This window comes from Felis catus, chromosome B1 (assembly GCF_018350175.1).
Source record: "Felis catus isolate Fca126 chromosome B1, F.catus_Fca126_mat1.0, whole genome shotgun sequence".
In the NCBI taxonomy this organism is placed as follows: domain Eukaryota; kingdom Metazoa; phylum Chordata; class Mammalia; order Carnivora; family Felidae; genus Felis; species Felis catus.
In genome coordinates, this window is record NC_058371.1 from 40071257 (window position 1) to 40123838 (window position 52582).

General features: G+C 40.1%; 2 protein-coding genes and 1 long non-coding RNA gene across 6 annotated transcripts; 2 read left to right on the forward strand and 1 right to left on the reverse strand.

The window, feature by feature from the left end:
- The first annotated feature begins 17039 nt into the window (after window positions 1-17039).
- On the forward strand, window positions 17040-18512 carry LOC109499393. The gene is made up of 2 exons (XR_002156669.3): window positions 17040-17291; window positions 18263-18512. It is a non-coding gene; the product is annotated as an uncharacterized LOC109499393 (long non-coding RNA).
- A 3669-nt stretch (window positions 18513-22181) lies between these two features.
- Window positions 22182-22981, reverse strand: LOC101097968 (small nuclear ribonucleoprotein Sm D3-like). The gene is made up of 2 exons (XM_045056958.1): window positions 22721-22981; window positions 22182-22395 (listed from the first exon to the last, which is right to left on the reverse strand). Exons 1-2 carry the CDS (start codon window positions 22913-22915, stop codon window positions 22216-22218), a joined length of 375 nt encoding a protein of 124 aa, XP_044912893.1. The 5' UTR covers window positions 22916-22981; the 3' UTR covers window positions 22182-22215.
- A 969-nt stretch (window positions 22982-23950) lies between these two features.
- Window positions 23951-39938, forward strand: CHRNA6 (cholinergic receptor nicotinic alpha 6 subunit). 4 transcript variants are annotated; one of them, XM_003984743.5, is made up of 6 exons: window positions 23951-24344; window positions 26016-26155; window positions 35263-35307; window positions 36229-36338; window positions 36440-37418; window positions 38763-39938. In XM_003984743.5, the coding sequence occupies exons 1-6, from the start codon at window positions 24266-24268 to the stop codon at window positions 38892-38894; spliced, it is 1485 nt and encodes a 494-aa protein (XP_003984792.1). In that variant the 5' UTR covers window positions 23951-24265; the 3' UTR covers window positions 38895-39938. The 4 variants fall into 4 exon arrangements, with proteins under 4 accessions (XP_003984792.1, XP_019684062.1, XP_019684061.1 ...); XM_019828503.3 differs by having other exon boundaries at window positions 26078-26155; XM_019828502.3 differs by lacking the exon at window positions 26016-26155.
- Window positions 39939-52582: the final 12644 nt, after the last annotated feature.

The following is a 52582-nucleotide window of genomic DNA, read 5'->3' on the forward strand; positions in this document are numbered from 1 at the left end:
CGTGGTGCTAGCGTCAGGTGGTTTGGGGACCCTTTTGCACAAAGCAATCACAGAAAGAACTTCATTAATTTACCCAAGGTCTCGCATTCGTAAGTGGTTGTGCTGGGATTTGAACCTGGGTTTCAAATGTCAACTTTCCTGATTTTTACAAATCTCATCATCTACCCATGACTTCTGACTTTTTTCAAAAAGTATATGACCATCTCTGTCCAGTGTTTCCCCATGAGGAGGATATGATACTGCTGAAATGTTGCTGTTACAGAAAGCAGCTGAATGACAATTCAGGGCAGCATGTAATTAGAGGCTATAAACAATGGTTATGACGAGAAAAATGACTGTTTTTTTACACCTTCTTGACTTTGTTCTTCCCTGGAATGGACTCCCCTCCCCAGCACCTGGGCAATGCCTCTGGCCTTTTTGCTCTCCTACTAACACAGGACTATTCCTTCTTACTGTCTCTCCTGTGTCCTGGGAGACTTTTTATTATAGAACCTATAATACAGTATTGAACTTAGTCATTTACATGGCTGTCTTTCTCTGCTAGACTGTAAGATATCTGAAAACAAGTCTGAAGTCATTCACCTTAGTCCCCAATAGGGTGTTCAGCCCGCCATGGGCATTCAATGGTTAAGAAATCAAAGCCAAAACATGGAAGTAGGGCAAAGGATGCCTGCAAGTCTCTTCAGTGTCTTACTAGAGCATTATCTAACAGGCTCACCAAAGACTATTTCATTCTCTAAAAAACTATACCTTTGTCTGATTGACTATGTAGTAGTGATTAGGACTAAGACTCTTTGAAGTTGCAGGCTAACCTGTACATTTTTTGCCCAATAAGGATGCACGAGACTTCTATCTGGTAGAAGAGATAACCCCAAAGGTTATAGTTTTATTTCCCTGTGTAGACATTAACCTGTTTTGAATCTAATCTAGCCATCATATTCCAACATCTGGCTTCAGTACCTATTCATTCTTTCAAACACTGAACCAGCTTTGTTATGCTGCTGATTCCTTCGTGAAGGAGTTAAATGAATCTTTGACATATGCTCTGTTAAATAACAAATATTTTTAAAAATAACAAAAATTCAACTGAATAAATTTTAAAGATCTAACTGGCTTTATTAATCGACTCATGAATCTGGCAGTATCTGCTAGATGGGGTAGAGAGGAACCCCAAAGGGCTACAGAAAAAGACAGATTTTTAAAGGTAGATAAGGAGTGGTAAAAAGGAAACTATTAGCAAAGAATGCATTGTTTTAGGCAAGGTTGCCCTCCCCCTAAGGGGAATGGAAGAGGTCTATCAGTAAACTTCCTAGAGCTGACCAGGAAATTCCCATGTTGACAGCCATGTTGACAGTCACATTTCTGGGGGGTTGAAACTCTAGTTAGTTTGGCTATTAAGTCTTGGTTTACTGACCTGGGGCCTCAACCTAAGTGACACCATTTTGGGCCTGTGGCTTTCTTTTTAACAGTAGACTATACATTTGCAAAGTGAAGTGAGGCATTCTTTAAATGTTTCCACTGATGCCTCAGATTTCAGGAACAAATATTTCTACTAAGTCTTAATATTCATTGGCAGAGAAAAGATAATGAGAGAATGTGACCCAATTAATTTATGTGGCCAATAAGCCAGAACCAGACAATGTAAGAAAATAACATATCAGGCTTGAGTTCATTAATTTTGGGATAAACTCAAGTTAAGTTTATCCCCCAAATGCAAGAATGGCTTAAGTCTGAAAAAATCTGCTAATGTTATTTACTGGAGTAACAGAATGAAAGATGATGAAGGAAAGAAAGGCAAGAAAAATGTAGTTTTAAATTTTTTTAAAATATAATTTATTATCAAATTGGCTAACATACAGTGTGTACAGTGGGCTCTTGGTTTAGGGGGTAGATTCCCATGGTTCATCACTTACATGCAACACCCAGTGATCATCCCAACAAGTGCCCACTTCCATGCCCATCACCCATTTTCCCCTCTCCCCTCACCCCCCATCAATCCTCAGTTTGTTCTCTGTATTTAAGAGTCTCTTATGGTTTGCCTCCCTCCCTCCCTCTCTGTAACTATTTTTTCCCCTTCCCTTCCCCCACCGTCTTTTGTTAAGTTTCTCAAGTTCCACACATGAGTGAAAACATATGATATCTGTCCTTCTCTGACTGACTTATTTCACTTAGCATAATACCTTCCAGTTCCATCCACGTTGCTGCAAATGGCATGATTTCATTCTTTCTCATTGCCAAGTAGTATTCCATTGTATATATAAGCCACATCTTCTTTATCCATTCATCAGTTGATGGACATTTAAGCTCTTTCCATAATTTGGCTATTGTTGAAAGTTCTGCTATAAACATCGGGGTACATGTGCCCCTATGCATCAGCACTCCTGTATCCTTAGGATAAATTTCTCGTAGTGCTAAGAAAAATATAGTTTAAATGAAATTCCAGCTTGCAGCCCATTCAGAGATGTCAGAGACCTGCAGCGTGTAACACTCCCCAAGACATTTATGGCTGCCTTAATGTTCACTTTCTTAAAAAATACAAGCAATCTTATCTTGATAATAGCTAAATCTTCAGGGTCCTGTGAGCCCCTGCTTTCAGCATCCAGAAATTCCTTGAAAAATAACATTATCTCCATCCCTCTCTCCCTCCACAAACTTAAAAATATATGATGAGTAGCTCCTCACAACCCCAGTGCAGCTCTTTCTGCCATGGGTCCTGTCCCCGTGCTTTAATAAAATCACCTTTTTGCACCAAAGACATCTCAAGAATTCTTTCTTAGCTGTTTGCTCATGAATCCCACTTCAAATTTTGTCAAAAGAGACAAACCAAATAGAATTATCCATATATGCAGGGCTAAGAAGATAAGTTTTTTTTTTTTTAAGTTAATTATTTATTTCTAAGAGAGAGAGAGAGAGAGAGATTGAGAGACATAGAATCTGAAGCAGGCTCCAGGCTCTGAGCTGTCAGCACAGAGCCTGATGTGGGGCTCAAACCCAAGGACTGTGAGATCATGACCAGAGCTGAAGTTGGACACTTAACCGACTGAGCCCCCAGTTGCCCCTAGAAAGATAAGTTTTAACACACATTCATGATAAAAACACAACAAAAAGTAAACTCTTAAAAACTAGGACTAAAGAGAACTTCCTGATAATATCATGGGCTATCCAAAAGTGCTGGTTTTCACCATTTCTATTCAACTCTGTACTACATCCCAGGACAGTATAATAAGATCAGAAAAACAGGTAACAAGAACAAGAATTTAAAAAGGAAAAAAGATAATAAAAACCCATGGAAAATATAATTGCCTTCATAGAATATCCAGAAGAATCTGCAAATATAGTCTTAGGGGTTAATGAAAGCACTTAACAATGTTACTGGACAGTAAACCAATATAAAGAATCAGTTGCATTAATATACCCTAGTACCAAAAAAAAAAAGAAAATCTGTTAGGAAATGTCATTTAAAAATAATCCATTTAGAGGCTCCTGGGTGGCTAAGTTGGTTGAGCATCTGACTTAATTTTGTTACAGAACCAGGCTGGAATGCTGGTGGAAAAACCAAGGGGCACTCAGAGATCTTGGTGGATTGGAGATTTATTTAACAGTGGCAGGCTCAGAGGAGACTGTTTCTCCAAAGATCTGAGTGCAGAATGCAAGTGAGAAGTGTAATTTATAGTTGTCAGCTTCCATATCTGGGGGTTTTCACGCGCTTGGCAAACAGAGCAAGAAGAACCCGGAAGAGGGGTCTCCAAGCTAGAGACCAGAGCTTGTTTTAGTCCCGTCGGCCATCTTATGGTGTAAAACTTTATTTCCTAACAATTTCAGCTCAGGTCATGATCCCAGGGTCATGGGATTGAGCCTTGCATCAGACTCCATGCTGAGCATGGAGCCTGCTTAAGATTCTCTCACTTTCCACCTCTGCCCCTCTCTCCTGCTCATGCTCTCTCTCTCTAAAATAAAATAATAATAATAATTAAAAAAATAAAAACAATACATTTACAATAAAAATATGAAATACTTAATGAATCCAATAAAGGAAATGAAAGATCTTTACAGAGGCAATTATAAACCTTTATTCAAGATGCCCTAAAAAACTTGATTCACAGATCCTGTGCAAAAGGCCATCAAGCACATGAAACTAGAACCACGAAGAGATATCACTGCACACCCACTAGAACTACAAAAATTCAGAAATCTGACAATACTGATGAGGGAGCATAAGGCAAACTGAGGGCAAAGCACAAGTCAGCACCGCCCCCCCCCAACCCCCCCAGGAATCTGTGTGACATCCCTCAGGCACTCCTGCCTGCCCAAGAACAAAGGAAAGGGAAAGAAAACAAATGGTTAAACTGATAGTCTCCATCAGTTTACAAATATCTTAGTAATATTACAAGAAAAAGAACAATCTTATCAATAGCCTCATCTCCAGGAACTCCCTACCCTCTTAATGTTATTGCTTTGCTGGAGGGAAAAACAACCTCAGCTTGACAATAGCAAGGCTTCCAGTATCCTAGGAGTCTTCTTTAGCATATGGAAATCCCTTTAAGAAACTTCCTCTTGACTTTACCTCCCCCAACTCCATAGTATGTAACCAGTCACTCTTCACAAGCCCAGTGCAGCTCTTCTTGCTCATGGGTCCTGTCCCTGTGCTTTCATAAAATCACCTTTTTGCACCAAATACATCTTTAAGAATTGTTTCTTGGCTGTCAGCATCGAACCCCCATCATTCCAAAATCCCATCAATATCAAGTACAAAACAATTGCATTATTGCTAAGAAACTCAACATTTACATGTGAGGACATATTCTAGAATGATCAGAGCAGCAACATTTGTATTAGTAAGAAAATTGGAAGCTATCTAAATACATATCAAAAAGAGTATGGGCAAATAACTTATGACATATCCATTACACAGAATTCTATATGGCAGTGAAAATACACTGGTCAAACATGGATGAATCTCATACACACAATGTGAATTCAAAAAGTAACTTGCAGGGGCACCTGGGTGGCTCAGTTGGTTAAGCATTCTACTCTTGATTTCAGCTCAGGTCATGATCTCATGGTCTAGACTAGCTGCGTTGAAAGTGCAGAGACTGCTTGGGATTCTCTCTTTCTCTACCCCGCCCCCCCCCCCCCCCCGGCCGTCTCAAAACTAAATAAATAGACTTTAAAAAAAAAGTAACCTGCAGATTTCATATAGAAAATTCTATACAAAATGATACTCTTTAGGTGAACTTTAAAAACATGCAAAGTAACACCGCATAGCTTAGAGATACATACACAGAAAAATAAAGAGGTGTGTTGGGATGATAAGCATATAATTCAAGATATGTACTTAGGAAGAGGAGGGGGATGCAATCAGGGAGAGGAATACAGGAAATTCTAAACTTCATTGATACTATTTTATTTCTTAAGCTGGCACATTGTGGTGATGTTTTTTTATACTTTAGGACTTACTCAGAAGATATTTTTTTTAAGTTGCAACCAATAACCAGCAGGTGGCAGGGAAAGCTTGGTATTTGAAGAGTCTAAAAGGGAAAAACCCAGGTTCTTCCGTCCCCCTAATCACAGAAAAATAATGCTTCCTTTAAAGTCCTTGTGATCACATGTCATTCTCCAAATTAAAACGAAGTAGCCAAAACTAGTGTCTTCCTTTTCCATACACACTTGCATTCTGGTAGCCATTGTCCTTAATAGTTATACTGTGATCTTTCTTGCAAAACTTCTTAACTTCACGGTGGGGCAACTCAGGCTTGTATTGAGTGCCACCTCTGCTGTGCTTTTGTGAACCGGGCTTGACCTGAAGGTCTGTGGTAGTAGAGGGTTAATGCAGTGTTTCTCTCTCTCTCTCTCTCCCTTTCTCTAACACACACACACACGCACACACACACACACACACACACACACACACAACTCAAGCGCGCGGGGCAAATTTTCAGTTATCCTGGGTTCTTGCCATCTCCCTCAGCTTAAGTGCAGACCATCATCCATACTGTTGACATCTGCTTTCTCACTCACTCCCAAGAAATTTTGTTTTTGTTTGGCCCCCAAATTCCACCAAAATTACACATTTACCTTACTTTTGTTATGCGGATGAACTAAGCAATGCACACTAGCTCAGCAAAAAGATCCATTTGCATATTTTCCTAAGTGGGCACTGCAATTCTCTACTTACAGATATTGTTTTTCCTCTAGAGCAGAATTAGAAAATTCTAGGTCATGGTCTGAATCTAGCCAGACATATTTTGTGGGGCCACAAGCTATTAAAAATGTTTCTTAAACAAAATTTAAAAAATAAAATAAAATAAAATGTTTTTTAATTTGTTAAAATTAAGGATCAGGAAAGGGGCACCTGGCAGGCTCAGTTGGTAGAACACGTGACTCTTGGTCTTGGAGTCGTGAGGGTTTTTTTTTTTTAATTAAAAAAAAATTTTTTTTAATGTTTTTATTTATTTTTGAGACAGAGAGAGACAGAGCATGAACGGGGGAGGGTCAGAGAGAGAGGGAGACACAGAATCTGAAACAGGCTCCAGGCTCTGGGCTGTCAGCACAGAGCCCAATGCCGGGCTCGAACTCATGGACTGTGATATCATGACCTGAGCCGAAGTCGGATGCTTAACCAACTGAGCCACCCAGGCGCCCCTGGAGTCATGAGTTTGAGCCCCAGATTGGACATACAGATTACTTGAACAAAGGAAAAAGAAGAAGGAGAAAGGGAGGAGGGGGAGGAGGAGAAGGTGAAGAAGAAAGAAACAAGAGAAATCACATATAATGGAAAGTTTGTGTTTCTTTTGAGAAATCCATCCTGGCAACGCCATTCCACGTGGCCACACGTGCTGGAGCCAAACAGGGCTGTGGCAGCCCCGCAGGGGGCAACTTCCCCCACCTGCCCTTTTACTCCTGGCTGATGCTTGTTGGGCTCTAAAGGTGTTTGAGTTGGCAGGTCTTGCTTAGAGCAACAGTCTTAGGCTGCAGCTTGCTTTTAGAATAGTAAATATTTTCTCGCCATCACCATACATTTCCGTGTATGGTATTCACCATACATGTGAATCTTTCTGGATAGAGGCTGGCAGTGGAGAAGCTGGATTTCATGTACACTGTCCACCATCTCCTATTTCTCCTAATTATTCACAATGAGAACAGCTTGAGAATATCAGATCAGTATTTGCAAACGTCTGCAGTTCTGTTGCCTTTTTAAAAATCTTATTTATGATACTGTTTCTTTGTTTTTGTTTTTTTTTTAAATATCAGAGACCAGTGTGATGCAGTTTTCTTCTTTTCTTAGCTATATCACCCATAGACTTCAAAAGTTTAAAAGATTTCCTATATATATATATTTTTTCTTCTGTGAAACTGAGTGAATTCCCCATGACGATGTCATAAACTCATGAATTTACTGGAAAGGGACATCATATTTATTTATTTATTTTTATTATTTAAAAAAATTTTTTTTTAACGTTTATTTATTTTTGAGAAGAGAGAGACAGAGCATGAGCAGGGGAGGAGAGAGAAAGAGGGAGACACAGAATCTGAAACAGGCTCCAGGCTCTGAGCTGTCAGTACAGAGCCCGATGAGGGGTTCGAACTCACCAACCGCAAGATCATGACCTGACCTGAAGTCGGACGCTCAACTGACTGAGCCACCCAGGCTCCCCAAGGGACATCATATTTAGAAATGTATTGTTTTTTTTCACATATGCATAGCACATAAAAACTGATATTGTAGGAAATGTTATCATCAGTATAAAGCACATTTCTAAAAAAATTGTACTGAAGTATTTGCACTACTTATTTGTATATAATTTGAATGTAATCCACTGTGTACTCTCCTTTAAAAGGTGCTTGTGTAGTTTCTATATTTCTTCATTTTTCAAAAATTTGTGGCTCAGCAGCTTTGAAGTTAGAAGTGGTCAGTGACTTTTTGGATTTCTGCATTAGCAATAAACTCAAATAACGGTATAGATAAATATCTTTCTCAGAGACCCCCAGGTTCTTTTTCAAATATGCATCCAAATCTTGCCAAAATATGCATTTACAAACACACTTAAACAGTTTTTTTTTAAAGTTTATGTATGTATGTATGTATTTTAATTTATTTTTGAGAGAGAAAGAGAAAGCGTGCACAAGCAGGGGAGGGGCAGAGAGAACGAGGGACAGAGGATCTGAGGCAGGCTTTTCAGGCTTTGACTTTAAAATAGCAGAGAGCCAGATGTGGGTCTTGAACTCATGAACTATGAAATCATGATCTGAGCCAAAGGCAGACACTTAACTGACTGAACCATCCAGGTGCCCCTATTTATTTATTTTTGAGAGAGAGAGTGAAGGACAGCAAGAGAGGGAGACAGAGAATCCCAAGCAGGCTCCACACTGTCAGTGCTGAGCCAGCCACGGGGCTTGAACCCACAAACCATGAGATAATGCCCTGAGCTGAAATCAAGAGACAAATGCTTAACCGAGTCACCCAAGCACCCCTCACTTAAACAGCTCCTAACAAGACATTTACGAGACAAAAAATGAAACCTCTTTAATTTCATACATTCTTTCTTAAACTACAAGATTTTTGTAGCAGACAATTCAGAATTATGAGAACATATGACTTCTCATGGTTTTTGCAACCAATACAACCGTGTCTTTTATTTTCTGATAAATTGTTGACTTTCTCTTAAAATTTCATATTAAGCCCAAACCTTATGATTATGACAAAGTTTAATTTCAGACCCAAACTTCACTTGATAAAATTTGTTAGAGACTGTTAATGCCTTGCAGAACAGGGAGTATTCCAGATATGCACATATGTATATACACATAAGCCACATTAAACAAAACAGTCCAAACTTTTTGTCTAGTCTAATTTGGCCATCGTTATATAAATATGACCTTCAGGCTAGAATCCTCGAAGTAATTTGATTTTGTGTTTAGCTTGAGAGCTACCATAATCCTGTCTTTTAGCTCTTTGACATTTAAAATGCCTCTTTATACAGGAAGTCACTGTTACTGGTTAGCCTGGAAGGATTCAGGCAGGTAATCACAGTCTCTAAAACTTTCCTCACTCCATGATTCCAGGTCTTTTCTGAGTGGATAACCTCTATCATCTTGCCTTCACCATCTCATGGTTGTATACATAAAGATGATCTCTGTACATTGTATTTATGAAATAGATCATTCCCTCAGTCAACTAAACACCAACATTCACTACTAAAGGTGTAAAGAGTAAAAATATGACCACTACCTTTAAGAGGTCATTTTCTGGCTTGGGTAAGTGGTTTGGACTTTGGTATTTCCACTCCCTGATTAAGGTTCTTGTGGGTGTGGTTGATCTCAAACATCCATTCCACCCCAGATAATAAGGTTTGAATTAGCGTTGACAATTCTTTCCTCTTAACCTGTGACTAGTTTAGGATTGGGTGTGTGACTTAGTTCTGACCGTTGAGATGAACAGGGAAGTCTGGTGGAGCCTTTGGGGATTCTTCTCTCTCTGAAGAGTCACAGGAGACAAAGCTGTAGTTAAAATATGGTGGATTGAAAAATGCCTCTCATGCAACCGAAACTCCATTAAAATTCTAGGAATAAACACAGGGTAAAGATGTTGGAAGAAAAGGACAAAATTTCGGAAGCTAGAAGAGAGATAGATGAGTAATAATGGACTTCATGAACCCAAGAAAGCTGAAACCTAAGCCAGCAGTGGCAAAAGCCCTCGATTGATTGGCAGATCCCCAGAAAGGTCAGGAATTGGAAACACTGGATACTTATGAAATGAGAGATGGATATGACAAATACAGGAAGATATATGATAATAAACACTGGACCCCAGATCTCCTTTCTTCTTCCAAGCAAAGGGCTAGAGTTTCATTATCCTGAGATATTGAACCAAAGGGAGTCTGGCCCAAGGATGAGGCTGGGAGGAAGGTACCATGTTGAAAATAGGGAGATAAAGTGAAATTCTTCCCATTGAATGATGAGACCCCCCCAGGGCATAGTGAAGTGAGTGAGGCTCTTGCCTTGGACGCAAAATTTAAGAGAGTATCAAAAAAATTCGATAGTCAAGTAATGTTTGTTTACATCAATCTACATGTTTATGATGCTGCTTGCTATTTCTTCTTTCCTCTCTAATCTAATATGATCTCTTTCCTTCTTTTTTTTTTAAATGTTTATTTATTTTGAGAGAGAAAGAGAGAATGAGAGGAAGAGGGGCAGAGAGAGAGGGAGAGAGAGAATCCCAAACAGGCTCTGTGACGTCATCCAAAGGCCAGATGGGGGGCCTGATTCCTTGAACTGTGTTATCATGTCTTGAGCTGAAATCAAAAGTTGGACACTTACACAACTAGGCCACCAAGGTGCCCCACTTTCCTTCTTTCTTAAGTACATCTTTTAGAAGGTACCACAGTGAGGGTCTCTTAGTTAACTCTTAGGTTGTATTATCTCTGTTGAAAATGTCTTTATTTCACCCCAGTTTTGAAAGACAGTGTTATAAGGTTCACAGTTGTAGGTTGACAATAGTTTTCTCTAAGCACTTTGAAGATACTATTCCGCCACCTTCTTACCTCCATTGTTGCTATAGGTAAATTTATATTCAGTCTAAATATCATATCTTGGTATGTGATTTGTCTTCCTACCTGCTTTCTTTTGAGATTTTTTTTTTCCTATGGCATTCTGTATTTTTACTGCTCTGTGGATTTCATTGTAATTGTCCTGCTTGGTATTTATACCAATTTATAAATGTAATATCTTTAATAAATTCTAGAAAACCCTTAGCCATTATTATCTCACCTGTCGTACCGACTCCCTTGTGATCCTAGCCTATCCTCTCTAATTAGATGTATCAATCTTAGACCTTCTTTCTCTTTCCTCCATGTCTCTTAATATCTTTTATATTTTCCATTTATTTGTCTCTGTGTTGCATTCTAAATAGTTTTTCAAATCACTATGTCATTATGTGAAATATTTCAAATCACTATTTCATTATGTTTAATTTCAGTCTAAGCCATCTATTTAGTTTCTAATTTTAATTATGTTTTTCTTTTCTAGAAGTTCTATATGATTCTTTTTCGTATCTGTCATTTGGTTATTTTGAGAGTCTCCTGTTCCTTTATCCTATTTATGATAACCATCTTTTATTTCTCTTTAAACATGTAAAATATATTTCAGAATCTGTATCTGATAAATAATTCTTAACTAAATCTTTGCAAGCTTTATTCTGTAGTTTACTGTTTCTTTGGACTTCTACTCAGAGTGGCTTATTTTTTTATGCATCTATGATTTTTTAATAATGTTTTTTATTTATTTTTGAGAGAGAGACAGAGAGTGAACAGAGAAGAAGACATAGAATCTGAAGCAGGCTCCAGGCTCTGATCTGTCAGCACAGAGCCCGTGAAGGGTTGAATTCACAAACTGCGAGATCGTGCCCTGAGCTGAAGTCAGACGCTTAACCAACTGAACTACCCAGTCGCCCTTATGTGTCTGTGATTTTTTAAAAACTATTCCTCATATTATATAGAGTTTTATCTGTCTGAAGTTTTTGAGGATTGGGCTTCAAAGGGTGCATCCAAAAAAGATACGCTTTGCTTCTTTCAGGTACCTGCAGGGAAGGGGGCAGGTGCCAACCTGTGCACTCTGTGCATTTTAAACTGGATTTTCCCCTTGGGGTTTCCTGTGTAACTGAAATAGGGTGAGCACCAGCCCTAAACTCATGGTGTGAGGGGGTGGGGGCTCTACAGCTTTGTCTCCTCTCTGAAACCAGGGATCAACAGATGCTACCTTAGGGCAAATATTCTCTTTATTGCTTCATTACCTGTTTGGCTGGTATACCTATCTGGATTTGGGGCCTGTAATGTTTTTCCTTTCCTTTCCTTTCCTTTCCTTTCCTTTCCTTTCCTTTCCTTTCCTTTCCTTTCCTTTCCTTTCCTTCCTTTCCTTTCCTTTCCTTTCCTTTCCTTTCCTTTCCTTTCCTTTCCTTTCCTTTCTTTCTTTCCTTTCCTTTCCTTTCCTTTCCTTTCCTTTCCTTTCCTTTCCTTTCCTTTCCTTTCCTTTCTTCTCTCACTCTTTCAGTGACTTTCATGATTTTCTCTTTCCTGCCATCTCATCCATGAATTAAAAAGATTTTGAGGGGGGGCACCTGGGTGGCTCAGTTGAGTAAGCATCTGACTCTTGATTTTGGTTCAGGTCATGATCTCATGGTTCCTGGGATCAAGCCCCCCGTGGGACTCTGCACTGACCACGTGGAGCCTGCTTGGGATTCTCTTTCTCCCCCTCTCTCTCTGTCCGTACCCCACATGCACATATGCTTTCCTTCTCTCTCTCTGTCTCTCAAAATAAATAAACATTTTTTAAAAAAATTTTTTTGCGGGGCACCTGGGTGGCTCAGTCAGTTAAGCCTCTGACTTTGGCTCAGGTCATGATCTCAAGGTTCATGGGTTCAGGTTCTGTGTTGACAGCTTAAAGCCTGGAGCCTGCTTGGGATTCTGTGTCTCCCTCTCTCTCTGCCCCTCCCCCACTCATTCTCTGTCTCCATCTCTCTCTCAAAAATAAATAAACATTGAAAAAAAATTTAAAAAGATTTTCTTTTGGTATTTAAAAAATGTTTATTTATTTTTAAGAAAGAGATGATGGGGGGAAGGACAGAGAGAGAGTAAGACTGAGAATCCCAAGCAGGCTCCACACTGTTAGCACAGAGCCCAACATGGGGCTTGAACACATGATCCATGAGATCTTGACCTGTGTCTAAATCAAGAGTCCGATGCTCAACCAACTGAGCCGGCCAGGTGCCCCCCCCTTTTTTTTTTGTATTTTAAATCTCATTTTAAGTGTTCTGTTCTCAAAAGCTTTCCGATACTTTTAGTGTATGTCATATTGCTGGAAATAAAAATTCTGAATTTCTACTGAATTCTAATCTGAAATTTCTACTTAGAAAATAGAAGTTTGGCCATTTAGAATACTTTTACCAAGCTGAGACAGTTAGGTTAGTGATCTATTTCTGGGCCATTTTTGAAAACAAGACTGTTACTAACTTGGGAGACCCATTGGCAAGGGAGGTGATATTAACAGTGCAAAGTTGATTCTTCTTTCTACCTAATCCTTTTCTCCAAAGGTCATCCCTGACTGTTTCTGGGAGGACATTGAGTAGACAATAGCTTCTAAATGTTGTGTGAATTCCTCAGAGTTCCAGGGAGAAAATGGTCCTCCTCTGACTTGTAGCTATCCCACATCCCACACATATTAGTCATTAAAATGCTTCTCTCTGTAGATCAGTGTTTGAGAGAGGATAGTCTGAGAACTCTGACTTTATGTGTTCGGTAAAAATTAGAAACTCTGGGGATTTTCATTAATTAAAAAAATCTCCCCCTCAAAAAATATCTCCAGATAATTCTTATATACTTGAAAGTTTGAGAATCTTCTAGATTTTATGGTATATGAGGGTAAGGATTATTACTATTTATCCCAGTAACCTCTCCCTCTCCCCAATGCCATACATATATTATATACTCTATGGACACTTTTAAAGGAAAAGAGAACATTAAGTGTATACTAACAGAACATATAACAATATAATCGGCTGAGCCATACAAAATTAAGCTCAAAAACAGATCAAAACAGCCGAATTCCTTTGGTGTAACCTCATATTTGTTAGGGAAAGTGAAAAATGGCCTTGTCAATCATTTCAACTGAACTATAAGATATCAGATAAATTAACCTGCTTAGTTTCGAACTCTCTAGAGAGCACACGGAAACTATATAATTCAAGTCTTAGGTTATAAATTCCTTAAGTCCAAACAAAAATGTAAAAACTGTAGTAGTGTATGTATTTGCAGTAGATTCTAAAATTTTTCTTGTAAGTCATGAGAGCATTGAACTCGAAAAGAACACAGGGTTTTAAAGTCTTAAGATGTCTTAAGAGAATTAGTTTAATGCATTTCAATCCTTTTCAATTCCTTGAAATATGCTAGAGAAAATACTTATAAATTATTGAAAACAAAAATCTGATACATCAAAACAAACACTACAAAGTGGAAGTTAATGCTCTCAGAACACAGTTTCCATCATGTGAATCCCATATTCAAACTTTCCAGTGGTTTCCTATTACCCAAAGACTAAATCTGTTAGCTTACCATTCAAGTTCCTCCAAAATCTAGCTCCGAGCTCTCCATTCAATGGCATCATCACTCCTCAGTTGAGTAGCCAAATTGATCTGCTAACCATCTCCAGATACCGTGCTTTCTCACTTCTTTTTTCCCCCTGCCCTGACTGCTCCCCTTAGTTCATCTCATTTAAATGAATGCTTTCTTGCTTTCTTTCAAGGCACCTCTCTGCACCTTCTAATATTAGGCTAGTTGTTAAATTAAAACATTGGTGGGGTGCCTGGGTGGCTCAGTCAGTTAAGTGTCTGACATCGGCTCAGGTCATGATCTCACAGTTTGTGAGTTTGAGCCCCACGTCAGGCTACTTGTCTCCCTCTCTCTCCGCTCCTCCCCCATTCTCGCTCTGTCTCTCTCTCTCAAAAATAAAAAATAAAAAACATTAAAAATAATAATAATAAAAAAAGAAAACATTGCCCACAGTAGGCTACCACTGCTCATGTTGCTATATTTCATTGAGTATGACTAAGAGCTGGGGCCTTGAGTTCCTCTGGTTCTTTCACCTCCTTTGAAGGAAGAAGTTGTTGCCCAGAGTGGTAAAATCAGGGTCTTACTGTGCACGGGGCACAGGTGTTGGGGGAGGCAGAGCCATGTCTCTTGACACAGCCATGGTTGCCTCTGGCACACTGCTTTCTGCTTTGCCATGGGGCTCTAGGCAAAGCTCTAGGCAACAGTACACTTCCCTTTCCACAAGTTTGACTTTCTTTCTCCTCCCCGTGTAACTCTATTTATGAGTAACAGCACGTAGAGTGAGCCACCCCAGTGGCCCCTGTGAGGAGTGCCTCACTCCTCTCTCCTCATTCCCTTCTTTCACTTGCTGCTTCTGGACGTTGGAGCTTCCTGGTGCCAACCTTCTCCCCAGCAATTCACATCCATAGGTAAGTCTTCGGGCCTCTGTCTTTTTAGTTTGAGGAAGAGGGAGGTGTTCTGGTGTGGGGGCTCCAGGAGAGAGGGTGCATTGAGAGTGCAGGGTTTAGCTAGTGGAGACTGTATCCTAGCTGAGGGCCCAGCGGGCACCCCTAATGTCATGTTTATAAAAGTCCAGGTAAGGCTTTGGGCACAAACAGCCTCACGATTTGTGGGGTTGGTGACTCTTTGTGGTTCTTCCCTGCCCAGATCCTCTCTCCCATCCCCCATTCCTCATCTCTACCTCTCAGACCTTAGGGAGGCTTTGATGTTGGGAAGACAGCCATGCTCTGCAAAGTAGCAAGAAGGCCTGGGGGCAGAGGCAAGCCTCATGGAGGCCTGGGCAGCAGCCTGAATAGCAAGGCGTCTTTGGGAAGGGGCTGCATGCTGCAGAACTGGTGTGATTAGCACCTTAGGATTGATATGATCCTTGTTATATTCGGACTGAAACCTGAGCCACATGACTCCCATCCACTGTTAGCCTTACCTCCCTGACCCTAGAAAAAGAGAAAACTGATACAACATTTTGACATCTTCAAGAAAGGGAAGTTTGGAGCATTATCTTGGAATTTTTAGTTTGCTTTTTTGTGGACAGAGAATGTTCCATATGGTAGATTCTTTGTTACTTTGTGAGACTTTTTCTGGTCCTAATAAGAGGTCAATTTTTGTAAATATTCCATGGCTACTTGAAAACATAAATGTGTATTTTCTACAGCTATGTTTTAGCAACTATCCTTGTGCCCAAAGCACAGTAGGACTTAGTAAACACCTATGTTGAATGAGCTTCCCCACGCAAAACACAGTGCTTGTATAGCAACTTCAGAATATCTCTAACATTTCTGTTTTACAACCTATGCATTTGTGGGGACACGTATGTCCTAGAAATGTCTAACTCTATAATATCACAGAAGCACACCGTAGATGGACTGTGTGGAAATCCCGTAGCTCACTGGAGAAGCTCCTCACGTGTGTACCACTGCCCACCTGTGTCAGGATCAACTACAGAGCTTTTTAAAAATGCGGTTTCCAGATCCCGGACCTGGTGAATCAGGATTTCTGAGGACGTCCCCCAGAATCTGATCTTTGTTTTTTTGTTTTTGTTTTTGTTTTAATTTATTTTTGTTTTGTTTTGTTTTTAGTGTTTATTTATTTATCTTAAGCGAGACAGAGAGAGCAGGGGAGGGGGAAAGAGAGAGAGAAAGGGAGAGAGAGAGAATCACAAGCAGTCTCCTCGCTGTCAGCACAGAGCCCCATGCAGCTCAGGGGGTCAGTCTTATGAACCATGAGCTCATGACCCAAACAAAATCAAGAGTTGGACGCCCAACCTGCTGGTCTTTTAAGATTGCCTCCTACCCTTGATTCTGATGCACACTAACATTTGAACTACTAATCAGGAAAATCAGGACTTTTCAGAATGTCTTCTGTGAAAGAACAAGGAATCTCCCACTCTACTCAAAAGCAGTCATACTTTCTGGGCCTCCCCACTGGTCCGCAAAGTCCATTACACAAAGGCCGCAAAGTCTGACATGTCAGAGCACTGTTCTCTGGAAAATGAAAATGAATGTGTATTTGCCCCTATAGCACTTCAGTAGCTGCTATTACATACACTTTCTAATTAAATCTTCACCACAATCCCATGAGATTCTGTGGTGGGTTGAATAGTGCCCCCCCACCCCCCACCCCGGGCAAAAAATACATGTGTCTGTGCCCTAACCCCTGGTAGCTGTAAATGTTACCTTCTTTGAAAAAGGGGCTTTGCAGATGTAACTTAGTTAAGGATCTTGAGATGGGTTCATCCTGGATTACCCAATAAGACCGCAGTTGAAGGCTTCCAGAAGGAGCGTGGTCCTGCTGACACCTTGATTTTGACTTCTAGCCTCTAGAACTGTGAGAGAGTAACCTTCGGTTGCATTAAGCCAACAACTTTGTGGTCATTTGTTAGAACAGCCCTCAGAAATGGATACAAATTGGCATTGTTATTCCTATTTACCACCATAGAGCTGGGTCTACTGTAAGTGTGATAAATTTTGTTACAATTCTATTACTGCTGGGTTCTGGGAGGATGGTAACCTTGAATTGATTTTTCCTTTTAGGGGATTTATGAGTTAAGCACATTCCGTTCTAAGTTGAAGAACCCAGAGATAATTGCTGCCCATTTAGTGAAGAGGAAAGCCTGGAGGGAAGTTACAGAATTCCCAAAGGTCTGTGTAGGAATCATTCTGGCTGGAAGAGTGTGGCCCATCATGCCCTTCACCAGTAAGTGCTTGGCCTATTGACCTTCACAGCACAGCCAGCAACAGCACCCCTGAAGGTGTGATGTGGCTGCCGTCACCCACACTCCCAGGTTTGGGAACTTGCCTGATGTCAGCTTGTGACTTAAGTGGGGCAATCTCTGGTCTTTCATTTCTGTTTGGCATTACGTGGTCCACTACAACTCCCTTTATATATTAACTTTGGCTTATGTGAGGGATCCATGGAGAATGAAAATGAAGTTAGTGCTAACCATGGTCCATTTCAATAACAACCCTCTAAAAATATATTGAACTTATAAGGTATTCATAGATCTAAAAGCACTTGAATATAGCTTTAAGGTGAAAGCATAACTGTAGATTCAGACAGACTGAGATTGGAATCCTAACTCAGCCATTGGACCTTTAAGCAAGGACCTGCTTGAGTGTCAGTGTCTTCACCTATGACATTGAATCTCACTTCCTAGAGTTACTGTGGGGATTAAAAGAGAGAATGTAAAGGGCTTACTTAGCCTGCTGATTGGCATGTAGGCTGCTAAGAAGGATCCATCATTGCTATGCACGATCTTAGCATTTCAACCCAGTTTCAACTTTCTTTCACTGCTTTACCCCACCCTAGGTTCTAAGGCTTTCCTCTTTAAAAAAAATTCAGGTGGACAAAACATAGGTATCGTAAGGATTAATTCGAGTCTCTCTTATGAGCTATTTATTAAATGTTTCTTCGTGGTCTAAAAATTAGCATCTAATTTGAATACTTACCTTACTGCTGTTTTATTTTTCCTGTGTGGGAAATGTCAAGTGAGGTGGGTGTGAAATACTACTGACTAGGATATTGAACATGTGACAATTTTAATGACAGTAGTTAAAAAAAAAAAAAACAACCGGCATATGGGATCATTAAATTATTGATGATGTTTTGCTGCAATGGATTTATAAATAATACATGTTTAAAGTGTTATTTCCTTTACATTTCTTTAGGGACAACTGAAGAGTCTTCTCGTTTTGAGTTTAAAGCGAACTGACAGTTGGAGAAAGGTCAACAAAATGTTCATCCGTGCAGTTTCTACGCCATAAACCCTTCAGACTTCAAATAAGCACATAACCAATTTTATAGAGTTTTATCAAATAGTCGCCCTTGTTTTTAGAATGAACGAAGCAATGACTTTAATTTAGCAACTGGGGGGTGCTTAAAAAATATTAATAATTAAAAGTTTCATATTAAGCAGTATCACTGTTTGGGTTTTTTCTCAGATAAACTTCCAAATTGAAGTTAGCGTCTACAGATAAAAATGAAAAAGGAACTAGGGGTGCTTGGGTGGCTCAGTGGGTTAAGCGTCCAACTCTGGATCTCAGCTCAGGTCTTGATCTCAGGATTGTGAGGTCAAGCCCTGAGTTGGGCTTTGTGCCCCACCTCCCTCCCGAATAAAGGGAACCCAACAATTAGTCTCTGAAGCTTATCAATTTCCTGACACATTAGCTCTTTAGAATGTTATTTTATAAAGGGAGGATGTGGGGTCACTGGGAACAGAAAGTGGGAAAACCATAAAACCGGCTATGGTTACCCCCCTCCCCAGGGTTAGGAATCTCTAGGAATTAGATGTCAAATTGTGTTTGGTATGCATAGGGGATGGAGGAGAGGCATAGGGTCCATAGTTTTCATGGACCTTGAAAAAAGTTCCATTGCTTCTTCCTTTTTCCTTTTGGAACAGGCTAAGAGGAATGAAGGGGCTGAGAGTGGGGAGGGCAAGACAGGACTCTTCCCATGTTGGGTAACCTCTCACTCAGCCTTTTCACCTCCAAAAACCATGACCGGCATTAAACTTCTGGTTGGTTCAAGAATGCAGCTAAACTAATTACAGGAATGTGAACACGAAATGGCAACCAGGAACACCAGGAAAAGATAAAATGTCTTTAATTCTTTTGTTTCTTGAATTAAATTTTAAAAAAATTTTTGGAGGCTCCTGGGTGGCTCAGCTGGTAGACCATCTGACTCTTACTTTCGGTATAGGTCGTAATGCCAGGGTTATGAGATTGAGCCCTGCATCGGGCTCCATGCTGAGTGTGGAGCCTGCTTAAGATTCTCTCTTTCCCTCTGCCCCTCTCCCTCTCATGTGCATGCATGCAAGTTCCATTCTCTCTCTCTATAAAAAAAAAAATTTTTTTAAATGTGCTTTTTTTCTCCTGTGTATTTGGTTTTAACTTCTATCCCTGCAATTTTCAGAAAGAATTTAAAGCAGGAGGCAAATCCATAATTGAATTACAAAACTTAAAATTTTTCTGATGATAAAGGATAGTATAAAATTTGCTTTGAATAGGAGAATGTATATTCTATATAAGCATTTAAAATACAGCACATTTTTCCTACAAGTTCAGGCCCAAGAGCTACTTAATTGTGTTAATCTGTTTGTAGTGGTGAAAGGCAAGAGGGGCACCTGGCTGTCTCAGTCGGCAGAGTGTGTGACTCTTGATCTTGGGGTCCTGGGTTCAAGCCCCATGCTGGGTGTAGAGATTACTTAAATGAATTATTTAAAACAAAAATTACATGAAAAAAATGGATAGGGAGAGATTAAATGATTTATATTACTGAATTTGATCACATTTTTTCTCAAGACAGAGCTAAAGGAGTTTAAGTAACTTGTCTAAATATCCCCCAAGTATCAGTGCCAGAATCTAAATCCAGGTCTGTTTGACTCCAAAGTCCAATCTCTTCCCTCTGTATTCTTCACCTCCAGTGAGGCTCTTCTTTGACCTCCACTCATAAAGTCCCTGGTCCTCCCACTCTGCACTTGGTTCATGGGGACGGACAGACTGCTCCTGTAAGAAATCAGAGCTGATGTGGGGCCCATCCCAGAGGATTGCTCCCCTGGAGTGGTTCTTTAAAGTGACAGGTGATGGCTATAGAGAAGGATTGTTGGATAAAACAAAAGATGTAAAACAACAGTTTTCTTGACAGACTGCAATGTGCATCTGTTAGAAAGTGTGAAGAACAAATCAATCAAAGCCTAAGAAATAGAAATGGTTGAGGGTATTGCTGGTGTTTTGGAAAACAGCCAACTTGATATGGGTTTTACTCTAAAAATGAGTGAGGCATTGTGCTATTTTGGGGTGTGATGTGGCACGTTATCCCTCATGGTAAAGTGTTGTCCAGGCTTCTACTCTTTATCACCTTCAATTCTCTCCAAACTCCACAGGATACTTCAGCAAAGGACAGAAGCCCATCTGCTAAGGAAGTGCTTGAGTGACATTTTAAAATGACATGTCTGAAGCAGTCAGCCAGCACTGGCCTGGTCTGAGTTTGGTGCTAAATGTTGGTTCCTCTTTCATTCTGTCAGAGATATGAGGTTAATAGAATTTTGAGGAAAGTCATTGGTCTGAACTCTGCACAATGGCAAAATGTGCTACATTTGTGATGATGTCACAGAATGTTTGGATGGGAAGGCCCTGAGGGATCATCTTTGGGTCTAACTTCTCTTCTTTTTCTCCAGCTTTATTGAGGTCCAAATGACAAATAAAAATTGTATATATTTAACGTGCACAATGTGATGATGTGATATGCATATGCATTATGAAATGATACCACGGTCAAGCTTGTCAACGTATCCATTGCCTCACTTAGTAACCAACTGTGTTTGTGTGTGTTGAGGAAACTTAAGATCCCTCTCTTAGAAGAATTAAAACATTTTTTTATTTTTTATTTTTCAATTATTTTTATTTTTATTTATTTATTTTTTTATTTTTGAGACAGAGAGAGACAGAGCATGAGCAGGGGAGGGGCAGAGAGAGAGGGAGACACAGAATCCGAAGCAAGCTCCAGGCTCCCAGCTATCAGCACAGAGCCCGACGTGGGGCTCGAACTTACAAACCTCGAGATTGTGACCTGAGCTGAAGTCGGATGCTCAACCGACTGAGCCACCCAGGCGCCCCTTAAAACATTTTTTTAAATTAAATTTTATTGTTTTAAGTAAACTCTACACCCTACGGGGGTCTCGAACTCACAACCCTAAGGTCAAGAGTCACATGCTCTACCAACTGAGCAAGCCAGGTACCCCTCTCTTAGCACATTTAAAATATGTAATAACTATAGTCACTGTGCTGCACATTAGATCACCAGAACTGATTAATTTTATAACTGGAAGTTTGTATCCACCAGCCTACTCTCTGCTTCTATGAGTTTGACTTTTTTAGATTCCACACATATGTGAGATCATACGGTTTTTGGCTTTCTGTGTCTGGCTTATTTCACTTAGCACACTGTCCTTCAGATTCATCCACATTGTCTCAGGTGGCAGAATTTCTCATGGCTGAGCAATATTCCACACACACATGCACATATATACACCACATCTTTGTCTATTCATCCATGGACAGACACTTAAGTTGTTTCCATACGGTGATTATTGTGAATAATGCTGCAGTGAACAGAGAAGTGCAGATCTCTCTAAATTTTTTTTAAGCTTATTTATTTTGAGGGAGAGAGCACAAGCGGGTTGGGGGCAGCAGAGAGAGAGGGAGAAAGAGAGAATCCCAAGCAGGCCCCACATTGTCAGTGGGGAGTCCGAGTTGGCCTCGAACCCTTGACCCTTGAGATCATGACCTGAGCCGAAATTGAGAGTCAGAAACCCAACCAACTGACCAAATGAGCCACCCAGGCGCCCCCAGATATCTTTTTGAGATACTGATTTCCTTTGGATATATATCCAGAAATGAAACTGCTGGATCATGTGGAATTTTTTAAAAATTTTAATGTTTATTATTGTTTTTGAAATATTAAAAAAGACCCAACCATCCTCACCATATATATTTAGATCTGATCTTAAGTAAAAGATGTCAAAAAGAAAACCTAGAATATATACATAAGTGCACACACCCCTGAACCCAGAAAACCTAAAAGAAAAAATAGCACAAAGTTCTGTTAACAGATAAATTTATCTTTATTTCTGGAAGACGTTTCCACACCCCATTCTACGTCCTCTTCCTCTTGCAGCCACTTGGGCCTTCAGCATAGCAGCTTTTCCTCGGCCAGACCCTGAGCCTTGGTGTTTATTTTTCATGCTCTTTAACATGGGCACATTTGTCAACATGTCAGGCGAAGTGAGAAAGCAGATCTTTTTTTTTTTTTTTCTGTTTTTTATTTTATTTTTTTATTTTTTTATTATATGAAATTTATTGTCAAATTGGTTTCTATACAACACCCAGTGCTCATCCCAAAAGATGCCCTCTTCAATGCCCATCACCCACCCTCCCCTCCCTCCCACTCCCCATCAACCCTCAGTTTGTTCTCAGTTTTTAAGAGTCTCTTATGCTTTGGCTCTCTCCCACTCTAACCTCTTTTTTTTCTTTTTTTCCTTCCCCTCCCCCATGGGTTTCTGTTAAGTTTCTCAGGATCCACATAAGAGTGAAAACATATGGTATCTGTCTGACAAAGCAGATGTTGATGTCACGGATGTACACCTGCTCCAGCTGTGCCACTGGACCTTCCCTGTATGGGACCGCGATGTTGGACATCCGGCAGTTTATGTTGTCCTCCCTGCCACTGAGCTTCCCATGATACATCTTGTCAGTGTTGGTCTCACATGTCATGATATGACCCGCAGCCTCGTGTAGGACTTTAATCAGCACACTATAAGACATCTTAGCAGGAAGAGAGTTCTCACTGGCTCCCACATAATCTTCCTCTCAGGTGCAGAGGCAATTCTGGTGGCTGCAAAGGCATGAGCCAAGCGAATGGCGGGCCCTGTGTGCCTGGCAGTTCTCTTTGTAGTGTTTTGAGGAACACCTCCCCCCCAGTGTTGTTTTCCATAGCACTTGCACCAGTTTACATTCCCACCAACAGTGCACAAGGGATTCCTTTTCTCTACACCCTCACACTTTTTACCTTATGTCTTTTTGACCATAACCATCCCAATAGGTGTGAGGTAATGTCATATTGTGATTGATTTGCATTTCCCTGATGATTAGTGACTCACTTTCAACATACTTGTAGGCCATATGTATGTCTTCTTTGAGAAAATGTCTATACAAGTCCGTTGCCCATTTTTAAATTGGACTTTTTTTGATATTGAGTTGATATTGAGTTCCTTATATATTTTGGATATTAATTCCATGTCAGACATATGGCTGCAAATATTTTCTCCCATTCTGCAGGTTGCCTTTTCATTTTGTTGTGTGTCTGACTTCTCTTTAACCAACACCAAAATCTTACCAGAATCCTATTGACATTGAACTTACAGAAGCAAGAAGAAACTTCTAGGAAAACCAGTTGGTGACAGGGATGTTTAAATAAATATAGGGCTGTCCAGGTGGCATCCTGTGTTTGGTATTCATCCTTCTCATTCTGACACTTAATCTCTAATCCTGGATGGTGATTTCTGACCACGGAAAGACAAGACACTAGAAGCCCTGGAGTCAGGCAAAATCAGATGAGTGCTTTTTCTCTAAACCACACCTATTAAGACAGGAAAAGAGACTCATATTTTAGAAAGTTTTCTAATAACAAGGGTAAGCCTTGATTAACTAGACAACTCAGGGAATCAGACCATACTGTCTGGGACCTAGCACGTGCTTTACCTGGACTTGGAGGTCGCAAAATGGGTGTTCCTTCTCCCAAGAATTACTGCTGAGACTGTACTACAGAAAGATCAAAGGCAGGCAGTGTTTTCCGTCCTCTCTCTGTCCTGCCTGCTTAGCGTTCTCTCACTGCTTTTCTTCACTGTTCTTGCACGAAAGAGATCTAGGGTGACAGGAAAGTGATGATTCATCTGACATCAGATGGAGTCCTTTTTATTTGCCCTTTTGTTGGCCTCAGTCTCTGATATTGGGAACATCCGTGTTATGTTTGTGAATGTTTTTATTTCACGGAAGACACACATGGATTGCAGTGGGACTCTGATGATTTAAAGGTCTGATGCGTGTGGCTGTCTGGTAGCTCTTTGTTTTCCACAATCCTTTGACCAGAAAAAGAAATCAAAGTGTGTTTTAATCATGCTGACCAGCGAGGGCCAGGGATTCCTTCACTTTGGTTTGTGTCTCTGGTTGTGTATGTTCATACCTTTCTTTAAAGGTAGGTTTTATTTCTGCTTTATCTCATATTCTCTTTTCAGCTACATATATTTATTCTTCTTTTCTAGTTGTGTTTGATTGAGCAGAGATGAAATATTCTTTGTGTAAATATGTAGAGGGTCTGCACAGGAATTACTACTGTTATAACTGTTAATTAACCTATTTCTTATTGGTTAGGTTTTAACACTGAACATGAGATTTTGGAGATGGTGCAGGGAAGACAATGAAACATTGTAAACCATATCTTATTTTATTGTTCCAATAAAAATATGGTAATAATAGTGATGCAGTTTTCTATCCATCTCTGGTATGGATGTATTCAACTGATTTATCTGTATTTGTATTTAATTTTTTTTTACAACTATGATTTGTTTGTTAGCAAAGACTTAGTCCATGAACCCTTCCATTTTGAAGGTAATCATCTTTGTTTTGGGAAGCATGCCATATTACTATGCTGGAATGTGTCCTAAGAGTAAGATAATTCATTTTAAAAGTTAAGACTTGGAAATAGACAAGTGCTGTTCTGCTGCAGAAAACCACATTCCCATGTTAGCTTTGCAGGGGACTTGTTCTTCAAGATTCACAGAGGGTTTATCTATAATATCTCAAAGAGGGGGAAATGGTAATGGAGTAGTGGAGAGGATTTTTTTTATTGTCTATTTTACATAGAAATATTTCTAGCATTATTAATTATGGTGGCAAGAGTACTATTTCACATTTAAAATTGCTTTTTCCTGATGAAATCTCAGAGTTTGTTTCCAAGTGCATTTGTCAACGACTCTTTATTTAGTAATATAACAGCTATCCTTTTGTTCATTTTTGCCGAGTGAGTTTTCAGTGCCTTTAATCTTCTTTCTTTCAAGATATAAATCCCTTTTGGAAATTTGTAGAATTGTTTTTCTGATGTCAAATTTGAGTTCTATAAGGGAAAATATAGAGGGGTATTAATGAAATGAATAATATCAAAGGAAGGCAAGTATCTTGCTTTTGATGCATTCTTGGAAAAATACAGACATTCACATTAAACTGTGTAAATTTTAGTGACTGAAAACTCTGTTAAGAGCTAGTATTGAATTCTTTTAAAACCAATTAAATAAGTTTGCCTTAAAAACCTTGCACTTGACACAAGCCTCCTAAATAATTGAATCTGAATCAGATTTTAAAAAGAAATATGGCTTGCTAAGGTCTTAATGAACTTACTAGTTATTTCGGTTTGCTTGGTGGAGGTTCCCCAGCTAAACACCTTGTTGGTTGTAGAAACAGGTGGTTGGATCAGCATTTTGACCAGAAAAGGCAGGACTCTTCCTTAAAAACCAGATCAGTAAGATCGTGAGTTATCTTCAATGACATAAGCAAAAATTGGAGCTCATGCTGTCCCTTTGGATTTGTGGTGCATTAGACTTGTAAAAGTGCTCTTACAATAGTATTTTATTTGATATCATAATAGTTCTGGGATGTAGGCATTACTCTTCTTATCTTCAGGGCTCTGAGAGGCTAGGTACAATGGGCACCAGGGGAAGCCTGTGTGGGTGGACAGAACACAGGGGTGGGAGCGCTCAGGTGGCTGGGACACCCCACTGTCCTAGTGGCCTGGCGATGGGAGCTGCCAGAACCTCCCCATCTGTGAACACCCTCTTGGCCTCTCTAACTCTTCCTCTGCTTGGCCACGCAGGCTCTGCAGGCTGTGCATCTGAAGAGAGGCTCTTTCACAAACTGTTTTCTCATTATAACCAGTTCATTAGGCCTGTGGAAAACGTTTCTGAACCAGTCACGGTGCATTTTGAAGTGGCCATCACACAGCTGGCCAATGTGGTAAGTGCTGCCAGTTCACCACGTGTACCTGGAGAACCCTTGACTCGGGTGGGGGTGCAGGCAGAGCAATTCCTGAACACTGTCCCAGTTATTGCACGTGGCAAATATAGAAATTTTAAAATATGAACAAACACACATCTCCATGAATGCTGGCTCTTCAAAGCCTTCCTGCTAAGAAGAAGACATTGATGCTGTAATTATTCACATCAAGGCAGGGTCTTTCTGGAAGCGCTTTCAGAACCAGTTTATGAAACAGAGAGGTGAAGGGGAAGTTGAAGGGATAATACAGAGGGAGTTAACTTCATGGTGCACCTATTCACCAGTCACTGTGTCTACACTTAGTGGCTGTCATTTGCATTTTATAGCTGAAGGGAAGCTCAGGAAGGAGTTTTCCCAAGGTCATACAATTATAAAATGGTGGAACTGAAATCTTAATCAGGCCTGTCCAACTCCAAAGCTCATGTTCTTTTTACTCTATAGAAAAAGAACTGTTTTGGGGCACCTGGGTGACTCAGTCGCTTGAGCCTCCGACTTCGGCTCAGGTCATGATCTAGTGGTTCATGGGTTCAGGCTCTGTGCTGACAGCTCAGAGCCTGGAGCCTGCTTGGGATTCTGTGTCTCCCTCTCTCTCTGACCCTCCCCCACTCACACTCTGTCTCTCTCTCTCTCTCTCTAAAAAATAAATAAACATTAACAAATTAAAAAAAAAAGAAAAGAAAAAGAACTGCTTTAAATATTCTATGTTATGCAAGAAAGAAAAAAATCACCTGCTTTCATATAGCTTCCATCCAGCCCTGAGAAAACAGATGGCAATTTGGAGTTCTTAAATTTATTGCTACTATGTTCAAGGACAAGTGACTACAGTTCTTTCCTTTGAATAATCTTCATGCCCTAGTTGCCGGGAGAGGAGGTATTAGGGCCTGGTATTTATAACACAGAGCAGGGTTTTGGGCTCAAAAGCATAGGAGGGGACAGTGCTGGCTTGCCGACCAAATTCCAGGAATAGGCAGGCTCAGGAAGTAGGGGGAGGCTAAAGCATCTCCAAAGAGAGATGCTAGAGCTCCTGAGACTACAAAGGGAGCCCCTTTCATCTTATCAGTCCCATCCTATGCATAGGGAAGGAACCTTCTGTCTTTCCAGACTTGCCCTGTAGGAAACAGTGGTGGTTCTTCAGGTTCACTGGAGGAAAGACCTTAGTTACAGATGTGAACTCAAGGCTCACCATGTTTCTCCAGTCCATGCTTCCTGGTGGACTAGGTTACCCTGGCCTGGTCCTCTAGCTTCTGACCTAGGTTGGAAGTATGTATATACTGGTACATATTGGATATACTGGTACATATTGGTTAAAAAAAATAAAAATAAAAAAGTCACAGTTTTCTTTTGTATAGATGGATATACTCATTTCTTTAAAAAACATTTTATTTGGTACCTAATCTGATCCCTTTCACCCCCAAATAGTGTTGTACTGATTACTGGTCTCCTACTGGGCTGGGAGCCATAATTTGCTGTGGAGTATTATAAAGTAAGTTTCATCTGAAGTCAGTCTATTTCACTATACAGCATCACTTCAAATTCCTGGTTGATACACCCTTTCAGGACATTGTTCTGAGGATGGTGTGTGGACATAATGGAATACAGATTTTGACATTTGCATTTGGTCGCTATCAGAGACTTAAAAATAACATGGCTTGAATAAAACAAATTGATTTCTTTCTTGTGTAACAGAAATCTAAAGGTTAAAAGTTTAGAAGGTTAACGCCAGGTGGCTTTGTGGTGTTGGTGATTGTACCACTGTGTTCAGTTGCTTAGGTTGGGCACTGCAAAACTCCAGGGGATGCCAATCACACGGACCACGATGCTAAAAGCATAAACCATACATGGTGACAGTGAGCAAGGTTCCTATCTTTCTATTTCAGCATATGGTTTCTTCCCTCAGTGTTGCCTCATGGTCCATGATAACTGCTGATTTTCACTCATCATATTCACATCCTTCGTAAGAAGCAGGAGGAAGGGAGGAGGGGACATAACAGACATATGTGACTTCCTTAAGGAGTTTTCTTAAAAGTCCTACTAATATCTTCTGCTTCCTATATCATTGACAACTTCTAACTGTAAGGGAGACTTGGGAAATGTAGTTTTTTTAAGTTGAATTTTTGTTTATTGAAATACTTGTAGATTCATATGCAGTTGTAGGAAATAATAGGAAGATCCCACTTTGCCCAGTTTCCCAGTGGCAACTACTAATATGTCTTCAATTTCTAAAATTTTGTCGTTTCAAGAAAGTTAGATAAAAATGATACAGTATGTAACATTGTGGGATTGGCTTTTCCACTCAGCATAATTAAAAAAAAATTTTTATGTTTATTTTGAGAGAGAGAGAGAGAGAGAGAGAGCACGTGTGCACGAGTTGGAGAGGGGGAGAGAGAGAAAGGGACAGAGGATCCGAAGCAGGCTCTGTGCTGACAGCCCAATGTGGGGCTTGAATTCATGAAAGATGCAATCATGACTTGAGCAAAGCCAGACACTTAACCTACTGAGCCACCCAGGTGCCTTCACTCAGTATAATTTTCTAAAGACTCATCCCAGTTGTTGATTATATCAATAGCTCATTTCTTCTTGTTGCTGAGTAGTATTCCATGGTATTGATGTGCCTCAGTTTATTTACTTTTTGTTGGTTGAAGAACATTTGTATTGATTCCAGTTTTGTTCTGTTGCAAATATAAGTGCTGTGAACATTTGGATACAAGTTTTTGTGAGAACGTAAATCGTTATTTTCCTGGGATAAATCCCCAGGTGTTCAATTGCTGGGTCATACGGTAGTTGTGTGTTTAATTTTTTAAGAAACTGCCAAAATGCTTTCCAGAGTGAATGTACCCTTTTAAATTCCTATCAGTGATATATAAGTGATCCAGTTTATCTACATCTTCACCAGTATTTGTTGTTGTCACTATTTTTTTATTTTAGCCATTCCGTTTGGTATATAATAATATCTCATTATAGTTTTAATGTGCATTTTCCTAATGACTCATCATATAGAACATCTTTTCATGTGCTTATTTGCCATCTGTATATCCTCTTTGGTAAAATGTTTCCTCATGTTTTTGTGCCCGTTTTCTAATTGGATTGTTTGATTTTTTTTTTTTTTTAACTGTTCAGTGTTGAGAGTTCTTACTATATTCTAGTTACTGATGCTTTGCCAGGTATGTGGTTTGCAAATACAGTTAACTCAAGTAATGCAAGGGTTAGGGACATCGGCCTCCGGCATAGTCAAAATTCTGCATGTGACTTTTGACTCCCCCCAAACTTAACTACTAATAGCCTACTGTTGAGCGGAAGCCTTACTGATAACATCAACAGTTGATTAACACGTATTTTGTATGTTACGTGTGTTATATTCTGTACTCTTACAATAAAGTAAAAGAAAATAAAATGTCATTAAGAAAATTAGGGGCGCCTGGGTGGCGCAGTCGGTTAGGCGTCCAACTTCAGCCAGGTCACGATCTCGCGGTCCGGGAGTTCGAGCCCCGCATCGGGCTCTGGGCTGATGGCTCAGAGCCTGGAGCCTGTTTCCGATTCTGTGTCTCCCTCTCTCTCTGCCCCTCCCCCGTTCATGCTCTGTCTCTCTCTGTCCCAAAAATAAATAAAACGTTGAAAAAAATTTTTTTAAAAAAGAAAATCATAAGGAAGGGAAAATACATTTACAGCACTGTAGTGTAAAAAATTCTACATGTAAGTGGACTCACACAGCTCAGACCTGTGTGTTCAAGGGTCAGCTGTATTTTACCCTAGTGTGTAGCTTCTCTTTTCATCTTTTTCACATGGACCTTCACTCAAACTTTTCAATTTTGACGAGATCCAATTTATCACTTTTTCCTTTTATGTGTTGTGCTTTTGGTGTTAAGCCTAAGCATTCCTTGCCTTTATTGCAGATCCTAGAGATTTTCTCATATATGTTTTCTAAAAGTTTTATTTATGTTTTACATTTGAGACTATGATCCATTTTGAGTTAATTTTTGTATAAAATGTGAGACTTGGGCTTTTTTCCTTTTTTGGTCTATGGGTGTCGAATTGCTCCAATACCATTAGTTGAAAAAGCTATCCTTTTTCCATGGAGCTGGTTGTGCACTGTTGTGAAAAATCCGTTGAGCATACTTGTATGGGTCTATTTCAGGTCTATTGCAGGTCCTCTATTCTATTCCGTTGATCTATGTGATGAACCCTCCACCAATACTACACAATCTTAATTACTGTAGCTGTATAGTAAGTCTTAATGTTGGCCAGAGTGATCCTACCACCTTATTCTTCTTTGTCAAAATTATATTCACTGTTCTGGGGCCTGTGCCTTCAAATAAGCTGCCTATGTATACAAAAAGGCTTGCTGGGATTTTGAAAGGAATTGCATTCATCTATAGATCAATTTGGGGAGAAATGTCATCTTTACTATGTTGAGTGTTCCCATCCATGAATGCAGGATATTTGTCCATTTATTTAGCTCTTTTTTCATCAGCATATTATAATTTTCAGCATGCAGATCCTGTCCATATATTATTATGTGTATATTTGTTTTATTGTCCATGTACTATTATGTGTACTTTGTTTTATTTAAGGCAATTGAAAATAATATTGTACTTTTAATTTTGGTTTCTCCATGTTCATCATTAGTATATAGAAATTCAATCGGTTTCTGTATGTTGATGTATCCTGAGATCTTGCTGAAATCATTTATTAGTTTCAGTATTTTTATAGATTCCATGGGATTTTCTATATAGGCAACCATGTCATATGCGAATAGAGATGGTTTTATTTCTTCCTTTCCAAACTATGCTGTTTTTTCCCTTTTTCTTGCCTTATTGCATAGTATTGACTAGAATTATCAGTACTGTTTTGAATAAGAGTGGTGAGAGTGGACATCTCTGCCCTGTTCCCAATCTTAAGGAAAATTGTTTAGTCTTTCACCTTCTAGTATAATGATAGCTGTAGGTGTTTTATAGAGGTTTTCAAATTGAGAAAGTTCTCCTTTATTCGTTAGTTTTCAGAGAGTTTTTATCATTAATTGATGTTGAATTTTTGTCAAATGCTTTTTCTGTAACCATTGATATGATCAGATAATTTTTCTTCCTTACCTTGTTGATATGGTAAAGTACATTGATTGATTTTTGAATGTTGAACAGCTTTACATCTCATTTAGTCATGGTGTATAACTTTTTGTACATTGTTGGATTCACTTTGCTAATATTTTATTGATGAGTTCATGACAGACATTAATCTGTAATTTTCTTCTTTTGTATTATCTTTGTTTGGATTTTGTGTCTGGGTAATATAGCTTTATAAAAAAATATTTGGAATTGTTCCATCTTCTTCTATGTTCTGGAAGAGACTGTGTAAAATTGATATTGATTCTTCTTTCATAGTTGGTGGAATTCTCCAGGGAAACCTACTAGGCCTAGAGATTTCTTTTCCAGGAGTTTTTAACTACAAATTCAATTTTTAAAAATGGCTATAGGCTATTTAGATTGTCAATTTCATCTTCTTTGAATTTGGATAGTTTGTGGTTTTTGAAGTTTTAGTCTATTTCTTTTAAAAATTTGATTGTATAATAAAGCTGTTTATCATATATATTGTCTATTCTTTTTAATGGCTACAGGATCTGTAGTGATAGCTATTTCATTCCTGATGTTGGTGAGTTGTGTTATCTCTGTTTTTATTTTTGTGGATCTTGAGACAACTTTGTGAGTTTTATTGGTCCCCATCCCAAAGAATTAGCTTTTTATTTAATTGATTTTTTCTATTGTTTTCCTTTTTCAATTTTATTGTTTTCTACTCTTTTTTTTAAAGTGTATTTATTTATTTATTTATTTAAGTAATCTCTACACCCAACATATGGCTCAAACTCATGACCTGGAGATCAAGAGTTGCATGCTCCAATGACTAAGCCAGCCAGGTGCCCCATGATTTCTACTCTTATCTTTATTTTTCCTTCCTTAAGCTTGCTGTGGGCTCATTTTGTGCTTCTTTTTCTAATTTCTTGAAGTAAGAACTTGGATTATTGATTTGAGACCTTTCCTCATTTCTAATGTAAGCATATAATGCTATAATTTTATTTTCAACATTGTTTTTAGCAATGACCTTCATATTTTAATATGTTGTGTTTTCATTTCATTCAGTTCTATGTATTTTTAAAAATCTCCTTTGAGATTTAAGCCCATTTTGATCTTTGACCCATGGATTATTTAGAAGTGTGTTGTATAATTCCTAGGGGTTTAGAGTGTTTCCTGTTGTTGTCTTTTTGTTGTTGGTTTCTAGTTTGATTCCATTATAGTCAGAAAACACACTGTATGGTTTCAGTTCTTTTAAATTTGATGAGGTTTGTTTTATGGCCCATGGTAAGAATATGGTTTATCTTAGTTAATATCCCATGCATTCTTGAAATATATGTGTATTCTGTGCTTTTGAAAGAAGTGCTCTATATATTTCAATTAGATCATGTTGATTATGTTCTTCAGATCTTCTATATTTTGCTGATTTCCCCCCTAGTGGTTTTATTGGTTGCTGAGGGGGATGGTGTTGAAGTCTCCAACTATATTTGGGAGTTTGTTCCTTCTTTCAGTTTCATCAATTTTTATTTCATGTAATTTAAGACTAGTGTTTGGTGTGTATACAGTTAGGATCATTATGTCTTCCTGGTGATTTTATATTTCCATCATTATATAATGTCCTTGGTCTACAGTAATTTTTTTTCTGAAGTCTACTTTGTCAGATATTAATATAGCTATTCTTATTGGTGTATTGGAAGCTACCTGTTCTCATGGGGGGCACCAGAAGTCCCTGTGGGTCATATTCATTGTTATTGAGCCATGGTGAGCTCTGGGGATGGTTCTGTGATGCAGGACAGTCAGGATGCGCAATTACCAACTCCCTTATCAAAGGCCTTAACAAAAGCCTTTTTTGCTGCTCTACATGGAAGTGTGCTGCAAACACACAGAATGACTCTGGCCAGAAGGTTTTCTGGGTGAATGATCTTTCAGTGTAAGAGTATGTCTGCTGTCCCCCCAACAGGGATCCAAGACAAAGCCCCTGTGTAGTGTTTTGATGGCCTCACTATCTGAAGTGACTAACTTAAAGGCTTATAAAGTGTAGCCAACCTGGCTTTCTGATCTCAATCTCTGCTGCTTCAGAAGCTAATCCTTTTGAAATTATAACTCCAATCCTTTAATACAGGCAGGGTGCCAACTAATTTATTTTCCCAAGAAAGAGATACAGAGCAATGGTCTCAGGAATGTGGAGTGGTATTTTAGGTTCCTGCTTCCTCCAACTGGGCTGTCTGATGGTAGTGCTCATGACCATCAGTGTGGTACAGAATTGCATGGAGAACAAGACTTGCCAGACCAAGTCCTGGTCCATAAAGCTGGCTGACACCCCTAAGAATGTCCACACCACATTGAGCCTCACCAGCCTGTGGAAGTGTTGGGGAAAGAGAGAGAGATTGATAGGATGATATTGCCAACAGATTTTAATTCTTTGAATACTAGTTAACAGTGTACACTAGTTCTGTGAACACAGAATACAAAGAGGATGCATAAGACTGTATAGCTAGTCCATTCTTGATTGACAGTTAACAGATCTATTGACATGGCCCCTGCTGGAATTTATAGATCACAGCATCACCTTCTCATGAGCAGAAGGCAATTACCTTAGGCTTGGGTAATACTTGGCCAATGGATAAGTATAGCCTTTTTTATTTTATTTTATTTATTTATTTATTTTTCTTTTCTTGACTAATAAGAAACCATGATTGTAACTCCTTTTGTTGACCTTTTAAAACCCTGGGGTTTACCATGACTAGACACAAACACATTTGAAGGAGGAAGCTTGGCAGGGGGAGTGGAGAACTTCAGAGCAGCTCAGTGAAAAAGAGCAGTTTGGTGTCAGTCCTGGCCATGGCTCTGTCAACTACAGTTGAGTTCATTTACTCTGAGGGTGTTCACGTATATTATAAAGCAACGTTGGTAAGTTTGGGGAACCCACTGATGGTCACTGGAACACCCAATAGCTTTCAAGCTGCTGTGCTGTAAGGTTGCTGAAGGTTCTGGAGTGTCTTCAGTAGTTTTCCCACTGAAGGCTGGTAGCTGTTTAGGAACACATTGTATTTGGGATATTGGCCTGAAATGTTTTTCCTCCAGATAGCTGTATGACTCTCTTCAGTCATTTAGGTACCTGCTTAAATCTCCTCAGAGAAGCTTTCTTTGATTATTCTGTCTAAAAAAGATGTGTGTGTGTGTGTGTGTGTGTGTGTGTGTGTGTATGCATGCACACACCACTCCATCTCTCTTTATTTTTCTTCACAGGGACTTATAACTATCACACATTATATTATATATATATTATTGATTTTTTTTTTGTCTCCCAAATTAACAGTTTAGATGCATGAAGGTAGAGGTTTTTTCAATCCTGTTTACTGCTGTAGTCCCAGAATTTATAGAGCACATAGTAGACACTCAATAAATATTTGAATAATGAATAATTGAAGCAATCAGCATGGCTTAGATGAGAGTTGAGATGTGTTGAAGTGGAGTGGCAGGTTCCAGCTGGAAAACTCCATGGTGAGCAGAGGCTGACATTTCAAAAGGCAACTGAGCTCAGGACTCAGAGCCTAGAGAGTGGTGAGCACAGTTGAAGAGGGAGGTTTTTGAGGAAGGGGGAAGAATACAGTAAAAACAAAGAACCAAGTTCTGATACCTATCACCATCTGCAGTACTTTCCCTGTCTCCTTTCTACTGTCCCTTCTCTTCCTCCTTTCTTTCATGGAATCAGACACCTCTAATGGGCTGCGGTGGTCAGAAAGGCTTCACTGAAGAGGTGAGATTTAATTAAGATTTGAAAGACATTTTTTAAGCCACATTTTCTTTTAAAGTCAACAGAGTTGGAACCAGATGTGAAAATATCATATTTCTGGATGCATTTTATAAGTTGCCTTTTTAGTCTTCTTTGTTTTCCTCTGTTAGTATGAATAACTCAGATTTGGCTCTCTTTTGTTGTAATTCTTGTTCTAAGAGCCATCTTTATTAGCAAGTTCATTTAAGGCTAAAAATATTATTTCTTCTTCCCAGGATGAAGTAAACCAGATCATGGAAACCAATCTGTGGCTACGTCACGTATGTGTCTGCATCACATGTCCTTCTCTTGGACCTGTCTTACTTGTGTGTTAGCCTAACAATGTCTAATGGATAAATTCCACTAGAATTACTTCTTTCCATCTCCAACTTATAACAGAGTATAAACTATAATCTTTCTCCAAAGCCTAGAGCTCAGCTCTGGGACAGCTGCTTGATACAAACTTCACAGGTGTAAAAACATAGTGATAAAGTTCTCTGGGACATAGACACCTGTCCCTTCTGGTTTCTGCCCTCAAGTCTCCTATTTTTATCTGTAACTTGAGCCCCAGTGTCAGAAGCTTGCCCAGTCTTTGACTCTGCTGCACCAGGCCAAGGGAAGTAAGGAACTGAGCATGAGAACACGTGGGTTAGAGTCCCACCAGTTGTTTTTATCAGTTATACCACTTCATTCTTCCTTCTTGTCTTAATCTTTTACACAGATTTATAACAAACTCATTATCGTACACTTGAACTATCTTTCTGATATTAGAAATGAGTTGCTACTCCAGTGTGAATACAGTTTATGGAACATGGAAGTTGAGTCTATAACCTTGGTCAGCTAATTAATAATCAATAGTTAATTATCTAATGTCAGATGATTTATATTTGCCAAAATCAGCCCAGCTGCCTAGACCCCTATTCCTCATGGATTTAATATCCTAACTTTTGACAGAAACCAATGCACTCTTTATTTTTTTTTTAAGTAGGCTCCAAGCCTAAAGTGAGGTTGTACTTACGACCCTGAGATCAAGAGTTGCATGTTCTACCAACTGAGTCAGCCAGGTGTCCTCCAGTGTATTCTTTAAATGAGAACTTATTTTTTTTTTTCAAAACACTGAACCGACATAGAATTAACATGGGAAGAAAGTTCCCTGTAAGTTACTAAGAATTTTTTATTCAACTGACTTCTATTGCCTTTAGATATGGAATGATTATAAATTGCGCTGGGACCCAATGGAATATGATGGCATTGAGACTCTTCGTGTTCCTGCAGATAAGATATGGAAGCCTGACATCGTTCTCTACAACAAGTATGGGGTTCTGACAGCAGTAGACTTGTTGCAAAGTTGCCTTTGGTACATGCTGACCCAGGCAAGGGGGTGTTACTAATGGTGTCTGGTTTACTTTGTAGTGCTGTTGGTGACTTCCAAGTTGAAGGCAAGACAAAAGCTCTTCTTAAATATGATGGCATGATAACCTGGACTCCACCAGCTATTTTCAAGAGTTCCTGTCCTATGGATATCACTTTTTTCCCTTTTGATCATCAAAACTGTTCCCTTAAATTTGGTTCCTGGACATATGACAAAGCCGAAATTGATCTTCTAATCATTGGATCTAAAGTGGATATGAATGATTTTTGGGAAAACAGCGAATGGGAAATTGTTGATGCCTCTGGCTACAAGCATGACATAAAATACAATTGTTGTGAGGAGATATACACAGATATAACCTATTCTTTTTACATTAGAAGATTGCCAATGTTTTATACCATTAATCTAATCATCCCTTGTCTCTTTATTTCATTTCTAACTGTGCTTGTCTTTTACCTACCTTCTGACTGTGGTGAAAAGGTGACACTTTGTATTTCAGTTTTGCTTTCTCTGACTGTGTTTTTGCTAGTAATCACGGAAACCATCCCATCCACGTCTCTTGTGATCCCACTGGTGGGTGAGTACCTACTGTTCACCATGATCTTTGTCACCCTGTCCATTGCGGTGACTGTGTTTGTGTTGAACATTCATTATCGCACCCCAACGACACACACCATGCCCAAGTGGGTGAAGACAGTTTTCCTCCAGCTGTTACCCCAGATCTTGATGATGAAGAGGCCTCTGGACAAGATGAAGGAGACAAGTTCAGATAAAAATTCCAAAGGCATTTCTGGTAGGCCCACCAAAGTCAATTTTGATAATTGCAGAGAGACCAAACTTCCTAAAGAATGCTGCCACTGTCATAAATCAAGTGAGCTTGCCACCAGCAAGAGAAGATTAAGTCATCAGCCTTTACAATGGATGACTGAAAATTCAGAACACTCGTCTGATGTTGAAGATGTAATTAACAGTGTACAATTCATAGCAGAAAACATGAAGAACCAAAATGAAACAAAGAAGGTAAATGCATGTCTCCTCTAGCCTGGCATCCCTCAGCTGGTTTAGATCAGACCTAAGATCAGATCTTCATTGGGAGTTCTGTTCACAAGAGGGCCAGGGAACAGTACTCTAAGACCCAGCTCTATTATTATGCAGTTATGGGTGAAGTGACCTGGGGGTTGGGTGGAGTAAAGTATAGCCTCAGAGCAAATCTCCACCTCCAGAAATGTTAACTCAGGTGAAATCTAGTTAAAATAAATATTCAAAACAGGCTTGGTTAATGAAACTGTTGCTTAAATACAGTGACAGATGAAATTCCTGCAGAGCAGCCCGCAGTCTGAGGCTGGTGGGGGCAGGCAGAGTGAGTCCTCTGAAATTCCAACCCCACTTATTCTACTTGAGAGGGATTTAGGTGTTTATTGGATGAACCTCAGGCATATTCTTAGCATCAACATATTCTGCTCTTGCTGTCCAGAGTCTAACTATAGCAGCATGAATGTCTCCCATCCTCCACAAAGAGGAGGGCAAGAAAATCATGCCAATTTTCCATATCCTAAGCTGAGGGCATCTGAAAACTTATGCCAGGTGTCTGGGTTTGACCTTATACTGCAGCTGCTGGCATCCATATCTCCTGGTGAAAGGATGTCTTGAGACCTGAAGTCCACACCGTTGGTGCAGGGGAGGATACTATGACTGCAAGTCACAAGTTAGGGGCTGGAGGGGATGCATCATGGGACAAGTGAGCCCAGAACTGTGCCTTCATGGTAACATCTTCATAAAATCGAGGGAAGGTTGTTGTTGACTTAAACACCACCAGGTAGGGCCCTCAAGACACAATCTGAGATGTTAAGTCTCAGGCATGAGTTGGAGGTCAGGAACTGGAAGGACGTGAGAAATGCAATGAACTCTCCACAAGCAGCATGACTTTGAGCTCTAGAGGGCTGCCTATTCCTGATAAAGTGTCCTCCATTCCTCATGTCCTATACCCCCTGCCTCAAACCCATTTTCCAGACTTGCCAAGGTGTCAGAATATCCAGTGGTGCCAATGACAAAAGTTGAGCTGTCTGAGCAGCATTCTTGGGAATGGTTTTTGCAGGAAAAGTCATTTGTCACCTGTGGAATCCTGCTTACTCTCTAGCCATCTGTATGAGGCACCAAAGGGGCATGTGTATCTACCCTCTTCAGACAAAACAAAAGTTCTTCTATGAACTGTATAGGCAACATGGGTTAACCACGATAAAACCACTATTTGCTTCAAAAATTGCCAAGGAAGTCTTTGAAAAGGAAGCAGCTTATTTATGAAACAGAGCATATTACCTAGTTTCAATTTTTTAACATTGCTTTGACTTTTTGTTTGCCTTTCAGGTAGAAGACGACTGGAAATACGTAGCCATGGTGGTGGACAGAGTATTTCTTTGGGTGTTTATAATTGTCTGTGTGTTTGGAACTGCAGGGCTATTTCTACAGCCACTACTGGGGAACACTGGAAAGTCTTAGGATGTATTTTCCTTTTATCTTTTGAAACTTACAGATGCTGTATTTGTTCTATGTTCCCTTCCATGAGGAAAGGGACATAAAGCTTTCCACCTAAGTCCCCCATCTACTGAAGCTGATGGTTAGATGGAAAAAGAGGACTTTATTGCAAATTTGGAGGCTGAATGCCCTCCTTTGTAGCACAGAGCACATTTAAGATGTTTGATAACACTGGAGCCCAGAATTGGTGGCACCCACAGGCTTCTCTTCTCTGTACATGTTTGACTTCCAGGGACATAAACAACCCGTAATACAACAAGCCATGTAATCAACATCAAAGCCATGCTAAAAAGGCATTCTCTTGTACCTCCAGTTTATGCTACTTGTCAGTATATTGACACATGCCAGACACAAAACTCTGGAGCTTGTACCTTGCTGGCATCTGCAATGCTTGGGAACTGTTATGTGCTTGCTTTCTAAAACGTGCCTCTGGGATGTACTCACACACTTCAACACTTTTTGATATATTAATTGGCAAAAAGTAATAGCAGGTAGTCAGAGTCTATCTCAGCAGGCTGCATCAAGTTAGCATTCATCTGGCAAACAGCTTGAGTGGTAACCCAGCACTGTGCTAGGCATTGCAAGCACAACAGAAATGGGTTCTGTCCCCAAGTGCTTGCAGCTTTTTAGGAAAAGTCATAAACACAAAGATCTCCAACACCAGGTATCATGGGAATGTAACTAAAGCAGCCAAAATAAGGAGAGCATGATGTGGTATGGCCATGCAAACATGAAGCAGGCTTTGCGGCAGGTCAGAGAGGTGTCTGTTCTTGCCAGCAGTTTCCATATGTTCATTGTAGCTGAGACTGCAAATAAAGTTATTTCTTCTGCAAGAAATTGTGATTTTGTACCTTTTTGGAGCAATACCTTTTCTGAGAAGGAGCACCTTGGGAATTCTGTTTTATTCCACTCTAATTTATCTTCATATTTGTTGTATAAATATTATTGTAATTTTAAAGATGTATTTCAAAGCAGAAAAAAATAAATCTACTCTAACAAAGAAACTAATTTCATTTCTGCCTTTTCTCGTCTCATCCTCTTCTCTGTGCACCCATAATTTTACACTTCAATTTTACCTTCTAATTTTGTATGTTGCTGTTTTCTCAAAACATGTCAGGCGACATTTTTCCAAGATGTTACGTAGCCTTGAATGTGGGGTGTCCTAACTTTGTGGGGGTTGGCAGTGCAGGCAGTGGAAGAATTTTCATCCAAGGCAGAACAACAGAGATAAAGGTTTATTGAATACAGGGCCAGGGAGCAGGACAGCAGAGGAGAGACTGTCTGCAAGGAGGCAGTGGGTAGAGGCCATATTTAAAGCTGGAAGAGGAGGAGGTATGGGGAACATATGCAATTTTCTCTTTTTTGGTACCTGTCCCTGTTTGTAAGTAGCCCATTGGTCAATTAGGGCCTATGGCCATTTTGAGGTGGGTCACTTAATGGCTGGCAGTCCTCATGGGCCCTTTTGCCTTGCTTAGGTTTCCATTGCTCAAGCCCGTTGCCCAAAAATGGCCTCCACATTGAAGTATACTTTTTATGATTGCATAATCTCCATTGTGTTGATACTCCATAACTTCTATTACCTCATGTTCGTTCTTCCTTGTCTACCTTATCCAGGAGCATAAGGCTCTCTGTGGTGTACCAGGCAGAGGTCTTGAACTTGAGCTGGAACTCTGTTTTAAAGTATGTTTACTGCCTCTCATATTTGTGATCATATCTATATTTTATCTTTCTTTCTTACAATGGGTTTGGTTTACTTCATACATTTTTCTTAGTATTAAGCCAAATCAATATTTAATATCATTGTTTAAAAAGTTTTAATTATGGTAAAATGCACATAACAAAATTTACCGTCTTCACCATTTTAAGGATACGGTTCAGTGGCATTAAGTACATTCACCATGTTGTACAGCCTTCATCACCATCCATCAACAGAACTCTCTCATCTTGTAAAAGTGGAAATCTGAACCCATTAATAGCAACTTCTCATCCCATCTCTCCCCACCCTGTCACCCCTGTCAACCACCATTCTACTTTGTTGCCATGAATTTGAGTATTTTAGGTACCTTATATGAGTGAAATCATACACTATTTGTCTGTTTGTAACTGCTTTATCTCCCTAAGTATAGTCTTCAAGGTTCATCCATGTTATAGGATGTGTCAGAATTTCTTTGCTTTTAAAAAAATAATTAATTTGAACTTAAGTACAGTTGACATTGGCACAAAAACAGACACTCAGATCAATGGAACAGAATCGAGAACCCAGAAATGGACCCACAAACGTATGGCTAACTAATCTTTGACAAAGCAGGAAAAAATATCCAATGGAATACAGTCTCTTCAGCAAATGGTGCTGGGAAAACTGGACAGCAACATGCAGAAAAATGAACCTGGACCACTTTCTGACACCATACACAAAAGTAAACTCAAAATGGATGAAAGACCTCAATGTAAGATAGGAAGCCATCAAAATCCTTGAGGAGGAAGCAGGCAACAACCTCTTTGACCTTGGCCGCAGCAACTTCTTACTCAACACGTCTCTGGAGGCAGGGGAAACAAAAGCAAAAATGAACTACTGGGACCTCATCAAAATAAAAAGCTTCTGCACAGCAAAGGAAACAGTCAGCAAAACTAAAAGGCAGCCGACAGAATGGGAGAAGATATTTGCAAACAATACATCAGATGAAGGGTTAGTATCCAAAATCTATAAAGAACTTATCAAACTCCCCACCCAAAAAACAAAGAATCCAGTGAAGAAATGGGCAAAAGACATGAATAGACACTTCTCCAAAGAAGACATCCAGATGGCCAACCGACACATGAAAAAATGCTCAATTTTTTGAATTTTGAAAAAATCAAATGAAATTCATTTTGAAAAAATGCTCACTCATCATCCAGGAAATACAAATCAAAACCACAATGAGGTACTGCCTCACACCTGTGAGAATGGCTAACATGAACAACTCAGGCAACAGCTGATATTGGTGAGGATGCAAAGAAAGAGGATCTCTTTGGCACTGCTGTTGGGAATGCAAACTTGTGCAGCCACTCTAGAAAACAGTATGGAGGTTCCTCAAAAAATTAAAAATAGAACTACCCTACAACCCAGCAATTGCACTACTAGCTATTTATCCAAGGGATACAGGTATGCTGTTTCAAAGGGGCACATGCACCCCAATGTTTATAACAGCACTATCAACAATAGTCAAAGTATGGAAAGAGCTCAGCTGCCCATCTATGGATGAATGGATAAAGAAGATGTGGTATATATATATATATATATATATATATATATATATACACAATGGAGTATTACTCAGCAATCAAAAAGAATGAAATCTTGCCGTTTGCAACTACGTGGATGGAACTGGAGGGTATTATGCTAAGTGAAATTAGTCAGAGAAAGACAAATATCATATGACTTCACTTATATGAAGACTTTAAGATACGAAACATGAAGGAAGGGAGACAAAAATAATATAAAAACAGGGAGGGGGACAAAACATAAGAGACTCTTAAATATGGAGAACAAACAGAAGGTTACTGGAGGGGTTGTGGAAGGGGGGATGGGCTCAATGGGTAAGGGGCATTAAGGAATCTACTCCTGAAATCATTGTTGCAATATATGCTAACTAACTTGGATGTAAATTAAAAAAATAAATTAAATTTTAAAAAATGAAGTACAGTTGACATAAGAATTTATTTGTGGGCGCCTGGGTGGCTCAGTTGTCTGGGCATCTGACTTCAGCTCAGGTCATAATCTCCCAGTTGATGAGTTTGAGCCCTGCGTCAGGCTCTGTGCTAACAGCTCAGAGCCTGCAGCCTGCTTAGGATTCTGTGTCTCCCTCTCTCTCTGCCCCTCCCCTGCTTATGCTCTGCTCTCTCTTTTTCTCTCTCAGAAATAAAGATTAAAAAAAATTAAAAAAAAATTTATTTGATTTTTGAGGCTGAATAATATTCCATTGTATGTATTTACAACATTTTGTTTACCCACTGATCCATCAGTGGACATTTGAGTTGCTTCTTCCTTTTGGCTGTCATAAATAATGCTACTATGAACATGAGCATACAAGAATCTCTGAGTTTCAGTTCTTTGGAGTTTATACCCAGAAGTAGAATTGTTGGGTTATATGGTAGTTCTATGTTTTTTTAAAGAACTGCCATGCTGTTTTTCCACAGTGGCTGCACCATTTCCATCCCTACCATCAGTGTGCAAAGCCTCCATTTTTTCCACATCCTCACCAATACTTGCCATTTTCTACTTTTTTCCCCCTTCTAGTGGCCATAGTTCTTTGTGGTTTTGATTTGCATTTCCCTAATCATTGTGATGTTGAGTATCTTTTCATGTGCTTTTTGACCATTTATATTTCTTCTTCTTCCCCTTTCTCTTCCCCTCCCTCCTCTCTTCTTCTTCTTCTTCTTTTTCTTCTTCTTCTTCTTCTCTTCCTCCTCCTCCTCCTTCCTCTTCTTTCTCCTCCTCCTCATTTGCATATTTTCTTTGGAGAAATGTGTATTCAAGTCCTTTGCCTCTTTAAACATCTGGTTAGTTTTTATTATTGCATTTGAGTTGTGGAATTTTTTATATATTCTGGATATTAACCTCTTATTAGATATAAATACAAGACTTACAAGAACTGCAAAGCAGGAAGATGGGAAGAAAATGCTCCCAGCCAGGAGCAGGGAAACCCTGATCCTGACTTCTTTACATTTCTTTTATACATGAACATACCTCAGACTTTCCAGCCCAACTCTCCAGAGTTTGCTCAGTGATCCTCAGATGAGAGAGGATCTTGTGTTCACAAGTAAACAAACTAGCATATGCAAAAGAAATGAGATAAGCATGTGAATTAGAGGGAAATCACAGCATTTGTTCAGAAGAACAAGGGAAGCAAGGATTGAAAATTCATAAAGGGTCATGAAGACAGTAAAACATTAAAGAACTCTTTGTTAACTGAGATTTTTGACTTTTAGGATTGACCTGGAATTTTCTTGGTTATGATTTCATTATCAATATCTTTGTGTGTGTGTGTGTGTGTGTGTTCACACAAGTGTACATGCATGGGAGTGTCTGAACTGTTAGATCAGTGTGTATCTGAACTATTAGATCAGTGACTTTTAGGGATGGAATGGAGCTCATAGGTTATTTAACTCAGCTCTTTTTTTTTTTTTTTAATCTCAAGAGGTAGAGTGGCTTGCCCACGATCACACAGCTAACAGGTTCCACATCTCCTGACTCTTAAACGATTTCCCTGACCCCAGTGCAATTGAGTCGCTCTTGTGAGAAGGGAATAGAAAAAGATAGTAACTCACCTGAGGTGGCCCATCTTTTCCCCTCAACACCCCCAGACTAGCCTTACAAAGCAGAAAGCCTCTCTCACGGACAGTAATCAGAAGGAGGGAGACATGTAATGTAAGTGAAATGGAAATGAGGCTAGAGAGATGAAGCTGCACATACTCTCTTATTTGGGGGAAGGTCAGGACCATTAGGGTCAAGCTTTATTTTAATGGCGACAGGGCATATAGGTATGGGCTTGAACTTTGGATTTTTTGAGAAAAGCTGAAAATCCAGCTTTTTATATAAAATCTCCTAGTTTTAAAGTGTGGCAACTAAATGAAGAAACAAGAATAATGTCCTCATGTTAGCCAAACAAGACCCATGTGCTGGGCCTGGAGTTTGTAGCAGGGACATGAGTTTGCAGCTTTGGCTGAACAAACTGGTGCTTGATTCCTTCTGTTGGTTGAGGTCATACCAGAGGAGGCTAAGTCCTGGTGGAGGGAAGTGTGAGAAGTGGGAAGGGAAGGAGTGGACTCAGAAGCATGGAGGTACCACCTGAGGGCCTAGGGAGCATCTACTTGGGATGTCTTCACCTAGTCCCATCCTTCCACAGGGCCCAGGGTATGTCTCTTGTGTGTAGCGAGGGGATAGGCCAACAAGAACAGGGGAACAACGTCTGAGCACCTCTCTTTGCCCATCCCCCCTTTTGACTTAAACTGTCATTTGGACCCTTCAGCAGTATCCAGCATTGTGAACCAGAAATGCTATTGCACCCCATTTACACACACACACACACACACACACACACACACACACACATTCTATTTCCAGTTGGTATTTGGAAATGTCTAAAAGGTCATTTTTGCTTGTTGCAATGACCATTGCCATTTAGGCCTGGGGACTAGGGATGTTAAGTATCCTGCAATGTGTGGGACAGGCCAATGTAGAATTATCAAAATACCCATTAGGCCGCCTATGAAAAATCAGAGCCCTCTTGAGGGCATTAGTTTGGAGCATATGCTAAGCAGGCTTCTTGAGGGGCAGTCACACACCACACCTGTCACACCCAGCAGAAGAAAGAGTAAAGTTGATTGTTGGCACTCTTTTCTCCTGAGGGTTGACTTTTTGCCCATGAAGAGGACCTTACCTGTGAGCAGAGATGATGGTACTGCTTTCCTCAGAGGGCTGTTTAGAAGGTTGCCTGAGTTAATCTTCATAATGTGTATTCTTTTTTTTATATGATTTCCCTTTTTATACTGCATTCTTCTGGCCTGGCTGGATCTCCTTTTGTTGCCCAAAGCTGAGACTACTTTTGAGCTCAGAGGCACATCTAATTGTACAACAGGCCAGGTTGCCATACCCCAATAGTGGTCACTCTGCTTGGAGTGTGATAATATACACCACTGGATGTATTGCTGCTCTTGGCTAGTTTTCCCAAACCTAAGATTGTCCGTGAACTAAAGAAGTAATGATACGTTTATTTTCACCATTATTTTATTGACAGAAAGTCTTAATGCAAAGGAAGAATTCATATTAGGTTAAACATAAATGGTAGTCACCATGGTGTTCATGAAATGATTTCACTTTAATATATAATAGTAGGTGCTCTGAGAAAGAATTATGACACAGCCAAAAGGTTCAAGCCAGCGGAAAAATGTTACTTTGTGGAAATTGTAGTGTTCTAATGTAGCTGGTTAGAGACCATCTTTAAGGGGCCCAAGGTCATAGGTAAGAGACTTCATAACCTTGCTGTGTGTTATTGTCATAGGCTATACTACTGAATTTACCACTGGGTAGGTGGAGCAATCGGACTGTCATCATCTTGATCCAGAGATTAGTCTTAACACTAATGATGAGATAGCCAAATAGTATTCTCCTCCCATGGTACAATATTAATTACACAGTATAATCTCTGATGTCTTCTGCCAAAACTATTTAGCCAGAATTATAACGTAACTTCCAATTTATAGGAAATATAGGAAACAGAGGAATACATTAAATGATACCAGAGGCAAGCAACCAGACGAACCCCCAAAATGAGACTTTCTTGGAGGAAACTGATCTGGTCCTTTCAAAAAGTCAGTGACAAGAAAGAAATTAAAATAGATTTAAGAGGGGGCGCCTGGGTGGCTCAGTCAGTTAAGCGTCTGACTTCAGCTCAGGTCACGATCTCGCGGTCCGTGAGTTCGAGCCCCGCATCGGGCTCTGGGCTGATGGCTCAGAGCCTGGAGCCTGCTTCCGTTTCTGTGTCTCCCTCTCTCTCTGCCCCTCCCCTGTTCATGTTCTGTCTCTCTCTGTCCCCAAAATAAATAAACGTTAAAAAAAAATAAAAAAAAAAAAGATTTAAGAGGCCTAACACTATGGGTTGAATGCTACTTTAGACAAGCTAGCTACAAATTTAGGCTGTTTTTCAGCTAGTTAGAAATTTGAGTGTGGAATTATTAATTTTTCAAAGTATAATAATAATATTTTGGAAATGTTTTAATATAAGAAAATGTTTTTTTAAGGCGCACACTGAAAATTACACACACAAAAGCACACACACACAGCTGGAAATACTGGAAGAGGCTGAGGAAGAGTACAAGTTTGCTCTCATTTTAGGTGCTGGTTTAATTAATGAATGAGACACCTGGGTGGCTCAGTTCGTTAAGCTTCTGACTTCAGCTCATGTCATGATCTCATGGTCTGTGAGTTCAAGCCCTGTGTCGAGCTCTGTGCTGATAGCTCAGAGCCTGGAGCCTGCTTCAGATTCTGTGTCTTCCTCTCTCTCTGCCCCTTCCCCACTTGTGCTCTCTCTCTCTGTCTCTCAAAAATAAATAAACATTAAAAAAATTAATCAACAAATATTAATTAGGCCTTGACCATGTACTCAGCTCTATTAGAGAGACTGTTGGGGTTGTAACAAACAATGTGCTATGATATAACTAAGGAAATAAAATTCACTTGATAAGATACAAAGGGACAATTACATTCTATACTCTCTAGCAGAGCCTGAAAACACCGCAGGCTCTCAGAGACAGGCAGCTTAGATGGGCCACGTGTTCTTTGAAGGCTTCATGAAGTGGGGTGTGAGCAGAGATGTGAAGGATAAAGACAATTTAGGACAGCTGTCTGTGGGTCTGTGCAGGTGTGTGTCCCACACGCTTACACTTGTGATGGAGAGTTGTACGGGTCTCACAACATCCACTTGTTGGAAGTAGTGAAGGGGGACTTCAACTATCTACCTCCATTTTCACCTCAGTCTGTACTTTCTAACTGATTAAATTCTTTCTAGCACATCTCTTAACTCAGGCAAAAGACCTAGCTGCAAGCACAGCATCCGTGATGGGGACTGAAACTCTTGTCCCTCAAACAATAATGGTGACTGCTCTGTGGCCAGCAAGACCCCATGTGGCAGACTCCAAGACACTGGTCCACTTGACCTTTACTGGCTACCTGCCTGTACCCATGACGTTCGCCCCACATTTTCCTTATACGGATCTGAAAGTATTTTCAGCACTTTGCAGTCTTTGAGACATCAGTCTGCTGTCTTTCTGGTGTTGGCTTCAAGGAAATACATTCCTTTCTGGTTTCTCCACTAGTCTCTCTGCCTTTGGATTTTGTCAGCAGTGACTGACTGACGCTGGTCTGTTTGGGCCCCCCAGAGCCACATGCTCTTGCACCCCTGCTCCCCGGTTGCAAGAGCTGGAAGGTTTTACTCCCATAGATTTTTCTTGTTATACATTTGAAATTAAAATTTCTTTGCTTTAAAGTTATCCTTTGTCATTACTATCTTTGGGTTATTGAGGTGTCTAAATATTTATGCTTTTCCATATTTGAAAAGCTGTGTGTACACATATAAATGTTTGACCTTTGCTGTATTTGTGTCTGGTCAAAAAGAGGCTTGCTGTGGAAAGTGTTTCATGCAGTATTTATCAAACTTTAAAACTGAATTTGAATTTAAATGCATTTTTCTAAGATTAGTATTGTCATTTATCTAGCAAACTAATGAGTTAGATACAGTTAAGTAATGAGTTAAAGTCAACAGTGTTCTCAATAAAGGAAAGAACAGTGATTTGCCCTTTGAATCCACAATCCAGTCAGGGATTTAAAGCAGGGAAGCCTTGATTTTCATCACAATGTATCCCTGCAAATCCTGTTCTAAAGCAGTGTAAAAAGATTACATTTTCCCAAAGAAACAAAGTTCTAATTAGAAGTTGTATGCTTTAAAAATTGTGAAAATCTCCAAAGTATAGAATTTTAGAGCAGGAGAGAACTATGAGTCTTAACCTTTAATTAATTGACCAGGAAACTAAAACCCCCGAGGGGGCAAGTGACCCACCTAAGGCCCCACAGCCCACAGAGCGAGGTAATAGGTGGTCTAGAGCCCTTTGGGTCCTAGTGTCTTGTTTTCCACCTCACCATGTTGTTTCCCTTTTTTTTTTTTTTAAAGAAGGAGTTGGGGTTTTTTTTAATTTTTTTTAATGTTTATTTATTTTTGAGACAGAGAGAGACAGAGCATGAACAGGGGAGGGTCAGAGAGAAGGAGACACAGAATCTGAAACAGGCTCCAGGCTCTGAGCTGTCAGCACAGAGCCCAACGCGGGGCTTGAACTCACGGACCGTGAGATCATGACCTGAGCCGAGGTCGGCCACTTAACCGACTGAGCCACCCAGGCGCCCCTCCCTTTTAAAAAACCCAGTAAAATGTGCAGAGAAATAATAGATATGTAGACCAAGCAAGGAACCCAATGTTCCACAATGTGTGTGCATAGCACATAAAAATATAATTCTATGGTATAAAATTTGGTATATGTTGAAAAATAAACTGCCCGTGTTAAATATTACTTACACACTTAAAATATATATAAATGTGATTTCTGTTTTGGAATTTATAACTACTTTTGAGGGTTATTAGAATGGCACGAATCTCTGTAATAAAGCAGTCCGGGCTATTTGAAAATATTCTATTATTTCGGTTCACTATGGCCTGTGTTTGTTCTAAAATGAAAGTAGATCTGGGTACTTTTTAGGCCTAGGAGAGGGAGCCTTACAAGACAGCCAGAGTAATTAAAGAAACCATATCCAGGAGGAGAGATCAAGGGCACAAGGGAGGGAGAGATTAGGTCTGAAAAGGACAAGGGCTATTTGGTACGAAGAGGATGGAGATCTGACTGGAAGCAGGAAAAACAGTTTGGAAACCAGTGCAAATGTCCAGGAGATTATAGACAGCGAGGCGTGAAGAACCCCACTGGAGTGGATATCCTGCCAAATCTAACAACATATGTGGATCACTGACTTCAAGATGTGCTTCACTTTTTTTTTTTTGGTCAATAATTAGCAATTTTATTCCTAAGAGAATCATCTCTCCAGTCCCTATTGTGTCCAGCATCCACCAGCCTGTAAAGTCAAGATTAATCAGAGTCCTTAAAAGAGATCCACACTCTTCTCATGGCATAGTGTCACCTGTGGTGATTTTTCAGTGTCCTAGTCTCCATATACAATTGGACATATATATTAAGGATTGAGACTTAGAAAAGATCAGTATAAAATAGCTGGCTGGGGGCGTCTGGATGGTTCAGTCAGTTAAGCATCTGACTTTGGCTCAGGTCATGATCTCACAGTTCATGAGTTTAAGCCCCACATTGGGCTCTGTGCTGACAGCTCAGAGCCCAGAGCCTGTGTCTCCCTCTCTCTCTGCCCCTGCCCTACTCATGCTCTGTCTCTCTCTCTGTCTCTCTGTCTCTCTGTCTCTCTCTCTCAAAAATAAACATTAAAAAAAAAAAGGCTGGTTGATATGTTTCATTTTGTGTGTGTGTGTGTGTGTGTCCTCCAAATCCTACTGATATATCAAAATAAATGTAAAATGAATACATACATGACTGCACTGGAAAGTTGGCTGAGGCATCTTCACAGACCAGATTGGTGGAGAATAGCTGAAATATGCAGCACAGATCAGGTTTATGATAAAACCTAACAGAGCAGTGGAATTTTGGTCCCATGAAAGAAAGATGGGACCACCAAAGAAATTATTTTCTTTCTAACAATTCTAAGATTATACACAGGGGAGACTTCAGGTATAATTGTTGAGTAATCAAGTAAAGGACCAAGCACAGCTGTAGCAGTACTCTACTTTTCATAGTGGCTTTCACAGTCTGTCTCATCTGGTGGGCATTCTGACACATGAGAAACCAGAGTGAGCACTGGAGTCAGTGAAATAGTTTAGTTTAGAAATAGTTTAGCCCGGGAGAAGCTGCAAGATGGCGGCTTAGGAGGACGCTGGGCTCACCGCGCGTCCTGCTGATCACTTAGATTCCACCTACACCTGCCTAAATAACCCAGAAAACCGCCAGAGGATTAGCAGAACGGAGTCGCCGGAGCCAAACGCAGACGAGAGGCCCACGGAAGAGGGTAGGAAGGGCTGCGAGGCGGTGCGCGCTCCACGGACTGGCGGGAGGGAGCCGGGGCGGAGGGGCGGCTCGCCGGCCAAGCAGAGCCCCCGAGTCTGGCTGGCAAAAGTGGAGGGGCCTGACGGACTGTGTTCCCACAACAAGCGTGACTTAGCGTCTGGGAGGACATAAGTTAACAGCTCTGCTCGGAAAGCGGGAAGGCTGGAGGACAAAGGGAGGGAGAGCTGCTGAGCCCCCTGACGACAGAGCTCAGCTTGGTGGGGAACAAAGGCGCTCACCAGCGCCATCTCCCCCGCCCATCCCCCAGCCAAAATCCCAAAGAGAACCAGTTCCTGCCAGGGAACTTGCTCGCTCCGCGCAAACACCCAACTCTGTGCTTCTGCGGAGCCAAACCTCCGGCAGCGGATCTGACTCCCTCCCGCTGCCACAGGGCCCCTCCTGAAGAGGATCACCTAAGGAGAAGCGATCTAAGCCTGCCCCTCCTGCCCCTGTGCACCTTGCCTACCCACCCCAGCTAATACGCCAGATCCCCAGCATCACAAGCCTGGCAGTGTGCAAGTAGCCCAGACGGGCCACACCACCCCACAGTGAATCCCGCCCCTAGGAGAGGGGAAGAGAAGGCACACACCAGTCTGACTGTGGCCCCAGCGGCGGGCTGGGGGCAGACATCAGGTCTGACTGCGGCCCCGCCCACCAACTCCAGTTATACACCACAGCACAGGGGAAGTGCCCTGCAGGTCCTCACCACGCCAGGGACTATCCAAAATGACCAAGCGGAAGAATTCCCCTCAGAAGAATCTCCAGGAAATAACAACAGCTAATGAGCTGATCAAAAAGGATTTAAATAATATCACAGAAAGTGAATTTAGAATAATAGTCATAAAATTAATCACTGGGCTTGAAAACAGTATACAGGACAGCAGAGAATCTCTTGCTACAGAGATCAAGGGACTAAGGAACAGTCACGAGGAGCTGAAAAATGCTTTAAACGAAATGCATAACAAAATGGAAACCACCACAGCTCGGCTTCAAGAGGCAGAGGAGAGAATAGGTGAACTAGAAGATAAAGTTATGGAAAAAGAGGAAGCTGAGAAAAAGAGAGATAAAAAAATCCAGGAGTATGAGGGGAAAATTAGAGAACTAAGTGATACATTAAAAAGAAATAATATACGCATAATTGGTATCCCAGAGGAGGAAGAGAGAGGGAAATGTGCTGAAGGGGTACTTGAAGAAATAATAGCTGAGAACTTCCCTGAACTGGGGAAGGAAAAAGGCATTGAAATCCAAGAGGCACAGAGAACTCCCTTCAGACGTAACTTGAATCGATTTTCTGCATGACATATCATAGTGAAACTGGCAAAATACAAGGATAAAGAGAAAATTCTGAAAGCAGCAAGGGGTAAACGTGCCCTCACATGTAAAGGGAGACCTATAAGACTCGTGACTGATCTCTCTTTTGAAACTTGGCAGGCCAGAAAGAATTGGCACGAGATTTTCAGGGTGCTAGACAGAAAAAATATGCAGCCGAGAATCCTTTATCCAGCAAGTCTGTCATTTAGAATAGAAGGAGAGATAAAGGTCTTCCCAAACAAACAAAAACTGAAGGAATTTGTCACCACTAAACCAGCCCTACAAGAGATCCTAAGGGGGACCCTGTGAGACAAAGTCCCAGAGACATCACTACAAGCATAAAACATACAGACATCACAATGACTCTAAACCCATATCTTTCTATAATAACACTGAATGTAAATGGATTAAATGCGCCAACCAAAAGACATAGGCTATCAGATTGGATAAAAAAACAAGACCCATCTATTTGCTGTCTACAAGAGACTCATTTTAGACCTGAGGACACCTTTAGATTGAGAGTGAGGGGATGGAGAACTATTTATCATGCGACTGGAAGCCAAAAGAAAGCTGGAGTAGCCATACTTATATCAGACAAACTAGACTTTAAATTAAAGGCTGTAACAAGAGATGAAGAAGGA

What these genes read in the sequence shown, in the direction of transcription:
- CHRNA6 (XM_003984743.5), top strand. Translation starts at nt 24,266, where the DNA reads ATGCTGACCAGCGAGGGCCAGGGATTCCTTCACTTTGGTTTGTGTCTC. An exon ending in CCAATCTGTGGCTACGTCAC is followed by an intron (nt 35,308 to 36,228) that starts GTATGTGTCTGC and finishes TATTGCCTTTAG; the next exon opens with ATATGGAATGATTATAAATT. An exon ending in ACCAAAATGAAACAAAGAAG is followed by an intron (nt 37,419 to 38,762) that starts GTAAATGCATGT and finishes TTTGCCTTTCAG; the next exon opens with GTAGAAGACGACTGGAAATA.
- LOC101097968 (XM_045056958.1), bottom strand. Translation starts at nt 22,915, where the DNA reads ATGTCTTATAGTGTGCTGATTAAAGTCCTACACGAGGCTGCGGGTCAT. An exon ending in AGCAGGTGTACATCCGTGAC is followed by an intron (nt 22,396 to 22,720) that starts ATCAACATCTGC and finishes AGAAAAAAAAAA; the next exon opens with AAAAAGATCTGCTTTCTCAC.